We start from the raw sequence: 72,089 nt of genomic DNA on the forward strand, positions 1-72,089 counted from the left end.
CACCTAAAGAAAAAAAATCACCTGAAAATACAGACAGTAAATATCTGCTTATCAGTTAAAATAATGCCAATTGAAAAATGCTTCAAATCCTTCCAAGCAATTAGATTACATACTGTCAGTATAAAGAGTAAAGTCAAAGTCATAATATTGCCAAGGAAATTGGTTGATTTGGACTAATTTTTCTAAACTATGGCCAAATATACTGGCTGCTTTGTAGCATATGGATTTCTAAAATCAAGAGTTAATGTGTTGATCAGGGAAATAAAAATAGAGAAGGGATTATAAAACCTGGCCAGGAATCTCCACTGCTATTTAGGGCATTCATGTAGTGAATACAGCCTTTGCTAAAATTAATGTTTTGGACAGTTATTAGAGGGTTTTATAATATTAACTTGATATTAATAAAACTTAAGAGGGGGTCACAATCAACCTTCCCAGAACTCATCCAATTATAACTTCTGTGACTTCCTTTGAAAACTTCAAGAAAAAGAAGAATGTGTAGCCTCAAGTTGATTGAGGGTTTGGAAAGCTATTGTTGAGCTTAAAGAGAGCATGAAATGCACACAAGCAGAGCTGACCTCACAGTGCCCTTGAAAGGGTTGGGGGCCCACAAGGTCAGGGGCCCACAGGTACCCCTGGACTGTGTTTGGAAAAGTGCTGAATGAGGTGTTTAGTGATGAGTATTGTTTGATTTTAAGAGGGGATTACAAGAATAGAAATGTGAATTATTACTACTCACAGAAAAACTTTCATCTCAGGTACTTGTTTACAACTATAAACCTTCCCAGAACTTTCAGCACAGATAAAGCATCAAAATGACGAGAAAAAAACAACCAGTCTGGCTTTAAGTAATTTGATTTAACATATATCTAAATCCATTTGTCTTTCCTATACTTTATTCATCAGCTAGACTTATCTGAAGAAAAATAATGAGCATAATTTTGCCCCTTTATATTGGCATATAATCTATATTGATAGATCACAAAAATAAAGCATTGATTTCTTTTTCTATTTTTTTGAGTAAGGTCTGAAAATTGCAACATAAAATAAACTTTATATTTAGACTCTCTCCAAAAGCACCGGGAAGTGTCACTTTGAAGATAGCGAAACAGCGCTGCGTGACTAAGAACACTGACCTTCTAAGAGTCTCCTTCACGAAAGAGAGCCTGGCTGGCTTTACGAAACACCCCAGCGGACATCCGGGTCTCCGTATCTCTGACTCAGGCAATTTATTAAGATATTCTTTCAAAATTATTCTCCACGAATTATTCATCCTGATTCTGTAGTTAATGTATCACCTTAGTGCTTTGTAAACAAGAATACTTTCTCTGAGGGAAGGGTGTAACAAAAGTTTCCCCATGTCCAGAGTGGCAGAGATGGCGGTTGAAACTGAGATTCATTGGTTCCTCCATGGGGTTGTTAGGATAAGACTGGAGATGAAAAACTCAAACCTGTTATCAGATGAAATCAACAGAGACAGCAACTTAGAAAATCAATAGTGTCAGCCGAAGCTAGTGCCCTGCCAGCAGGGGGAGACAGTGAGCGCCTCATCAGGCTTTGCTAGTTCAAAGTTCACCAGCAGCAGGCCCAACACAGAGACAACAGAGACTAAAACAAACCCTCTCTCATTCTTTATTGCCAGGATAATAGGTAAACTCTGCTGCAGATCTTATAGAAAGCAAGGAGAGGAAAACCCTGAATCACAAATTCATTTGAAATGGAAGCTCTTAACTTGTCCTTGAAGACTCAAGTTTTCAGTCAGTGGGAGGAATAGAGCCTTGAAAGCTGAGTTTATTTTAGTTACAGGGAAATAAATGTAAGTCTCGGCACTTCACACTTAGAGAATATTGTGACGGTGAATTTTATACCTGTTTATGAGAACATAAAATTCTTGCTCAGGACCACCCCACTGATGGCAAAATACTAATCAATATGGACAAACTCAAATGCAAGGCCACGCATCCAAGCCTTCATTTGCACTGTAACACTCATGACTTTCGAATATACTATATTATTTTTATGTTTATATGTATTTGTATAGTCTGCTACTTTCTCTTCCACCTCCCTCCAAGGGTAAACTCTGTGAGATCAGGGAGTTTATGCCTGTTTTGCTTAGTAGAGTATTCGAGTGCCTGGCACTCATTCAATGCTCAATAAAGGTTTTTTTTTTTGAATGAATGAATCATCTGACAAATGAATGACTTAATCATAATCTCCTGGGAAGCTCCCTGTAGGGCAGCTCTCTGGCCCCAGCCCCAGGGAGCCCTGAGTAGGTGTTATTAACAAGTTCCCCGGGTGATGCTGGTGCTCTCTGGGGTTCAAGAAAGACTGACTGAACTGGTGGATGAGGTTAGCACAGGAAACCAGGTAGAGAGAGTGGTGTTTTGGGGGAACACAGTTGGCAGAGGAGACTTCGTGTGCACTTGGCATTCGATCTCGCCATAAAATGACCCCATAGCCTGTCTCTGTTTGAATTTTTATCTTAATGAATGATCTGTGATTTTCACATCTACCAAGATCAGAGGAAACAGTGCCTTAGATATTACAAATGTTAAAGGCGATTATCAGCATCTTGACAATTTTTTCATATTGCCAATTGTATTTTTTTATTTTCCTTTTCTCTGCCATGTCATTCGTTATATCTTCACTTGAAAGCCACATAGCTATTTCAAAATTAATGTCCCACATACAATTTTTCATACCCACTGACATAAAGTAATTAATATTGCATAGAAAGCTTTATAGTTTATAGCAGTTACCACAATTTCAATTATATTTACATGTGTCAATATTTTTTAAAATTTTGTTATTGTGATAAGAACACACAATATCATATCTAGCCTCTTGACAAATTTTTAATTGTACATTACTGTTGACTATAGGTGAGATGCATTAAAATACATTATTATTGACTACAGGTGAGACATACACCAGATCTGTAGGGTTTAGTTACCTTGCTTGACTGAAACTCAATGCACATTGACAGGTAACTCTTTATTTCTCCCCCCCTCTGCCTAGTCCCTGGCAACTATTTTACTCTTAGATTCTATGAATTTGGTTCTGTTAGATAACTCATATGAATGGAATTACACAGTATTTGTCTTTATGTGACTGGCTTATTTCACTTAGCATAACATCCTCAGATTCATAGATGTTGTTGCATATGGCAAAATAAAAAAGCTGAGTAATATATTTCATTGTAACTTTACTCCACATTTCCTTATCCATTCTTCTATTGATAAACATTTAGGTTATTTCTACTTTTTGGCTATTGTGAATAGTGTTGCAAAGAACAAAGGAGTGTTAATATCTCTTTGAGATGCTGATTTCAATTCTTCTGTGTAAATACCCAGAAGTGTGGGATTGCTGGATTACATGGAAGTTGCATTTTTTTTCTAAGGAAACTCCATAATGTTTCCCATAGTGACTCTACTATTTGCACTCCCACGAACAGTGTGCAGGGGTTCCAATTTTTTCCCATCCTTGTTAACACTTGTTGCCTTTTGGTCATTTTGTTATTTATGTCTGTTATCTATACCGGAAGCAAGACTAAATGAGGAGCATTCATTGACTGTTGTGTTACCATTACCTGGAGTAATGTCTGGTATGGAACTGACTCTCAATAACATGTGATGAATGAAGACACGAGGGAATGAGTGAGTGCAGATGTGCCCTGAACAACTGCCTATGTGTAAACTGAAAAATACAGGCATGCAGGTCACAGCAAACCACTGGGGCAGAAGCTCAAGCCTAAGAGTGAACAGAGCGGAGATGGGGTTTTGAGCTGTAGCTTCCTGGATTTCAAGGGAATGGGTCTCAGATCCTGGGATATCAGGTTAGATTGGAGTCAAAATCTGAAATCCAGTAACAAGATATGGAAATTTAAACTTGAACCCGGAAGCAAAGGACTGAAAAGATGAAAGCAGAATCATGGAAATGTTCATCTGGAAGTTACTTATAAAGTGAGCATCCTCATAAACTGTCCTTCAGGGCTCCTGCTTCCCTCCCCCTGAGGCAGCAGAGGCAGAAGGAATGACTCTTGCTCTCAGCAGTTCAATCCTATTTTTTCACTTGTTCCCCGACCAGCAATCTATATGGGTGAATCTGATGCCTGGCTACTTCAAATCTACAAAAGGTCATGGAGCGAGTCTTTTAAACCAGGATATTCAAGTGTCTGACAATAAAACACTAGATTAAAGTTGACTGAATTACCAATGAAATATGAATTTAAAACATGGAAAATACAAACAAAATCTGTAGTCACTATTTTCTGCTATTAAGTCATAATGGTGTGTTGACTCTGGCTCTAGGCATTTCTAAAACACAGTAAGGAGAGAAGAAGGAAGCAAAAAAATAAAAAGCAGACACCGGTTGCTTATGGATTTAGGCCTGTTGCTTAATTTGTAAAAGGATCTAAAGGGCCACTTCAAATTGTTTTTAAGACAATAACAGAGTGGAAGTAATAGGAAAAGTCTATGTTTTACCTTTATTAACTCAACTAGTGCTCAAACTCAGTTCCCATGGAGAGTTTCTATCTCAATCCCCACTTTTACAGATAGGGAAAATAAAGGTTCAATAGAGTCAAACTACATGTCCATGTCACATTGCCTGTGACATGAACCACGACAGTGTCTTGGTGGCTGAGTGCACAGAATGCCATATGTTTTTATGGGGCACGAGTTTCAAACATGTCTTTGTGCATAGTGTACCTTCCTAACACTCCTATGAGGCAGACATTATTAGTTTCCCCATATTACAGATGAGGAAACTGAGGCTTTGAGAAGATAAGTGACTTGTCTAAGGCAACACAGTGTGCAAGTAGCAAAGCCATATTCGAAACCTGGTGTGCCTGTTTCTTCTATATTTTGTTTTGTTCTCCTTGCACCCTACATGTTATCTTTGGCACAGTTTTCCTCCACAGAGCCAATCAGGTATAGAAAGAAGTAATGATCCTAGTTATAAATGTAATATCAGTATTAACTCAGCTCAATATCTCTCATGTCTGGCCAGAAGTATTATGGAATCTTACCCTTCAGCGACAGGATTCCACCTATGGGCACCTATGATATTGCAGAGCTCTCATGGATGTCCCGTAGCCCCAAATCTAAACCCATTCACTAGGTTCATTTGACTCCCATTCACTGTCTACTGATTTGCTTAACAAAAATTTTTAACAAACGTGCCTCTGTTTTTTTCCCCAGTGTACCAGATTGCAGGCAGAAAGTTAGGAGAGTCGGGTATTACATGAGACAGGTGCCAAAAGAGAAAGCGGGTGCATGATGGTGAGGCAGAAAGAATAGAAGAAAAAATAAGGAGTAAAGAATATATCTCTTAGAAATAGAATATTCCATTCTTTTAGAAATAGCAGTGCTGAATCATGAAGAGAGCTTAAATTATATCCAAATACATTCTTTTTATAATGATTTTCATTACAAATAGTTTCCAAAATGTCACTTGCAAACTTCAACTATTTAGACAATTGTTATTAGCTTTAAAAATGGTAGGCCAGTGCTCACTCTTATTCAAGAGCCTTTGAGGTGATACATATGATGGTCTCCAAAAGGACATGGTCACCTTCTCTGCCTTTTTTGCTTTCAAATGCTCTGTATTAACCTCTAAATCCAGCGTATCAAACCCAGCACACTATTTACCCTTGTCTTCCAGATTTCTCTGTTATATTCTAGGTCCTCACCACAGTACCCTTGTCTTACCTACACTTGTCACCTTGGGCTTGCTGCTTAGCATCCATTCTCCCTCCTTCTGGTACAGTACCTTACTTGGGGGTGATGTATTACTCTTCCACATCATAGCCCACATGCTTCAGAGAAGCTGACTTCTTTCCTGTCTTAGAAGTGGAACTTATGAGATCTCAGCCACGCGGCCACAGCCAAATGTGTTCGGGGATGAGAACATGGCTTAGGAGCCAATAAAAATAAAGTCAAAGTCCAAGAGTTTGGTTTCATGTTTGAGAGAAGAGATGCACTGTGCTTTTCTGCATATGTACAAAGGACGTGACCCGTAGAGGCCCTGAGACAATAAGGAAATATTATTGCTGAACCTGGATTTGAGACTGAATAAATAGAGAAACCAGGTCCTGGTTATTGATTCAGTAGCCAGAGTTAGACTTGAAAGAAGTCAGACATGCGATCCAACAAATTCTGCTTCAATTAAATAAGTGGGATTTTTGTTACATCTGACCAAAACTATCTTAATGCATAGATTTAAGAGTCTTTGAGGTGACTACATGACTCTGTCTTTCCTGCCTCTGTTCCAATCTATTTTTTACATTCTTGTAATAATAATTTTCCAGCAACATATCATTATCCTTCTCCATAGGTCGTAGGGACTCCCTTTTTTGCTGTTCACCAAAGATCCTCAGATTCCTGTCTTATCAAACATTTTTCTTTCAATGGCTCTCATAAGTATATTGTTTGCTCAAACCAAGCTAATATGCTCACAATTCTCAAAAAATAAAGCCATTTTTATATTCTGTGATTTGCAAATATCAGTCCTCCTTTTTTTATTGTCTCTCATTGAAGTACCTCCTTATAAAATTGTTAACTCAACAAACAAGCTGTGATGTTTTGTATCTGATTCCTATACATCCCATTATGCCCCTTAGTCATAAAGGAATATGCAAATATGGGAATTACATCTCACTTAAACACAGTATTAAAATTTTAATAGCACATTTAGGCATATTACTTCATTTGAGCAGCACAGCTTTTTAAAAAATTAGAAGTAATTATAAATGTTTATCTACTCTATACATATACTATAGTATAATGGAAATAGAAAAGATTGTGTAGATTTCCATCAGGTTTTGTCACGTGATCATTGTATGACATTGGATAAATCACATACTGACACCAGTCTAAACTTTCCATGTTTTAAAAATGGAATTGTCACATAATGTGATCAAATATAAAGGTATGTTAACTTTATATTTTATAATATTTGTTTTCTAATGCATAAATATCAATGTAATTTTTAAAGTTTTTCCAATAAACCAACTTTTAAAACATATTTTAAGGTATTTTTTACATTTCTATTACTTGGCTCAAAAATAATTTTTGAATATGTATACTTTTATTTTATTTTATTTTTATTTGAATATGTATATTTTATTATTTAACTATTACAGTTATCCCACTTTTTTCTCCCCTTTATAACCTCTTCCCTGAACACCCCCAACCCTCAGTTCATGTCCATGGGTCATAAATATAAATTCTTTGGCTTCTCCATTTCCTATACTATTCTTAACCTCCCCCTATTTTATATCCACCATTTATGCTTCTTATTCCCTGTACCTTCCCTTCATTCCCCCTTCCCTCTCCCTACTGATAACCCTCCATGTGCTCTCTCTCCACGTCTGTGATTCTGTTCCTGATCTACTTGTTTGCTGAGGTTTTGGTTTGGTTTTGTTTTTTTAGTCAGTTGTTGATTGTTGTGAGTTTGTTGTCATTTTACTGTTCATAGTTTTTTATCTTCTTCTATTTCTCAGATAAGTCTCTCTAACATTTCATAAAACAAGGGCTTATGGGTAATGAACTCCTTTAACTTGACCTTATCTGTGACCTTCCATTCTCAATGATAGCTTTGCTGGATAAAGTACTCTTGGTCGCAGGTCCTTGCCTATGGCCATACCATGCTGAATGCATCTGATCTTATCTAAATAAGTATATTTTTTTGCTTTGCAAAAGTAACACATATACTTTGTTGACATACATATATGTTGCAGTATTACACATAGAATACATTGTATGTGTACTAATACACGCACATTGTCAAAAATTTAGAAAATAAAGAGGGACAAGAAGAAGAAAATACTTACATCATTCAAGGGATGACCATGGGTAGTATTCTGGCACATATCCTGCTACTTGGTTGTTGTCATCGTTGTTGTCAAACACTTCAGGTGAGATCTACCCTCAGCCACTTGTAACTGTGCAGTGTGGCACTGCTGAGGACAGGGACAGTGCTGTGCGGCAGATCTCTAGGACTCAGCCCACTTGCTTAACTGGCACTTTTAAACTGACATTTTATGTATCAATTCTAGAAATCTGGTGTTTGCTGCATTACCTATTTCTAGTATACAGGTGACGTCTTAAGACTGCCTTCTTTCTGTTGTTAGGAAAATCACTATCAAAGAGTTTCTTTCTCAAGGTTCTTTTATTTTTTTAAAATATTTTATTTATTTATCTTTAGAGGGGAAGGGAAGGAGAGAGGGAGAGAAACATCAATGTATGGTTGCCTTTCATGCGTCCCCTGCTGGGAGTTGGCCTGCAGGGAACTGGCCTGCAACCCAGGCATGTGCCCTGACTGGGAATCGAACCGCGATCGTCTGGTTCGCAGGTCCGCACTCAATCCACTGAGCTACACCAGCCAGGCTCTCAAGGTTCTTTTAAAAAGCACTTGCTATCTGACATTTCTCCCTCCCTAAATTAGACAAGACTTCACTCTCTTGACTATTTCCGCAATTTTGGGGGGGCACGTTACTCATGTTCACCAATATGAGGTTCTTCTCCCACTCTAATTGTCAACCACTACACAATTGGAGGAAGCCATGAGAACAGATCTGGCCAGAGTCTGTGGTCACATATGCTGGTGGGCACACGTACAGAAGAGCTGTTCAGCACCTTTCCAGTTGTTCCTTCTTCGGCAATGTTGACAGAGTGGATCGCTTACTCTCGATGATACAGGTGTAGGATGACAGAGCTTTCCTGAGCCTGGATAGCCGCCTTAGAAAGTGGAGTGTATAGTTGCCCTTTAGTTGTGGCCCCAAGGGACATGTAAGTCCTAACTGGTGAAGGCAAATTGACTTCTTCACATGTATCTGGAATAATAATAATACATAACCTCTTTGGGAAAATTGAAAAACTTGTTGAATTGAGAGAAGTTGCTCCTGAAAAGATATCAGATTTGTAGTGGACTTTGCCTGAGTGGGAAATAAACTTTATTCAGTTCAGTCACTGAGACTTTGGTTTGTTGTGGTGGTTGCTATTGTTTTAGGGAGTTGTGTATTTGTTTTTGCCACAACAGAATAATGATGTCTATTCTAATGCTGATGTTTTAGGAACATCCTACCTTGAACAGCCATTTCAGATTGTCTCAGTGAGGAATCACAAATCAACTTGCTTCATAAGCAGATAATTTAATTCTTCACATTACTCTTGGAAATGGCTAAAATATATCCATTTCCCTATTCTTAGAGACTACATCTCCAGCTCTCTATACTCTCACAGCACTTATTTGTATTATTTTATGTATTTATATTCCAATTTTCCTTTTAAGTGTACTTTAGTAATATTTAGACGACTCTTACTATTTCAGCCTGAGTCAGAACATTCGTGATGGTCATAAATATGGTCTGTGACTGGGAGTTTCCGTTCAACATAATTTCTAAAGACACAAGCATTCTAACTCCCTCTTTTCTTCAGGCAGAGTCCCAAGCATCTCATGTGATTCCCTTGGCAGTCATTCAAATTCTGATAGAGCTACTAGTGCCAAGCTCGTTTCTACCTGCTACCCTGAATCTGCTGCTGATCTGCCTTGTGACTTGACCTTGACATTGCTGCTGGAATGTGACATTGCTGTCGTGTCCCACATTGTTGTCACTTCCTCTGTCAGTACCAATAGTCTTTGTTGAAATACAGGAGGTACCTCTTCTTTCACCCCCACCCGGTGCTACCAAAAAATACTGGGAGAAAACTGAACTCATGTTTTGAGGTTAATTCACAAGGTTGGAGAATCTTTAATATTCTTTAATGAGCAATAACCTATTGATCCTATGACTGGGAAATATGACTTAATTCTGATTTACATCGGATGTCAGGCCTTAGATTTTTGGAAACACACAGTGCCTCAGTCTGGATAACCTCACAGACTTTGGCCGAAGTGAGTTTGCTCTAGTGGACCTAACTATGAGAATGAGATTTGGGGGTCTGGCAGACAACATGTATGGGGCAATCAAAGTAAAAAAAGGGGAACACAAGGCATAGTGTTTTCAATAAAATGATTTTGCAGTAACTGTGATGGAATTGCTCTCATACACTAAGACTCAGGAAACTCAGTGAATCTTAAGCAGGATTACTATGAAATACTTAGGTATTGTACATCAGAATAAAGCAATAAGAGCACAAAAGTGGAGTAAAATCTTAATCAGAAACCAAGTTCTATTGTATATATTCTTCCTCTAATATATCTCTCACATTTGACTACTTTCTCCTGTCTTCAAAGTGTCCATTATCCTGTGCACGAACAGTGAAATAGCTTCCTAGCCAGCCTCCCATCCTCCGCCCTGGCCCTCCTCCCATTCTTTCTTCACCTATCAGAAACTACAATCTTTCAGAAGTGGAAACCCATTATTACTGTACTTCTGATGCATAATCTGAATAAAATTCCATTTATCCCGGATAAGATTCAGCCTCTACAGCACGATGTTGAAGGCTTTCATCAATAGGACTCTGCCTTACTCATCAATTCCATCCCTTGCTATTCTCACTACCTCTGGACACACCGGACTTATTTTATTTCATTTAATGAATCATCCTCTAATTCGCAGGTGTTCTAACATTCTTTTTACTTACCTGGGATACTTTCTTTTTCACCTAAATATCTTTTATGCATTTTCAGTTCTCAGTTTAGATGTCCTTTCACCAGAAGCTTCCTCAGCTAACCAAGATGAATTTTAGTATTTTAGCTTCCACTTAGAAAGCATTCACAATTCTCCCACGGTAGATGTGATTTACCTCTACTTTGGAAGCATTTATTATGATAATAATTATTGATTAATTTCTATCCTGGGACACTGAACCTTAGTTTCTATTTTAAGACTTGGGTTTATAAACTTCTCAATGGCAGTCTATGGAATACAGTTGCTACTGCACACTACATAGTGCATGAATATCTCTAGAATGAGCCTCAGTGAATGAATGAACCAAAAATATAAAAAGTAAGACTATGTTTCAAAAGTTGTTCTGTTTATTTTAAAGATGACTATCCAACAGATTCATATTTAACCTTGGTCATCATCAGAAAAATAATCAAATATTGGCAATTAAGGTAAAAATACCAAAAACCTCATAATGCATAATTCAGTCTAAATTTTCAGGTACACAAAATTATGTTAATCACAAACTTTGGCATGTTGTAGATTGTAATCAGTGATATATACATGATCCTTATTTATTTATTTTCTTATTTATTTATTCGTTTCTACATACACTCATTTATTGAATTGTAGTTGCATTATAATAAAAACTTGTGAATTCACTACCCAATTCAAATTGAAAAGTGCTTCTGACAGACATCCTTGTATATGTCTTTTATGGTAAATGTGAAAGTATTTCTCTTAGGTCTATGTTTAAGAGATACTTCCAAAGAAACTTGTGTTCCAATATGTCTACACAAGCAATGTGTGTGAGAACGTGTTGATTTATAGTCTATCTGACACTTGTTATGATCAGACTTCTAATTTTTGCCAAGGATAATATTGTAAAATTTATTTTCTTGTAGGTTTGCCTTATATTTTTGTTTGCTTTCTAATATTATAAAACATTCAAGTCAAAGTGGCCTCTTTGTAAGTTAGTGAGTTTCCCTGCTCTTGATATTTTCAAAGATTAATGAAAGAGGCACCTTACAGGCTTTCTTCTTGGGGCAAGAGGTTGACCCTTCATCATTCATCCAACAAACATAACTTAGCCTCATGTTGGGAACTAAGAAAATACCAGGAAACAAGGTGATCATGGTGCCTGCTGTCTTGGCACTAGGTTCTAATAATTAATTATCAATGTAATGAGTGTTATGAGCAAGTATAGGAAGCTATAGAGTGAATAACTGAAATAACTATTCTGGTTAGATGATGGGAAGGATTTTAGGGAATGCCACCCATAGGGAGGAGTGACCTGAAAAGTCTCATCCTGAAAAAATTTACCTAAGAGAGGGGACATCTGGGATTTGGTAGAAGACTCTAACAGGTGAAGTAGCATATGACAAGATCAGCTTAGACTTTCTTCCCTCCCAATGCTTAAACAGAAGTCTAGGGCCCAAGACAGAAATGAGTGCCTCAAAGAGTCATTTTTATATTCTCCGGATCTGTTTTTGCCCCATGCAGAGTATTTGTCTGCCAGAGACCCTCAAATACACATCAGGTTCTGATGATGGACCCTGCTCATCAGTTTATTAGGCACAAACACACTTGGCATCTGGCTGGGACCCCTTACTACAATTAAAATAAAATTATTGAGTGTTACTTGCAAAGGAATGCAAACTTCAGAGAAGTTTTGGGAGACAGAGCTCACAGAAGATTGGCTCTTATGTGGGAGCAAATGTAACAATTCTAATATGTGAGTTAGATAAAAGAGTAATCATGAAAACTAATGGGTTTTCTCTAACTGGTATTACATTTCAACATCTCTCATTACACATATGCCCTCCCTTATTCTCAGAGACTATTTCTTTGTTTTTCATTTTTGAGTTGTTTTCCATTCAGTATGCTGAGAAACGAAAAGTTTGTAAACTTATTATAGAAAGGGGTTTTTTGTTCTAACATCGAACCAAATCAGTCAATAATCAACAGTGATTTTTGTGAGCAGAAGAGATAGGTATCACTACACTATGATCTAAAATAAAACAGGCAAATACAAGGTGCCCCTATGAACCTCCCAAATATTCACCTTGTTAGATACATTTATTTATACATGTGTATTATTTTATGTAAACACTTTACATACTATATAAATGTGTACATAATTAATTGTAAATAAACATAAGCACTTTTTATGTATATTATTTATATATAATACTTTCTCTGCTGAGGCCTTAATTTGGAAAATTGAACTTGTTCCTTCTCATTATAAAGCCCATGCATAGCCTTCTAATATTCTTTGTAAAAACTATTTGACAATAACAAACTTGTTCGCCTTTAATCCTTGGGACAAACAGTCATTTCAATTTATTTAAGTCTTAGTTTTCTGACTATTAATGTGCAGTGGGTCATATTGTGAAATAAAGGCTTAAGAAATGTCCTGTTTGGAATATCAATGAGTTACTTTCAGTTGTCACAAAGAAAATGCAAAGATTCTTTTTAAAAGTAAATATAAAATTGTCACAGAACTCATTTGAAGGAGAAAAAAAGGAAAGAATATTCAGTTGAAACTGCCTACTTTACAGCTTGTTTGGGGGATGGTAATACAGTTGTAAATGTGGAAGGGGCTTTAGAACTTCTCAAAGAGCGTATGCCCTTTCCCACCACTCCATTCTGCGGACAAGGAGACCGAGGCCAGGAAAACCAGTACCAGTCCAAAGTCACATGGTGACCTTGATGCAGTGTCAGACACAGAATCCAAGCCTTTGTCGCCAGATTGATTCTCTTCAAACTACACTATGGTTCACCTTTGAGAAACAATTTCATCCCATGGAACTGTGTATGGCCAGGATGGAATGATGAGAGTTTAAAAAAAGTTGGGTTGGTGAAATAGGCATCCTTCTTTTTTTTGGAAGAATTTCTTGTAGTGACATTTCTGCCTATTGGACCACCACACACACACACACACACATACACACTCATTTCAAACAAACATGTATAAATGATCATGAGATACTGAAAGATGAAGCAATCTCTTATTCCTTGTGATCCCACAGGGAAAAAAAAAAACTAGTTCCTTGCGAATAATTAAGCTGGACTAGAATCCTCTAAGCACAGTTCAGCCTCCCTAAAGCACCCAGCATTTCCGTTTTATACTATTGGCTTGTCTTGACACTCTGCATGCTTATTCTCTTCCTTGTTTGGTGTTTGAATAGGTGGTTGACTGGTGTGAGCAAAGAAGTTCAGAATTTCAAGTCAGACAAAACTGGGTAACAGCTTCACTTATGTTTTATTACCTGGGCTATTTGGAGGAAGTTAATATTGTTACATTAAACATTTAGTTACCTGGCCCTAATTCCCAGCAGATTATTATATAACCAGGTGAGACCATTGCTTTGGTCACCAGGTGACTGTCCATTTGCTCTCCTTACATTCCCATGCACTCCAATCTGACTTTGTACTCATAACATCCTCATCTTTTTGCTAAGGACTTGTGGACACAGCAGGCTGGAGGTCCCCAGGAGTTACCTCCCCACCAGCACCCTCATGCGAAGAGGAACAGCTCCTTGAACCAGGAATGGGTATTGGTGTACAAATAACCCAGGCCCCTCTCCCTTTATTAGAACTAATTCTGAGGCACACACATGGCATTGATTCCGAGTTCCTCAGCTGACGTGTGATCCAGTTACCAAAATGGTAACTTGTATGAGGACACAGGCTTTGTTGGCTTTCTGCCCACCCCTGACTCATTTCTCCATTCCCCAACCAGTCACCCGGACTCGGTTCCATGATAAACAATTTCCCTTATGTCCTTATGTCAGGACCTGCTTCTGGGTGAACTCAAATGGAGACAGAGACAAACAAGTGAAAGCACATGACAAAATGATGTATCCAGTACTATAAAAACACCAAGAATGATATATTAGGGAAATACTTAATGCACATTGTTAAGGAGCTTTGTTCAAAGAGGATTTCCTAGAGTGGGTGTTATTGGAGTTAAATTTTTTTAAAACATGGAAAGCTTAGCTAGACAAGAAAAAGGTGGAGGGTTCCAGGAAGGAGGGAGTACAAGTTCAAAATACTGGAGGTAAGAGACAGAGTGTTACCATGTGGGTCCATGGGCCTAGAATATAAGTGAGCACAGGGGCAAGAGATGAGAAGAAAGACTGGAGAGCCAGACAAGGGGCAGATCTGAAAGACTTCCGTGAGCTGAGCTGAATAGATGTTTCTTTATGCAAGAGCCATAAAGAGGCATTGTGGGAAATTAGGCAGAGCAGTGACGTGATCAGATTTCTGTTTCAGAAAGATTCACATTTGACAGCACTGGGGAGAATAGATCACAGGGATCAAGATAAAAAGCTTGGGAAAGTCACCAAAAAGCTGTGGCAGTAATAATACAGGTAAGGGATGATATGAATCTGAACTCAGTTTATGGCAAAGAAGTGGAACAGAGAGGGCAGATTCTGGAGATGTTGCATGGGCCAAATTGGCAGGACTTCTGCAGTGACTGGCTGTGCAGGGCAATGGGAGAACTAGAGTTTGAGAACGACTCTGGGTGTCTGGCATTGGTGAGCGGGTCCATTGCTGGTTATCCTGCCCACTGAGGTGGTAGGCATGGCGGGGGGAGTATACTGAGAATGTCAAACTGTGAATGCCGATTTGAACACGTTGAGGGTCACACACATGTGGGAAATTCACAAGAAATTAGACAAAGGTCTGGTTTAAGAGGAACAGAAGCTAGGTCCAAAGATGTAGAATCACCCTCACACGCAAAAAAAGTGATGCTCCAATTGGATGCCATCAACATGAAAGAAAATGTCAAGTGTAAATGTATGTGGTTCATATGTAACCCTGGGGAAAGCCAACATGTAAGGGGCAGGAAGAGAGAAGACAGTCCTGTTAGGAGACTGAAACTTTGGCAAGAATAGAAGTCAACAGTGTGACAAAAAGGTCAACAAAACCCATTCTTGAGACCACAGCCCACAGGGTAACTTATTACAGATCTATTTCACATTGTGCCCCAGTTAGCCAGGAATCTTCCTCGACTCGGCACACTTGAAGTACAAGGGTCATTGCTACGAAGAGCTACTGTGGGGAATGGGCCCAGGGGCCATCAAGAAACCACGTAGGAATTGTAAGGAACAGCTGAGGACCTGGATAAAGCAAGGCACCAGCAATGACTGATCTGAAATAAAAAGTTATTGAATGGTAGTCTCATTTTCTTTCAAACATGAGACATGAAAAAAACAACACTAAACTAGGATAAAGGAATAAAAGGAAATAATCCTTATGGATGAAACAATCATTAAGCTATAAGTTTTACATAAATTATATAAACTTCATGGAAACTATGTGAATGGATGCATTATTTCCATTTCTCAGATGAAAAAACTGAGGCTAAGGTTTTTATATAAATCAACCAACATTAGTTTTGTACTAATTAGCAGAGCTGTGCTGGGACCCGAGGCATTTTGGAACTCAAGTCAGTGCTAAATGCATAAGCTATTATTAAAGATCTTCATTTCTTTAATAATAGCTCATGAATTTCAGCTTTTTATCTTCTCTCTCCTGACATTCCTCGCCTCATATTTAAGGGAATCCCTTCACAGTTAGCTATGGAATGGACACAAAACAAAACTGCTGGTAATTATTTCAGTCTATCTTTGTTGCAGTATTATTTCTTCTCATGCAGTTGAAGAGTATTTGATCTATTTCAGTTGAATTTTGTTTTGATGTAAAAATTAAAATAAAGGCCTTTGTCAGTTGAGTTATCAACTGACAAAAGATATTTTGTCAAACAAAATATCAAACAAAAGATATTTCAAGAACATTTTAATATTTCACATTAATGATTCTTTTCTCCATTCGCTCTGTCTCAGTCTCTTTCAATCTCTCTTCATTCATCCATCTACCCAAGTAATTCTCATTATTCACTGTAGCTATGTTCTACAAAGTCTTTAGGAACATTGAATTAAAAAAATACTGAACAACTGATCCTAGAAGAAATGCAAAGTCAGGTTCCTATGAGCCTCTGGTCACAATATTTTTGTCAGCTCTTCAATACATAACCCTCGTATGTATGTCTTCTGTTTAAAAACATCTTACTTAGTATTATTGTTGAGTCATTGACAATGAACTCAAGGCCAACAGCACTTTAAATACTTCCTGAATGCAGCTGCTTTGACACGTGAATTTTTTTCATAAGGTACATCACAGCCTTCCAAGCAACAGTCAGAACATTGTCTTTACACTTGAGGACCATTTTGAATGGTGGAATAACATTAAAAGCACAAGAATGTGAAAATGTGGCCCTAAATAGACCATAACCAAGATACTCACGCACAGTATGAGAGCTGAAGCGAGAAAGCTGAACACCAATCTGTCAGTCAGAGCTCTTGGCCACGTGAATTTTCACCGTGCTGTGCATTGTCTGTGAATGACCAAAAAAATTCAACAAGTATTTTGGGGGTTTCAAACAAATTTTAACAAGAAAATTCAAAAATATAAAATCTGTAAAAATGTGTATGTTTTGGTAGGTGTATTTTCACAAATTTAAAAGGTACCCCAAGTGCCAGCTAGCATTTCTTTACATCTTCAAAACTGTCCCATGCCACAAACAGAAAGGACTGTGTATGGATGGGGAATTCTTTGTGAAGTTTTCTCAAAAAAAAAAACAAAAAAAAACAGATCCTTAGAAAAGCGTGTGAAACTTAGAAACTATTAGAGAACAAACTGTAATATTTGAGCTGCTTTTTTCCTTTAATAATGTGCCTCCTTTGAACTGCCTTCTTTCTATTAATTTTTATATCTTCACCTCTCTTTCGACAGCTGAATGCCAAAATGATGTCCACATCCTGAGCACATACGTGTACCTTGAAAATTATTTAAAACATACCTGCTCCTGCTAGGGCATTACAAACTAGTTTTTGGCTTTTCCTGTTTGCACACTGGTGGTCAGGACAGGCTAATATACATTTTTGGCCAGCGCTTCAGTGTATGGTACTTCTCTTCCTTCAACATCTGGCTGCTGCCGTCAGACGCTTACTGTGTCCTAAAAACACAATAGCAAATGGGACTTAAACTCTGCAGCAAAAAAGAATTTATTTGCAGTGTATCGTTCCTCCCCTTCAAAAAAAAAACAAAGTAGAGAATCTTGGACTATATTCCTGGGCTCAGTTGTTTTTCTAACTAATCATGTTTTTTTAATAAAAATTATAATGACACCCTAGTCGCAGAGCAGCTATAGAAACCATGCATGTCTTGAGGTTCCCAGTGAGCTTCTCCTAAGATGCTCATCATGACCATATATAGTCCCCTAGCAATCCTCATCTTCATGAGTCACCATGCACCCATGCTTTCTTCCTTGGCTCCATCTTGGGCATCATTGTTAAATTCCATCCACAGCCTAAATAAATTCGTATCAAAATAAGTTGCAATTTCATCAGGCCTGGATATTTAAAATCTCTGCTTGAGGACTTGCTATCCTATAGCCAGCTTCACTGAGTGTTATGGTAAAAGCCACTCCAAGGATATTTTTGGTGTCTAGAACATCATTGCAAGTTACCAGCTCTCAGCGGCCCCCTCCCCAAACACTGAGACCCGATTCATTAGGAACAATTCACCCCTCTAGTGGAAGGATGTGAGTATTGCAGCTTGCGCTCTGACAAAGAGCTAACCTTATGGCTGAAAGAGCCAAGATTTTTTTTTTATTATAAAGATTTCCCTTTCTGTGCTGCTTTGTTATTAAATACAACCCAATAGAGACATCTATTTAAAACGTTAATTTTCTTTCTTATGTTTATACATAGGGAAATGTTTAGAGCTCTAAACAGACAATGCTATCACTGACTAACAGATTTTTGTCCACACTCATCTCTGTTTTAACCTTGTTTAGAGTCAAATAGAAAATGACTGGGAAAAAGGCTGTTTGTACACTTTACAGAGTTAAATAATAATGGAAGGTGATTTTTCCCATATGCTTCCTATATACAGTGAGATTCTGTTAAAATCCACAATTTGGCACCAACAAGAACAACTCTTTGGCTCAGCTGAATTATAATGGGAAAACAGTGGTATTACTACCAATGAATATTGGTAGCTACAGTTGAAATAATGTGAAAATTCTGATGTCAGTTCTGCCATTGTGATGCCCTTGTCAGTAAAAATGTTGGAACTGCAAAATACTCTCAAGATTTACTAGACTGAAAGTTCTGAGAGGTAAAATAATTTGTCCAAAGGGACACAGTTGAGCCCATTTCTCCTGATTCAGAAACCCTAACTATTGCTAGGACACCACGCTGGTCACCACGGCACAACTCTGAAGTCGTGGGCTGAATGAGTCTGAAGCCTTCCTTCTATGGACAACCTCCTGCCTCAACCCCCAGCACTTTTCTGTTCTCTCTGTACAGGAAGGATGTTGCCCCACCTCGGAGGTGATTTTACAGGGATTGAAATGAGAGGCTGCTGGACAATGACTTTGTCCATGACAAGATGTGTAAGTACTCAGTCTGGGTTGACAGTCTGTCCTCTTAGTATTATTACAATGGGCTCTCTAACTGCTATTTTGGCGCTTTCTAAAAACAGAACTTCTTTTCACTCCAAGGAGTAAATGAGTATGTAAATTAAGGAAATTTAAGTCTTTGTTTTGTATTCCATTACTCATAAGTATTTTACTATGGGAGCATTACTAATCTTAATGTTCATTTGTACAGTAATATAAGGGTGATATCAGCTGCTTTAAGAGATGATCTTGATTTTTTTCAGAGCATCATATGCATTGTCTCTATTAAGGCATATTTGTAAAATAATTCTAGTATAATTCAGATACTATAGCATATTAGAAACCAATGATTATAAAGTGCAAATGAGATTTTTTTCTTCTTCTGACATCATAACAGTTTTTACAGAGCCATTATCATCTCAATGTGTATGGATGTCACGCAGTCGTTATCCTCTGATCGTAACGAGGTGGACCATTAATGCCTCCTTCGGAGACCTTATGGTCTGAGGTGTTAATGAGTCTTTGGGGAACCCTAAACCCTGGGATGGCTGGCAGCGTACTTCGGACCATAACAGAACCCTCTTTGCAATGACAATGGATCCTGTCAATTTCTATTAAAGAGCTTCTTAATTCCCCAATCATTAAGACAGTAGAAGGACTTATTATACAAGCCTATAATCAAGGAAGTTCTCAGCCATAAATTCCTCCTGTAGAGCCCTTCCCTATAGTCAATATGGGATGAATAAAGGGTAAGATTTCCACATGAGGGAATACGGAGACACCATCTATCTTAGCAAAATCTTGCAGGATGAGAGTCTTCTCTGGTTTTTCCCAACTTTCCTCAGCCACTACTCACCCCTTTGTAAAGGCACAGAACAATGAGGACTCTTCAAACAAAATGAGAGATCTCGAGCGATGAGTCTGACGGACATCTCCAATCACAATTATTTGTTGGGTTTGTTTGATGTTGCATCACTTCTGTACTAAAGCAATTTATTTTTATTGTTGTTATTCCATTACAGTTGTCCCAACTGTTTTCCCTTGATGTTCCTCCCCCACTCCCACAGTCAATCCCCACACCCTTGTCCATGTCCATGGGTCATGCATACATGTTTTTTTGACTGATGCTTTCCTTTCTTGTCACAATTATTTGGATTGGACTTTGTTCAAGTGTTTATGTTTGGGACCATGACAGAGAAACACAAGCTCAAATCACATTCTCTGCCCTTAAATAATTTGCAATATTATTGGAAAGAGTGGACGATAAAGGCGCGATAATGACATCTGAATGCAAGATAGCGATGCAGAGAGGAACAGAGGAATTTGCCAGGGTGGTTTCCCACCAAGAGGAAAGAGTATGTGCTACTAATGAAGTGAGAAAGTGTGTGTGGAAGTAGATGCTTAATGAGTATGGAATTCCTCCCTATATGACAGGCGAGTGAGTTCAGTGTGAACTGCTTACTACTGACATTTCTTTATGCCTCAGTTTTGCAACAGTTAAATGATTGGATTAATACACCCTACCATAAAATATTACTAGAAAACCAAATAATCAGGTGGCATTTGTTGTTATTTTCTATAAAAGCACATAATTTCTGATATGCTAAAGTGATAAGTACTATAGAACTATTCAGATAGAGAGAAATATAGGCTGGATTACAAGTGAGGTTTACTATCATAACTCAAAATTTATTGCTTAAAAAAAGCAGGGAGCCAACTAGAAACAGAAATTATGTACTGTCATAAAAATCAAAAATGATAGAATCCAACCCATTGACCTTGAATGTACAGAAACTTGAAGTTTCCTCATTCTTTTTGATAATCCTGGACTTTTCATTTAAATTTCATTCGACCTCAAGCAGACCTGCATTTGGCTTATTACTGAAATTTCACTGCTGAAATTTTCCAGTGTAAGAAGTTTTCTAATCAGAGGTTAAATTTATAAAAAATCTCCCCCATAGTGAAGAAGAAATAAGTGTCTGCTTCTGCATTTTGTGCTTTGGGGATTTCAGGTTGTTTTATTGTGCTATTCCTAAATCAGGCCTTCCAAACTAGTAGAGGGAGCACCACACAGGACTCCATCTCTGAGCCAAAGTCCTGAATGAATTGAAATTTTACCAAGGGGGCTGAGTTTACCTTTAAGTTGCAAATAAGAAACTCCCAGGTTTTATTCTCCCTCATCTTAGGTAAATGGTGCTTTAAGGGCATTCAGAAACCAAGGTCTACCATGTGATATTTGAGACATTCTTTGTTGTTCTATTTAAATTCCTTAATGCCATTTATCTTTTGTTGCTGTTGCTTGTAATCACTTCATATCTGACTGTCACGTCAGGGAAATCTGAGCGGCTCCATTGAGCCCTAAGTGTAGGCACCGTAAACAAGCTGGTAAGAACATTTTCAGCTTCCAAGGGCATTTCACTAGTGCTCCTCAAGTTCATCTATCATATACACTCCTACTTCTCATAACAGAAAAGGCCCTTTCAAACGCTGACCACTCTCCACCGTGCTAACCATTCCCTATGTGAGCACACAGCCTTCTGGCCGTAAAGTGCCTTGAAATAAAAGCAAGAACAAAGAGTGAGGCATATGGTTTCTTGCTTCCTGCCTGCCCCCCTGGATCCTGCAAATCTGATCATTCACACACACACATGCGGTTTTTCCTTCATCTCCTTATACCCCCCAAAGGACTACTCTGTTGTCAGAGGCTTTTATTCAGGAAGTCAGAGGGCACTTCGGAGTTCCAAAGGATGTCTGAATAAGCCCCAGGTTTATACAAGTTCTAACTCAGGAACTGAGCACCTTTTCCTTAAAAGGACTGGCAATTGCACGAGCAACCTGTCTGCCTTGTCCGAGACGGTGTACCCCTGGCCCAACCTTCGGATGTGGATGTTGCCCATTTATGGTACCATATACCGGGGCTGTGAGAAAAAGATATGGCATTACCCCAGATCAAATTAGAGATTTAAAAAAAATAACTGAACCAAATATAAGCCCTTGAAGGGCAGATATTAGTTAGATAATCTTCAGTATTACAAGGCTGACAAGAAAGAATTCTGAGACAAGAATGAAAAGCAGAATGCTCCACTCGAAGTTGCTCCTGAAGAAGATGATAGAGCAAGCCTTGGGCTGCGTTGGCTGCCTTTCTTGCTTACCCAGGAAGGCAATGTCTGGGTACCCATGAGACCATGGAATTACTGGTAAGGACTGCATCTTCCTTCAGGAGGTGTCCAGTTATTCCTTGATGAGCGCATGCTGGGTCAGCACCGACTGGGGAAGGAGGTAGGAAATAATAGCTCATCTCAAGCGTAAGTGCTTTTCAACTTGGGTGTAAAGGAAGCTATTTGTTTCCTAGTCTGCTAATACTCTAATTGGTGCTGCCCAACAGAATTTTCTGCAGTAACAAAACAATTATGTACGTGTTCAGCCCAGTATGACAGCTACTAGCTTCCTCTGGTTATTGAGCTTGTGAATCTTGGCCCATGCAACTGAGAAAAAAATTACTTAACTTTATTTAATTATAATCAGTTTACATTTACATAGCCATCAATGTCTAGGGGCTCCCATATTGGGCCACATAACTATAGGAGACAGTATCGTGACAAAGATTCTCACAAGATCCTAGAATATCAATATGATCTCAACATTCACTGTTAGAAGCTATGGGAAACTTGGACAGATTATTTAACCATTCAGAGCTTCAGATTCTTTGTCTATAAGTATTCTCAAAATATACCTTGTTCTTGAGGTGTGTATGCGTATTGCCTAGTACCTCACGTTTAGTATTCCAACATCACTGCCACATCGGACTCTGCGTCCGATCCTTGCTCTTCCTTCAAACTGCGGTTTTTGCTCTTTTAGGATGCCTCGCGATTTCTTTGTGGTGGCTGAACCTGATACACTACGTGAAAGGAGCTATGAGAGACAGTTCTTTAGTGTGTGGCGGCGAGGTGTGGGGGAGGGGAAGCATTCTGTAGCCCTAGGGTTAGATTTCAGTCCTTTAGTGGCAGTTGTCTCTGCACTGGAAAGGTCACGTGTGCTCTCAGCCTCCCTCCTGACCTCATATGAGGTGACCAGCATGGCTGGAGTTGAGGATTTCCCTTCCCCCAGGACAGCTAGCTGCAGACAAAAGCCCAATAATCGTAGGCTCTGGACAATAGGCTTGAAGACATTAAAGGTCTCCTCCACCCCAGAGACCTTCTGATTCAAGTGATTAGGTGACTGAGTGCTTGTTGGGATTAAGCACCCACACAGCTACCCTCACTTCAATACGGCCCCTGCTCTGGTCTCATTAGCAATTTCCGCAATTCAGATCTTGAAAGGAGACCATGTTAAATCATTGTCAATCTGTAGTAGCTTGGCACAGATCCAATTATCAGAATGTATCTATTCATTCTTTCATTTGCCAAATAAGGATAGATGACACATTCAGTCCTGGGGATGTCGCAACAGGAAAAGATACTTTCTTTCTTTCTTTCTTTCTTTCTTTCTTTCTTTCTTTCTTTCTTTCTTTCTTTCTTTCTTTCTTTCTTTTATTTTCTAAGATTTTATTTATTTATTTTTAGAGGGGAAGGGAGGGAGAAAGGGGGGGAGAGGAACATCAGTAGGAGGTAGGAACAGTGATTGGTTGCCTCTAGTACTTGCCCTGACTGAGACCAAACCCTCAACCCAAGCCTCTGCCCTGACTGAGAATTGAACTGGCAATCTTTTGCTTTGTGGGACGATGTCCAGCCAACTGAGCCACACCTGGCTGCAGTTTCTTTCTTTACTGAGCTCAGGGGGTAGAGAGAAGAGTCTGAGTAAGTGACAGGAAAAGTCAAACATGCAGGCCAGGCCTAAATAGGCAACTTTGGAAACATCCACCATAATATGGAAAATAGCAGGAAGAGCAAAAAAGTCAGAAACTGAGTCAGAAAGAGATAATTGGCTATCTACATATATTTTACAGCTGCATTTAAGAATGGCACTGTCTGTATTCAAAAAAGCTGTAAATTTGCAATCAGTAAAACTCAAAAAGCATAATTAACAGTAAGGCATATCCTAGAAGTAGACAAAAGTTTAATCTGGCTAAGGACAACTCTCAAAAACAAACAAAGGCAGCACACTAGCACCCAGATGAGATTTTCTAATGCCATTCTTCAACTGAAGGAGCCAAACATCCTTGCAGAATCTGCTAATTCTAAGGTGGGGACAGGAAAGGAGTTGCTTGACCTGGGAGCATTTTGTAGTGTCAGTAAGTAATAAACTGCTCAAAAACCAAAGTGACGGGAGCAGACCAAAAGGACAGCAGAGCCAGCCCAAGGAGCTCCCATTGGCTAAACTGGAACACTCTGAACAACAAAAGAAATAACATGGAATCACATTACAACCCAAAGTATGAGATAAATTTCCATGTGTCCGTACTGATACAAATAAGTGGTTGAATAAATGAATAAATGGGGAGAAGACACAAACCTCCTATACAGAAGAATTCTAAATAGTTTATATAGATACATAACATTCAAGGATTAATATTTCTGGTTTATTGTTTTAAATGTATTTACTTATTTTTATTACTACAGAGTTTGCTGTTTGTAATATTGTCAATTCAAAGCTGGGTATATTGTTTTATTGTTTGTTTATTTTGCTTTAAATTAGGGGAGGGTAGTAAAACTAATAGATATCAGTGATAGCCAATGGGAAATGTTATTCAAGACCCATTCAATTAAGTGGGCCAATGTATGGATAAGTAACAGAATTATTGGTAAAATAGTGATTGAAATATTATCATCTACCAAATACCAACGCTGCCTTATGATCCTTCAGGCATTAACATGGGATTGTTACTGTGTGGTCTTTCTCAGAGAGACAATACATTGCCTTGGGAAAATTAGGGGTGTTTTATGTTTCCCCTGTTTCCCTCTAATTTCTATAACAGAAGAAACCTCCATGTGGGACAGAAATTTCCTTCAAAAGTACAAACCCCTTCTAACCTAGCTTTCATTGATCTTCCTAGCACCGCCTGTGTTGGGGGCAAGCTCTGTCCTTTGGAGCTGCTATCACGGAACTTGGGTTGATGGACTTACTAGGGCTCGTGGAGGAGCCGAGATGGGCTCCTCCATCAAACTCATAGATCTGGTGTCTGCGTACTCGGCCACTGCCTCGCCCAGTCGTTGGAAGAATCCACAGAAGGAAAAATGCTTCCCTCTGAATTTGCACTGTGTAGTGTGACACCCACGTTTTCCTAACGACGCTGTCCCTCCGTGTGTCAGCCGTGCTCCAAGGAAATAAGGAAATAAGCATATGACATCACAGCTTCATCCTGAGATCTTTCTAAAATGGAAATCAAAACCCCCAAACCACAAATATGTCTTCCCACCACCTGGCTTCAACACAATGTCTCCCTCCATACCCTGGGATAAAATGCAAAACTTCTGGATATACAGTGTCCTCCCTTGTCTGTGGTTTCAGTTACCCACAGTCAACCGTGGTCCAAAAATACTAAATTAAAAATTCCAGAAATCAAGCATTGGTAAGTTTTAAACTGTGCATAGTTCTGAAAATCTCGCACTATCCCACTTTGTCCTGCCCTGGACATGAATCTCCCCCAGAGCATCATGGGTGCACACACTCCCTGACAGTTTGTCAATTAGTAGCTGTCCCAGTTTATCAGCTCACTGTTGAAGGAGTAGAGTGCCATGCTCAAGGAACCCTTATTTTACTTATAATGGCCCCCAGGCACAAGAGTAGTGATGCTGGTAAGTCTGAGAAGCCATAGAGTGCTTTGTTTAAGTAAGAGGCACATATACATAGAGAAAAATAACCCCCACCCCAGGAAACCACTGGGAGTTTTGGAGTGTACCCCTTTAGATAGGAGGAAGCTATTGTAGAAGGCAGGTGCTTTATGATCTAGAACTTCCTGTCCAGCCTCATCCTCCATAACTACTTCATGCTTTTCTACAAAGGAAACTGAACTTGCACTTCCATGCCCTCAACCCATGCTGTGCCTTTCTGCATGCTGTCCTCGCTTCCTGAAGTGGACTTCTCGCCTGACCTCCACCTGCACCTCCATATGGCCCACTTGGCAAAGTTCCTCCTACCATTCAGCTCTTTCATCTGACACTTTCACTACCATGGAGGGTGACCAACCATCTCGGTTTGTATGGGACTGAGGGGTTTTCAGGGGTTCAAAATTTCAGTGCCAAAAACAGGAAAATTCTCACCCCTCATTGAGAACATTAGTTTCTCTTGTCTCTACACATTTTTATTTTTAATGTTACTATAAGTGGCACACTGCATTGCATTTACCATTATTCACATCTTTCCCACTAGAGTGTAAACTCAGAGGGCATGGAAGGGATTTATTTATCTTTGTAGCCCTAAGTAGTGTTCCTTCAGGGCAGCAGCACGTTAGAGTCTCCTGAAAAGCTTGCTGTTGTTGTTTTTCTTTTTTAAAACACCTTCCAACTCCCAGAGATTCTGATTTAATTGATCCTGGGTGAGGCCTGGGCATGGGTTGTATTTTGAAGCTTAACCAAGTGATTCTAATGTGCAGTCAAGGTTGCTAACACCTGCTCCAGGGTAATGATTCTCAGCTGGGGTGATATGTGCATCAAAACTAAACACATCACCCTAGGCTCAGCTACCTACTGATTCCAATTTAATCCATCTGGAATGGGGTCCAGGCAGCTGTAGCTTTAAGGTCAAGTGATTCTAATTCATAGCTATCATTAACCCCTGTTTAAACACACAGTAAGTCCTCACTTAACATCATTGATAGATTCTTAGAAACTGATACTTTAAGGGAATCAACATAGAATGAAATCAATTTTGCCATAGGCTTATTGGTATAAATAAGAATTAAGTTTCTATAGACTATTTCTGGTCACAAAAACATCATAGAACTTCTAAATAAAGACTCAAAATGTTTCTAACATTAAACATTGAAATAAATGTGAAATATACATATACTTAAGACAAATTAAGAAAAATACAAGGTCTGTTCAGAAAAAGTCCAGTCATTGTTGATATAATGAGAATAATTTGCACAACATTGATGTAACCTGGCAGCCAAGGAGAGTGGACTGGAATGTGCACACATGAACAGTGACCACTTCACTGTACTTGTCGGTGGGGGCAGTAGACACTGCTGAGTGAGCATGTGTACTGTGTAGCCGTCACATTCATAATGACTGAGTGAGTAGAGCAATGAATCAGCACACAATTTCGCATGAGGCTGGAACATTCCTCTGAGGAAACTATTCAGATGACTCAGAAGGCTGCAGCTATGGGCAACTGGTGACGGGCATCTTCATCATGACAACATGCCTGCTCATGCATCACGACCACCCAGGTGACTCAGGCCCCCTACAGCCCAGACTTGGCACCCTGTAACTTTTGGCTTGTCTCCAAACTAAAATCACCTTTGAAAGGGAAGAGATTTCAGACTGTCTATGAGATTCAAGAAAATATGATGGGATAGCTGATGGCGATTGGGAGAACTATGGGAGGTCCCAAAGTGCCTACTTTGAAGGGGACTGAAGCATCATTGTCCTATGTACAATATTTCTTGTATCTTTCTCAATAAATGTCTCTATTTTTCATATTACATGGCTGGATACCTTATGGACAGACCTCATAAATCAGATAATAATTTTTCAGCCCACAGATTCCCTTTCAGGTTCACGGGGACGTGGAGAGTCAATCCCAGCAACTCAGGGCACTACCCACCCTGGACAGGACGCCCTTCCAACATAGGGCCAGTCACCCACAGCCACACTCATTCAGACTGGGACAATTTAGACACGCCAGTTTATCAGCACACCCTTGGGATATGGGAAGAAAGCAGAAGGCCCATAGAAAATTCATACAAACATGGCTGAAAACATGTAAACTCCATGCAGGCAGTGGTGAGGAGCTGCTGTAGACATATGAACATATGAGCAAAACAAATCCCATGCCATCCGTATTGCCCTTAGCTCTTGCCGGGCTTCTAAATATTAAGCGATGATCATAAACAGATGCTAAGGATTAATGGAATTAATTCCTTCAATTGTTTGGCTCACACCACTATAGCAACTTGTTTTCCTCAAGAATCTCTCCAGCAGCCTCCTTCGTACCCACATCAAGTGAGCACATCTTTTTCTAGCTCCAGGCCCTCACTCATTCCTGGCCTTTCTCAGAGCCTTTCCCCCGATCTCTGTTACTCCACTCATATTCTCAATGCTGTTGTCCTCCCATTCCACCAGGTAACGATGGTACAAGAATGATTTTCTGGCTCTGTTGTGCCATTTTTCTAACTCCCTGCGGCCTTCCCGATGACCAGCACAGTCCACAAACACGCTGGATTGCTTTGTCTCTCAGACCCCCAGGCTAATTCCCCTAATCAGAAACCTTTCACTTTGTCTGAAAGGATTTGCTTGAAGATTTAAGTGTCCTGGTTTGTTCAGGTCACTGAGGTATGAGCTCAAATATCACCTCTTCAGAGAGGCCTGCCTGGTCTGCCAAATTCAGAGTCACCAATCTCTCTCACGCCAGCCTCTGCTAGTTTCATCACAGCACTCATCGTTTTCTGAGAGCATCTGGTCCTGATATTTGCTTTTTTACATCCCACTCCCCTTTATAGAATGTAAACTCCATGAGGAAAAAGAATGTGTACATCTTGCTTCCTGCTGTATCACCAACAGCTACAAAGATACCTCGCCAACACTTCCCGGAAATGCAATAAATACCTACCTAAGCACCCGCCAATTTTCAAAAGTTTGCCTTATACCAGTTTGCTTTTATGAAAGACATACTGTTTGTATCTGTTTTCACTAAACAGAAGAAACCTGAAGAGAATTTTTGCTTTACAAAAAGTAGGTGAAAAGTGGAAATAGCACTTAATGTTTTGCAGCCGGCATTATAGGGGCAGAACGCACCCCCAGCAGGGAGAGTGGTGCCGCCAAGCTCCTTCCCTGGGAACCGGCTCGGCATCTCAGCATTGGGCTGCCATAACTTTGAACTGCGTCTGTGGGCGTCTGTGCTTCATCTCCATGTATTCTGCATACCCATCAACAAGCTATGTTCTAAGGTATCAGGAAAGATTAAGAGAGCCCATGAGGGTGTTACACTCCGTGTAAAACTGGATGTAGTTAAGCATTTCCCTCATAGTGAACAAAATAAAGACATTGTACATGCCCCGAACTTGCCTGGGTCCACCATTCATACTATTTATAGACAGAGAGAAAGAACTGGGAAGGGGCTGGAGTTGCTGTTGGTTCTGGGAAGAGCAAACTGGGCTCCTTCTGACGGCATCCAATAATAGGGAAAATGGAAAGTCTATCGCTTTAGCGGATAGATGAGTGTACAAAGCGTTGTGTGTATTTATCATATCCTTCTGTGTTGTTTGAGTTAGTGTTACTTTAGGATTTATGCATTATTTGGTATGATTTGGTGGGTTATTTTATGAGTCTGAGAACACTCAGAAATCACTCCATAGATAATTGGTTAATTGCTTCATGGTATTACGCCGTTTTGGCTTATGAAAGGTTGCACAGGAACCCTGCTTTCAGATAGCAGGGGAAACCGGCAGTGCGCTCTGAGCTTAGACACTGCTTGGTGGGGATGCTCTCTGCCCCTTCCTGTCTGTCACCCAGGGCAGCTTCACTCGTCACCACCAACATTAGCATCACCTAGGAGCTCGTTAGAAATGCAAGTATTTGGGCCCTGACCCACACCTACTGACTCAGAATCTGTGAAATTGTTCTATCAAGCTTTTCTTGTAATTCTTATGTACCCTAAACTTTGAGAAAAACTGATCTAGGCCAAATTATGAAACCCTCTGACCCCAGAACTTCCTATATGTTGTAAAAACTAGTAAGAGGACAAATGATAAGGATGTATGTAGAAATGCTTATCATAGAGGAGGTGCTGAGAAAAATAATGGCTTCCTTGCATTTACTTTTATTTTTAAGGACACAATATAGACCTAATTATTTTCCATCAGGCAGAATGATTCCATCTGGGGATAATTTTTCCCCGGTATGTTCAACCCACTAGGAGAAGAGAGAAGGCTGTACTGTTGAAAGCAAGCTGATTGTCTATCCATAAGGAAGCATGTCCATCTGGGGCCATTTAAGACTGGGACAAACAGTCCTTCATACCTCAATAGTCCCCTATACTACAGCACAGTTCAATAATTGATGTCCGTCATGATGACCCTGCATTATTAAGTAATCGCAACATTCTTCTCTGGAGTCTCTGCTCAAGTGTGTTCAACTTCTATTAGAAAGATTTTCCACTTGAAAATTTTAAATCACTTTTGGGGGCCCCAGACAGGACAAGCTTTGGTTATTTGGAACATATGACTTGATAAAATAATCTTATTCGCTGCAAATTCAGTAAGGATTAGATACTAGTATCTATTTGTCAACATATTTTTCCTGTGAGTAAGGCACTTATTAACTGAGGGGACTGTGTCTTCTCTGCCCTTGGAGTTGCATTCAGCACCTAGTTCAAGTAACTCCACACCAAAGGTCCCTGAAAGGACTGTGGAGTGAGCAGCTGGTTGACCTCCATAACATGAATTTTCTACTGTGAAGACAATGGGTCATCGCTGTAATCACTGCCCTCTCCGATACCCTTTAAGCTTGTGCTCTTGCCAGATAAGCGAAAGAGATAACAATTCTCAAAGTCACTGGCATTTATTGAAAGCCAAAGAAATTAGTGAGCTCTGACATTTATAGGTCTTAAACATTAAAGAAGTTAAAAGTGGTTCGAGCAAGGTTCGAGTTTTAAATGTAATGCCATGTGAGTTGCTGTTAATTCTGCAATAATTACTCTGTTTATTATTTCAACAGCCAGATTTATAGTTCTAGTTAGTCCCAACTTTAACAACATGGGCCCTCACCTTCCAAACTTTTCCACTTTTCAGTGACCTAGGCTGTCTCTTAGGAATAAGGAATGATGAGGCATTCCGTAACGGGACCTAATTTTGAGTACTTACTACATGTCAAAATTTGTTATATTTGCTTCACATGTATTAATTGATTTAATCTTAACAACAACCCAATAAGGTAAGGACTAGCATGAAATTTGTTTTACCTGTGAGGATCTGTGTAATTTACCGGAGGAGACACAGCTGGTGGGGCATACCATGAGCCACACTCAGAATCTGTACTTTTCCTTTTCCGCGAGACTGTCTTCAAGGACATATGTTTCAACTGAGGAGGAAACAACGAACTGTTAATTATTCATTGTGTGGGACAGAAGTCATAAGGCTCTCAGGAGGGGAAAGCTGGAATGCAGGGGAACTTTTTGTCTAGTGGCATCCCCTTCTTTCCTGCCCAGGACCTACATCCTCATCCTCGGCAACACTGAGAAAGTGGATGGGACTATCTCCCAGGTTCAGGTAAAGCGACTACAGGACTTCTCTGTGGCCTTTGCGGTCCAAACTCAGTGCAGATAGTCTGGCTAGCAAAAGCTCTGAAAAAACATCGTGGTGCAAATTAGGTCAAAACTATTATTAATATGAGGTTTAGGCAGTCTTTGTTGATTTGACTTTACTCAATTATTAGTGGTCTCAGCATCCATTAGCATTAATAATTGATGCCTGGCTACATTTTTAAAAACTATTGACTTTGAATTAAATATATAGATATAGATATAGATATATACACACATGTATATATACAACATATGCACATATATATGCACTTTAATACATATGTATACCAATATATAATATACATGAATGGATATGATACATACATACATATATACACACACACACACACACACACACATATATATATATATATATATATATATATATATATATTAATCTGCAAAGCTAAGGTTTACTTTATAGGAGAAAAAGTAAAGTTCAACACCGGTGGGAAACTAATTCAGAGACAAGGCAAGCATTTGCTTAGTGATATTGAACCAAGTAAACCAAACCTGTCCAACAGGCTTGAACAATAAACATAGTAAAGCCTGTGGTGAGCACAGCAGGTTCTTCCTTGAAAGAAGCCATTTTGCCTCGACAGGGCTTGAGCCTGAAGTTTGATGCAAGAGCAGATAGGAGTGGTCTCTTTCACCATTTCTGGGGAAGCTGCAGGGCTCAGTCGGTATGGGTGAATGAGAAAACTCCTCTGGCTTTTCAGTGAATACAGAATAAATGTCACTTTCTTTGGAAATGACCTTTCTGCTATTCTCATCTTTGTATATAAAGTTGCTGTGTGAGAAAAATCCATGCCTATGAATTTCATTTCTGAAGGCACAACAGAGTCATTCCATAGACATTTTCAAGATGGATGGACTCAAAAGTATCAGAAGCAGAGATGAGAGTCGATTTCTTCAGTGATCTTGAAAGAATCAACATCATCAGGTTCTCATCCAGTGTAATTCAGCAGGGGTTTTAGATTCTCATCAGATGGGTATTTGGATCGAGAAATGCAGTACATTTCTTAGAAAAGGGTTTGTCCGGAACTGTTTGGCTCTCATTCACCAAGAAAAAAACAGAGAGCTTGCACTATTCACTGGGCACTGTTCTTGGCCCTTCTGTCCTCAAAACACAGTGAGCTCGAATTAATTCCCTTGGAATTTTAGAGCTGGGCATATGCATGGTGTTGTGAAGTAAAACCGTATATACTCTGTTGTAAAATTGCTAGAAACAACAGAGGTCTGACACACAGATCTTCAGGGGCCAGCATTTGTAAGAAGGGGCTATTCTAGCTTGTACACGTTGAAAGTTGCTGCGCATGTGTTGCATTCTTGCAGGACTAATAATGCGACACCAAAAGCTATCAACCTTTAAAAAAAATCTCAGCTGTCCAGCAAATGGATGATCATATTACAGCAAATCACTATGTACCTGAGAACAAATGAAGTTTACAGTTCAGTGTAATTCAATGGCGAGGTTCCATCACCAGCTCCCCAAAGTAGTGCGCTCTGTCAGAGGAATACAATTTGTCATTTGAATTTGAAGGCCTAACCAAGGTCTAATTAAGGAATCTCCTCCACCCTCCCTTCCTATTTATTCCCTCACCCCACATTCTGGAATCTTCTTTATTCAATAGTATGGTTACTGGTCCTGAATATTTGGGGGGAGGTATTCTTTCAAAATTCCGTTCGGAAATCTAATTCATTTTATGCCAAACTCCACCTCAAAACACTGATGTCAGCTTCCAGATGCAAAAGGAAAAAAGGGGGGTTTTATATAAGCATCATCACTGGGTTGCAAGCTCTTCGAAAGAAGAAACTGGATTTTGTTGGCTAAAATAGACCCATTTTAGTCCTAGTGTAATGCCTAGGACTCAGCACTGCAGGCAGTGGGTAAAATGCTAAATCAATTTTTAGTAAAATGACACCTTTAATTCAGGATTTAACTCATATACATCTTGAGCTTGGGTTTTGATCTGCACCTTGTTAGGATGAAAAGCCAATTGTTATTTACGCATTTAGGACTGCTACATTGACAGGTTGCAGGTGTGGGTTGCTAAGCTCCGTTACATAGCAGTATTTTAAATGCAGTATTTATATACAAATAATTATTATGCTAATTTTACAGACTCTGGATCTATTCATTAAGGCAGGTACAAAGAATCAGCATGGTGTAGTGAGAAAGCATTCAAAGGCTAATTAGGAGCCCTGGGCTCTCTCTGAACCCAGCTCCACCACTCATTACCAGTGTCACCTTGGCCAAGTCTCCTAACCCCTCTGAGTCTGTTCCCTCACCTGTAAAAAGAAGAGATTGAACTAGAGTGTTGTAAGTGCCCTCCAGCCTTATGTGTTATGGTTCTATGATCTGAGTGAATGCCCCTGTGGCAGCCGCACCCTCCTTCCAGTTCATCCTATGCACCATCTCCCTCTTATCACACACCTGCCTTGAGCCTCAGGTGCTCTTTCTTCCTATTGCCCACAGCTCCCTCACAGTAATGAATTCCTCTGTTCCTTCAGGAAGCCAGTTCCTCAGGGAAGCCCTCCTGGATTTCTCAAGGTAAATTCTAAATATAATCTTAACTTCTTAAGATAACCTTCAATTCTTAATACAATCGTATGCCCCTCTTCACAGTTTATATCACACATCTAATTTTTAAATAACATCCATCACCTCACCTAGATTGTTAGCTCCATGTGAACAGGACAAAGATGGTGTGTTTTTTCTAACTATTGCTTCTCCAGAATCTTCTATGATGCCTTCCACAAAGCATCTGCTGAGTAAACAGTTATGGAAAAAGCCATTGTGTGAATGAATGTATGACACAGTGCCATAGCTGATTGCTGTATTCAAAGGGAAGAGAGGAAGGGGGAGACCTGTTTTCCAGACTCTCATTATTATGTGAAATTAAAAGTAATAAGTGTTTCCTTTTTCAATTGTACTTCACTTTTTAAAATTGGGCCATTTATAAATTACTCCAAGGTAAAAAGACTTTTCAAACTAGTGTCTGTATCAGAATTGATGTCAAATGGATTCGAACCAAAATAATTTTCATTTTGTGTGTATGGTGTCATTTGCAGAAAGATGGAGGTCCTATAGCTAGTTCCAATCTAAATTTAAACCCACAGAGTTTTTCCTCCATAAACACTGTGATTATCTATTTGAATATGTGCTCACCTTTGCCCTTCGAGTTTTCCTATCAGAGTTTCTTCCATACATCCGTGATCACCCGCGAAGCTTTTATATGTACGTATATATAAAATCTAACCAAACTGTCTTCATGCCAGATCACTCTTTGTAGTTTTATTTTGTGTTTCTCCTGTTTTTCAAGCCTGTTATGTTTTCAAGCAGCTTTCCCCAGTCATTTTCTCTGGTTTAAAACCTTTCCATTGGTCATGAATTTCTATCACAAAGCCCAGAAATTTCACATTTCCAGAAGTTCACTGTATGAATATATTTCATGCTATTAACTCTAGACTCAAATCACATGTAACTGAGCACAGGTGGCCCTGTCATCTTGGTCCCCCGCCCCTTTTTTATGCCAGAGAAAAGAAGAAATTGGGATTCACAGTAAATCGTGGCATAAAAGAATATCTCACGTGTCTCCTTTTGTGATTGTTCTGGACTTGAAGGATGACATGTAATAATAAATAGTCGGGTTTTAAAAGTGACAGTTTAGAATTTCAAAATAGAGAAAGGATGTGTCTAAAATCACAGTCCCCCCCTTATCCATAGGGGACACATTCTAAGAACCTCAACGGATGCCCGAAACTGGACAGTACCAAACCCTCTTCAGCGTTGGACAAAAGTAGGTTTACAGCTGTGAGTATGCAAAACCTATAGTTTACTCCTGTATTACTATTTATTAATTATTATATTATTTTCCATAAGAACAACTGTAAACCTACTTTTGCCCCATCCGGTATATACGTTTTTTTCTATGCAAATATACCTATGATAAAGTTTAATGTATAAATTAGACATAGTAAGATACTAACAATTATGACTAATTATAAGTAGAAGAATTATAACAATACACTGTAATAAACATTATGTGCATATGGTTGCTGTTTTTCAGAGAACCCCTTGCTGAAGTCTTCTTACAGCCTGCAACGCTTCCTGGGGCCACAGGTGGCTATCAATAAGAACACGTTTTTCGCTCATTTCTTTCACCCACGGATCTAATGCCTTTTCTATCTTAACTAAGCACTTATCACTCCTGTGGCTGTAACTTTCCCAGTTTAAGGTGTGACAGCAAAGGCAGCACGCATTTCTTTTTCTGCTTCACAATTTCATGGCTAGATTTGTTCTTATCCTAGATCTTAGGAACCTCAGCATACAATTTTGTGTTTTTTTCTTATGAAGTCAAGAACTTTCACCTTTTTCCGTAAAGAAAGCACTTCACAGTTTCTCTTTGGCTTATCTGAATGGCTAGCATCTCTACTCTTCAGCTTTGAGATGGTTATTAGGCAAAATTAGGATGACTTGAACACAGTTGATCTGACAGTAGAGAGGGCTCCTGAGTGACTCGTGGGCAGGTTCATATAACAGCATGGGGACTTTGGACCAAGGGCTGATTCACAACCAGGGTGGGACAGAGGATATTTATATCACACTACGCAATACAGGTACAATGTAAAATTTATGAATTGTTTATTTCTGGAATTTTCTATTGAACATTTTTGGACTGTGGTTGACTGCAGGTAACAAACCATAGCAAGCAAAACCATGGATAAGGGGGCACTACTGTAGCAATATTACTGTGGTGGACTCCGGCCAGCAGAGTTCACCTGTCATGGCTGATGACAAGAAAGGATGCACAGGCAACAGCAATCCTGTGGAGAAAAAAGGAATGGCATAGCTACTCTCTCAAGGGGAGAGTGCGTATGGATGCCTCAGCAACTCCCTCAAGAGGGGAGTGCACCAACCCTTGCCTAGACAGGCTTTTATTGTTTTCCTCGGGTCTTACATCAGAGAATGATTTACTATCTATTACGTAGAATATTATTGTTTATATTTTAGGTACAATGAAGAAAACGAAAATAATATGCAGAGGGAAATGGAGAAGAGCTGATTAGCTCTGTCCTTGGGAAAACTCATACAGGCTTTGGAAATGACCTTGAAGATAGACGATAAACATTTGTTGTTTTAGACCAGGGTGGTGGAGTTTTAGCAAGAGCAAGCCATAACAGTCTGTATGTATTTTCTAGGCCTGATTCCCACGGGAAAACTTGGTTTGAAGGTCTGGCCCCTGCCCACAACTTCACCTCTGTAGGTTTTCTGTACAGAGTCAAGTCACATTTGCCAGGCCAAGACAAACCGGTCCCCTACATATTACCATCAGAAGTATGGCTGAACAGGTTGAGAAAAAAATAAATGTAATTTGTTACTTTTGCATGTGAGCCCCTGGCTATTGATCCCCAAACTGTCCCTTTATATTTTCACACAGAACAGCAGTTTTTACCCACCACAGTAGGGGAGCCTATGATTTGTATAAACATCATATGTGTAGTGGAGGTCTATGTGAAACCATAATTGACAGCCTTTTCAAACTTTGAGGATGGTTAAAAATTGAATTTGGGACTCACTCTCCAAGAATATGTTACTTGCAATTATAATGCCATCATCCTCTAAATGTGTTTATAGATCTGACATGCAAAAGACATTTTATCATCATCATTTGTGCTGGTTTGTATTTAGATTGCTTCTTGCAATTTGTGCTTTTAGTGGTTAAGCATCTTTCTGGTTCACTTTTTAAATGTGCGAATCAAAATGCAGAGGCAAAATTCCTGTCAATGTTGAAAAAAGATATTTAAGAACTGTTCAAATCAAATTTATAATTCAGTCATTTAATTTCCCCCAAATGGAGGGAAAAAAGCCTAATCAACAGAAGAGACTTTTCCCAGTGGTTCATAATTCTCTTTAAGTGAGGACTCAAGAAAAACATTCTCCCAGCACCACACTGAGCAGAGAAGAAACTCCCTGAAGACATATTAAAGCAAGGAGGGACAGACACTAGGGGAGAGAGGGAGAAATAGCCACAGTGGACAGACCCATTGGCCTGAAGTGCTCAGAAAGTGGCTGGCTCTGTTTGAGTAAACAACTAATGAACCTAGAAGCATTGGTAGCATCAGACTCAGAGACACTCATGAAGAGGACCCTGCTGCTAGCCATGCAGGCTTGTTTTGAGGATACGGACGTCTGCAGAAAGAGGAGATGCGGGGAATGAGCAACTTCCTCCATGGTGATAAAGAACAACAGCCACACACCCCACTCTGTGTTTTCAAAAGTTTTGGTTTTGAAACGGGGTAGAGCAAAACCTCATAAATTTGGACCCTATTACAGGCCATTTTTCTCAGCAGTCACAATGGTTTCCTGGGAACATTTTATTGCCCAGCTCTAGTCAAGGAGCTCAGTGGGAAAGGCTGATGTGACAGTTCGTGTCGGTCTTGCAGAAGCACATTTTCATTCAGGTTTATCGTAGTCACAGCACCCCTGCTCCTTTAACACACAGCAGGAGAGAAAACTCTCCTTCAGATGGGGACTTACCTCCTTTCTGTTACAAGGTTCTGGCTTGAGCCGGGGTCTCTGCTCAAAGTCACCACCTCCTTAGAGACACTGATTTTCCAAAGTACACAAGCACACAAGACCTACTTTCAATGTCTGTGGGGAGATGGGAGTGGGGTGGGTTCCACCAGCTGGGTGTCCTATAATTCAACTCAATCCTGACACTGTCTACCTAGAGATAGGGTTGTATTCCACAGTTAAGGGCTTGGTCCTGCAAGATGGTACCTCCACACTACTTCAGGTATCAGTCATAAACTCAGGTCAGTATCTGTGCTTCTGACCAACCCAGCTATAGATCAGAGGTTCCAATGACCTCCTTCTCCAACTTCGGATCCCCATCACAAGTCTGGGATGCTGCCTGTACTTCTGACTGAATAACTATAAATCACAGATTCACATGACCCCTCCTCAGGTCCAATTAATTTGCTAGAATGGCTCACATAACCGAGAAAAACATTTTACTTACTAGATTACAGGTTTATTACGAAGGATATAGCTCAGTAACAGCCAGATGGAAGAGATGCACAGGGCAAGGGCATGGGGAAAGGTGCATGGAGCTTCCATTCCCTCTCAGAGCTTGCTGTGCTCCTCCAAATCTCCATGTGCTCAACACCCTGAAAATTCTCTGAATGGCCCTGCTTTTAAAATGTTTATGGAGGCCTCATTACACAGGCGTGATTGAGTAACCACTGCCTCTTTGTGATCAATTTTCTCTCCAGCCCCTCACCCCTTCCTGAAGGTCTAGGGATGAAACCGAAAGTTCCAACCCTCCAATCATGAGGTTGGTTCTCCTGGCAACCAGGAGAGCCTGTCCTTAAGTGGGGTGAAAAACTCACTTCATCAACATAACAAGTGATACATTTATGCCCACATCATTGGAAATCCCATGGGTTTGGGAGCCGACAGCCACAAATCGTAGACAAAGACTGAATATATATTTGAGGAATACATTTTGCTCATCTAAATGACCAAATACATAGTCCTTATAAACTACAGTATCTCCATATGTATAAGAAGATATTGACATTGACCTCAGAATCCAGTGGGAATCAGCCAAGCCAGTGAGGGCCTGGGGCTGACCTGAGAGTGAGCATGGAGGGCCACCTGGGTCCTGGCACAGAACTTAGCTTTTATTCTAAACGTCATGAGAATCTGACTTACATTTTTTAGTTTTCCAACCACTGTGGATACATTTTCCAAATTTACTCCTAGTAACAACTTTGTAGTGTAGCTGTTTTTTTGTCAAACTGAAATATTAGTTTGACTATGGCTTTAAGCAGCTCAGTAGTTCAAAATCTCACAATTAATAAGTGATATGAAAGAAATCTCAGATCTAAGTCCATCCAAACTAAAGAAAGTGTCATTTCCTCTACTCTGAGCTCTTTCCAAGCAGCCACAACATTCAAACGATCATCACACCCTTTAAATTTGCTGTTTGCGATGTGAACTATAAACCATTTTAAAGTTATTACATTAAAACACAATTCCCAAGGAGATCTGCTTTGCAGTACTTTAGTTGGTCTAGTTTGAGTAATTACTTGCTTTTGAAAGCAGTAAGGCTGCATAAGCTATGCAAAAGCTATTATTTCTTGAAAGTATTCAGACATGTTCCTCCTTCACTAGTCACCTTCCCTCCGATCATGCTGACAGTCACAGGCCATTGTAGAGTTCTGTGAAGGGCTCTTTGAGGATTTGAGCTCCTACCATCTAAGCTGCTAGAGAAGCCACAGAAACCTCATGCTCCATACTTCTCAAATCTGAAGACATAGGGTCACAGGTGATTTCATTTTGAAGACTATGTGTCATCTTTAATTTTTTTTCTGTTCAAAATAAGTTTCCGGACTCCACATTGGGAGGTGCCCTCCGGCTTCCCATCTTCTTGGAAAAATAATTGACAAAGCCTCTTCTTGCTCCTGTGGTCATTAGGAAGGTTTTGTTCCTTCTGCCCCCAAAGAAAAACCCTTTTCACCAATTGTGCCTCTGCTCCTTCCGAGCTCTGAAAGACACCCGGGGACCCCCGTGGAGAGGGTGTAGGTGTGGCAGCATCGCTGTTCACTCGAAGCAAACCTCTGCCTCTGACACCACTCACTGCCCATCTCCCCAGAGAGTGTGAATCTGTTCAGCAACACCTGCTAGCAGCTGAAAACGGAGAGTTTCCTCCTGAAGGGATAATCCCACACAGCACTGGATCTAATGTGGCAGCCGGAACGAAGACGTGCTGTGGAGGCAGGAGCACTCCTATCTCTGAACTGCCAGGCACCAACCCCACCAGCATCCTCCAAGGCCTGCAGGACGCAGTGCCACCGGAGTTGACAAGGGACACTGGGGAAGGGGCCGCTCGAGGCTTTTGATGGCAGGCTGAGAGCTGTCCTTGCCCCGCCCTCTGCAATGCTTACTGGAGGAGAAACTTTCCTCATTTAAAATACCCCTTAGAGAAAGAAAGAGCAGAGTGAGCTTGGCAAAGTAATGTTGAGTCACTGCTTTAAAAATGCTTATTTCTGTGGACTGGCTGCAGAGGTGTCCAGGGTGGGTCAGCTCCTGCTGCTCCTTTTGAAGATGGGTTCTAAACTGTACACCTTAGCCCTCTGCCCTAAGTGTAATTTTCCAGGTGGCTATCAGTAAAATCAGATGATTCATCAGGACTAAAGCAGGCCCAGTGCAGGGTCTCCAGGATCCCAGACCTAGATGCTGCTAACGGAATCCGTTGATTAATGAACGAGGGCCTTTACTCAGATCCTGAGGTTAAAAGTCAAAGGGAGGGCTTGCACAACAATGCCATTAGGCAGCTGCACACTGTGGTATTCCAGCCTGAAGAGACCTGCCTCTTCTAGCTAAGGATCCCCGAGGACTAAGACACATTAGAACACACACACAAACATACACCGCATACATTACCCCAGGATAACTTGCTTTTTTGGGTGATTAACACCACTTGGCTTCAAGATTCTGCCTTAAAATACCCCCAAGATGTATAAATGATGGTTTGACAGTACCAATCCATCACATTTATTAGGTAGAAAAAATTTATTTTTCAATTAGGGTCAATATGTGTAGAAGGAAATCACCAGTGCGAAGCACTTAAACAAGTTGGAAGCAATGGATACATTGCTCATGTTATTACATAGTTGATGAATTTAATAGCCAAATTTGTAAAGTTGATTTTAAAAGCACAGGATCCAGTTCTGATTTTAACTGGCATATGACTACTGGCCTCTCATGCTTCCCAGGAGATGTTTCCCGATATTCCTAAACAGAGATGTAAATCAGTCTCACGACATCAGCAAATTTTAACATTAAGGTCAGGTTAATGGTAGACTCTTCGAAGAATTAATTCTACCAATAAGGCCAATGGAAATACGAACTATGCAACAGATGAAAAATAAATGTCCACCATTTTTAGAAAAAAATATGAACAAACAAACAAAAATTTCCAAATTAGCAGTATGAAGGAGAAAAAGCCAAAATCAACAAAATTTGACATAAGAAATGGTCAATAAATTTTGGAAAGCTCCCAAGATGAAGAGAAAAAAAAGGAAATGAGAAAGAGAGAGAAAAAAAATAGAAGAAATGGTATGATGGGTGAGGTTGGGGGCTGGGTCAAAAAGGCGAAGGGATTAAATACACATTGGTGTTTGCAAAATAGTTGTGACAACGCAAAGCACAGCATAGGGAACATAGTCAATAATATTGCAATCACTATGCATGATACCAGGTGTGACTTGAAATATCGGGGGGGCATTTATTATAAAGTATGTGATTGTCTAACCACGATGCTGTGTGTCTGTAACTAATACAAAAGGATACCAAATGTAAACTGTTAATGAAAACTTTTATATAAAAAGAGAAATACATTATTGGAGGAACAAGAAACAGACATTTCTCGGAGGCACAAAAGGATCTATGGTGTTAAGGTTAAAGAAACCACTGAGACCCAGCACAATGAATAAAAAGAAAAACCCATGAAACATAACCATAAAATTTTAAGACCTCAAAGATAAAAGAAAGATCCTAAAAGCTTCTAGAGAGACAAAACTGACTTCTCCAAATAAGCAAGCCAAACTGGAAGTTTTCTAGCAACGCCGAATGCTAGAAAGTAGCAGAACAGAGCCGTAGAAATACTAAGGAAATAACTTTCATCCTAGAGTGTGACACCCAGCCCAATTACCTACAACATTCAGAGGTGAAATATTTTCAGAACAAACCCAGAACATGCCTTTCGCATGCCATTTTTAGAAACAACCTGAGTCTATATTGTGCCGAAATTACTCTAGCAGAAAAACCAATATTGAAATTATCTTTTTTAAGAATGAAGATTGTTGTTCTTTCTAAATTTGAACACTTAAATTACTTAAATGAGTATCAGTGGACAATGGGTGGAAAATATGATTTGCTTAGAAGATACTTTTTTTCTCTTTTTCTGGGTTTCTCTTAATCAAAAACTTACATTAACTAACCACTAGGGCATTCATTCACAAAGTTTAGAATTCACAAAGAGTACCAAGGTTTCTGAAATTATGAATCATTAGGTCTGAGATGACATCCATGAATCTGTCCCCCAAGTCAGTTAGACTCAGTGGTACATGGACTACATGTTGGTAAATACTAGGTTGTGCAATTTTTATGAACAGAAACAGTGTTTTTCCTCTTTACCACAGTAAGTGCAGAGCACAGCATTTTTATTAAAGGGTTAAATGCATGAGAAAACTGGGTAGAATGCCACTCTTTTAGATAACGTGCTACTTATCCTTAAACATTATTGATACTGTGCATATATCTATTCTGTATATAGTCCTACCTGAAAGGTTTCAGAAAGCAACCAAAAGGAAATATGAAGATGAATGGCTAGCACCTACAAATTATAATCTCTATAAGAAAGGACCGCGAGTGAGGCGAAGAAGGGAACGCCCTAAAAAATGAAGTGCATTTTTGGTCACAGCTTTTCTGCCCTTCATCTATTCACTAGCACGGAGTGACGATGGGAGGTGAACCCATCTCAAGCCAAAGTAGAACCCAATGATAATTTGTTTGAAATTGTGAACAACTTCAGCTCTCTCCAAAGTAATGAGTAATCAGTACTCAAGATAAAATTCTTCACCTAATTTGTTGACAGATGATTTGATCCAGGGCAGTCTCCTCTAGAAGAGGTTGAGACAAGGCTGGAGTGCACCTGGTTTATAGGGAAGAAGGTCCCAGGAAGCTTCAATCAGGAAGCAAGGAAGTAATTAATGGAAGGGAAGGCAGCCAACAAAAGTTCATGAACAAGCAAGATTTGCTGTGAAAAGCTGGTGCTCAGACCCACTACAGATCTCTGGGACAGAGCCTAGGACAGGCCTCAAAGTTGTCCCAACTGAGAGGTTAAGAAGCAGGGCAACTTCCATTCCACAGTGGACCCCTGTCACAAGGGCTACTCTCGGGGTGCCAACTCCCCGGCACTTCTTTCTAGTCCTCACACACACTGGAGAAGCCTCAGGTGGAGAATTCCAAATGTAGTATCTCGCTCAGAGGTGGAGTAATGAAGGGATACGACAGCATCCATTACACAACTAGTTTGAGGAAGCCGCGCTCTTCATTAGATAACAGGACAACTCCACACGAAAGCATGACCTCGTGAAGATGGGGTATGTTGCGATAAGGACAAAACAAAGCCTTAAGAGCACAGAGAAGAAAAATCCTTCTGAAAAACATTTGTTATAATGACTAGAATAATATTTTAGAGAATATTTCACATTCTTAGGATACACAGAGTATGGCCTCTATGAAACCAAAGCGGAAAACCACAGGAGGGAATACACTGTGATGGAAAGACCAATAGGACGAGGAAAAAGGAGAAACTGTGGGGAAAGAAAGAGAGATGAAGTTAGTCGCAGAGTCAAATTCTGCATTGAAATGCATAAATAATACAATGGATATAAATAATAGAATGGGCGATGTAGAAAAAATCGCAGGGAATCTCGGGGAATACACACACAAAAACACAAAACAATAAGATTTATGAAAAAGGAGACACAGTTGAAATTCTAGTAACGAGCTATGACATTGCCTCTCTAGCATTCTCCAGCCTTATTTAGCTACGGAGCTTCTCCCCCACTGCCACACGATCATACAGGAGACAAAAATAATAAAACAAACAATAAAATAATAAGCTTACAGTTGCTGGACACTTGCCAGGTGACTGTTCCGACGGCTTTATGTGCGCTAACTTGTTTAATCCTCTGGCATCAAGTATGTGGACTGAGGCGAAGAAGCTCAATGCGCGGCAAGAGAGAGAAGCAGCCAACATGCAGAGCCAGGCAGCAAAGAGAGGAGAACCACTGAAAGATTGTACCTTTCTCACTTCTACTTATTTCCATTCCAGCCATTTCCGCTGCTTTTTTGACCCTTCCCAGTCTGTCTTCCATAAAAGACTCCAGGACCCTTACTCTAAGTCTCTGTTTTTGCCTACACTAGCTAGAGCTGAATTTCTGTCACTAGCATCTAAAAGGTTCTTAAAAATACAGAATGTCGATCTAAGAAAAATATAATCACCATCGTTGCTAAGGGAAAAAATAAACTCTTTGGGGAAGAACCGACAGGTAGACTTAAGAAAACACCTCCTGAACTAAAAGTAAGTGGGTTTGAGGTGGACACACCCTAATGTGGTTTCCTATACCCCATCCTTCAGATGCCAGCAGGAACTCACTTCTGACTAAAAGAACACAAAGGTGGTGGAATGTTGTGCTGGTGATTGTACTTCATTGCGTAGAACCCTGTCTTATCACACGGAGCGAGATTCTTATCGGAGATGATGACTTGAAGACGCAAGCTGCTGCATTAGGAGAGGACTTACAGAACCAGGTACCTTCTAGGAGCTGAGGGCAAGCTCCGGCCTACAGGCAGCAACAACCCTAAGCATGCAGTCATACTGCTATGGGAAAAGGGGTTCTGCCAAGAACCTGAAGGAACCTGGGAGCAGATTCTGTCTTGGGCAAGTGTCCAGATAAAAATGCAGCCTGGTCAACACATGATGTTAGTCTGGTGAGTTCCTAAGATAGGTCCCAGTCAAACTGTGCCCAGACTCCTGAGCCACAGAAACTATGGGAGAATAAATGGGTATTGTTTTTGAAATGCTAAGTTTGTATTCAGTTATGGAGCAATGGACAAGTAATGTGGGGGATATAGGTTTGCCGAGTTTCCAGCAAAACAAGTAAAAAGTAAAAAGAGTAAATATCTGGCCAAATTTTTTATTCCTTCTAGCAGAAATTTTTATTACAATTATTCTTAAGTGTTCTACATAGACAGAATAAGGGGGAAATAACTGTTTATACAAAAACAAAAACCCAATTTTGTTCAAAAAAATTAACCTTTCTCTCCTCATTTAAAATAGTGAAAGTTAAGAGCAGTTTGGTAACATGAATAAAGCTAGAAAAGAGGTCTTTTAATAAGAATATTTCTACACTTTTTTTCATGCGTGAAAAGGTCCATTCTTGATTGTATGAGAACTCAGAAACTATTACATTCATATCTATATGTGTTTAGGTATAGTTTGACTTTTGATTGACATACATATGAATATATATATGAAGATACAAATATGAGAGTATATCTGAAGGTATAGGCACATACATGAATACACATAGATATATAGAAATGAATGCATTATATGTATAAAATGGTTCCTGAGTTCTTATATCTTCATAAACCTATTTACCTATTGATATATCTTCATATATATCTTTCTAAAGACACATACATATCTTCATGTGTGTGTGTGTGTGTGTGTGTGTGTGTGTGTGTTATAGACTGAATGTTTATGTCCCCCCACCCCAAACTGATATGCTGAATGTCTCACCCTGAATGTAATGTAACTTGAAGGGGGGAGGGCTTTGTGAGACCATTAGGTTTAGAGGCGTCCTGGGACAGAGTCCTTCCTCATGATGGTATGAGTTCTCTCATAATAAAAGACCAGAGGACCAGAGAAGGTCTCTCTCTCTCTCTCTCTCTCTCTGCCAGGTGTGTGTTCAACAGTTGCAAGAAGGCAACTGTCTGCAAGCCAACAAGAGGGCTCTCTCCAAAACTCAATCATGGCTAATGTCAGATTTCCCAGTCTCCAGCCTCAACAGTTGTGCAAATTTATACCTGAATTAATAGTAGGTAAACTTTGGAGCAAAAGATTGTGATATTCCCTCTATGAATATCCACTGCCCCCCAAGCTAACCAACTCACCACAAAGCCTTCGGGAAGAGCATTAATTTATAAAATAAATTTGACTAACTAGGTCCCAGTAGGAATCTCCAAGAACACCTGTATTGAGGCATGAGTTTAAGTGAAAAGATTCATTATGTTTTATCATAAAATTAACCTGTAGTGAACAAAAGAAAGTAGACCTTTAAAATGTCTCCCTTTTAAGATTAGATTTAGGATACAAATAAATGTCATGACAACCCTGTGAAACTGAACACCTGTTGAGGGGTGGAAGGTGGGAAAAGGAATGCAGGATGCCTGAGAAAATGTGGCAAAATGTGAGTGTAATTTTCTGGGGTAACAGAAAATTAGAAAAAAAATTTGCCAGTTCTTCAACTTTTCTTAACAAGTAAGATAACATAAGCCTTCTTACTAAGAAAAATAACTGTGGAATAAGAAATAGGATTCTCTTTAAAAACACGCACAAACTTAAGTGGAAATCTGAAGAAATCTTGGGGACATTGAGTTAATACAAAGAGAATGCGATGAGTGAACTTGATGTGAACATATTAAATACCTTGTGAGCATAGGAATCCCAGGTCTTATTACCAGGGACTAAGCACAGCTGTACTCCTTTGTTAAGACATATACAGGACCTTGTCTACCTGCCCTCAGGTCTCATGAAGATAAGAATGATCACTAATATGTATGGAGTCATTTTTATACTATAAAGGTAATTTTATCTAACCTTATGCCAGTGTGACTCTCAAGTGTTGTAAAAGTATTTTAGGTAATTATATAAAATCACATTCTTGAAGTATGGCTATTAGTTAAACATTTAAGAGATAATAAAATATCAGAATCTCTATGTATTCTTTTTTTCTACTTTATATCGTTTCCTTAGTTTAAACTATAAATACTCTATGTAACTAACTGGTATTTGAAATAAATTATTCTGTGTATCTGTTCTCTGCTGTGGCTCAACAAAGTATTCCTTCAAATACTGCAGGACTTCTTGTGCATTTGATCAAGTAATACATGTCTGGAAATTAAAACTAAGGAAATACTCAGAAATATAGTCAAATATTATATGCAATAGTATTTAACACAGCATTTTTATAGCAAAATTGGTTGCATTTTAAAAATAAAAATAAGGATATGGTTAAATGGATTATGGCAAATTATCGAGCAGATAAATATCATAATAATTCAATAAAGAGGACTGTATCCAATATCTTGCCTTTTAAAAATGGTTCTCATGAATAAAAGCAAATAAAGTAATGATTTAGTTACATTTTTGTACCAGTTGCATATGTTTATTGTAGAAAGCTAATAAAGTTCAGTACTGTAAAACAAAGCAATAAATCACCCATAATCCACCATAAAGTAATATCCAATATTGGCCTCCTAGTTCTAATCTGCTCTCTTTTAAACAAGTAACATAATTATTTAGATTTCTAATTTTACTTAATATTTTACCACTCACATAATTTCCAGAGTCAGAATGTTAGGTTTCAAATCCCAGCTAGATAAACCCTGATGCATTGTATGTCAATCTGGCAAGATATTAAACATCTCCACCTGTTTGTTCTCTTGTCTATAACATGGAGGTAGTAATAGTCCTTGTTTACAATAGTAGTCTTCCACAAATAATTATTTAAAAGAATTTAATTCACACCTAAGGATACGTTTATTGATTTTAGAGAGAGAGGAAGGAGGGGAGAGAGAGAGAGAGAGAGATTAAGTGGCTGTCTCCCATATGTGCCTGACTGGGATCAGGCGTACAGCTTTTTTGATGTACGGGACAATGCTCCACCCAACTGAGCCACCAGCCAAAGCTATAAATAATTAAAGAATCAATAATATAATGCATATTTAGTGCTTAACATATATAAAGCAAAGCAGACAGACTTTGGAGTAATAGGACAAATGAATCATCTTACAGAAGCCAGAAATTTCAACACCCCTCTTTCAGTACCTGAAAGAACAAGTAGACCAAAAATAGATGAAGACATAAAAAGCACAAAATTATTTGCACTAATTGACATTTCTAGTACATGCTACTGAATGACAGGAGAGCACACATTTATTTCTACTGTAAATAAATATTCCAGAGATATTTAGATAAATCACATTATTAAAAATACAACATATCTCAGTAAACATAAATACATTAAAATCATTAAAACAAAATATATTATTTGAGTACATGGAATTAACTAAAAATCAATACAAAAAAGAAAAAAAAATGCCTCCAAATGGTAAAAAACCATTATGATAACACATGAGTTAAAAAAGAAATCACAGAGCTCTGGGGCCTTCCAATGAAAATAACAGAGTAGATCAATTCTGTGCTCACATCTTCCACACAACCACATCAAAATTAAAACTAAACTGCAGAACAACTACCATTCAGAATCGCTTGAAATCTAGCCCAACAGAAGTCCTAGAACTAAGGCTATAAAGAAGAAGCCACTACAAGATGGGTAGGAGGGACAGAGATGCAGAATGGACTATTTCACACCCCTGTGTTGTGGTTAAAAATTAAGAGGGATATCTCAACAGCAGAGGTCCCCTTGAGGAGTGAGGGGTCCCAGCCCCATTTCAGGATCCCCAGCCCAAGGTTCCATTGCTGAGAAGGAAAGTCTTTATAACTTTCTGGCTCTAAAATAAACAGTGGGGGCTCTGGCTGAGTAGCTCAGTTGGTTAGAGCATCATCCCAACCTGCCACTGTTGTGGGTTCACTCTCTGGTCAGGAACATGCAAGGAGCAACCAATGGATACACAACTAAGTGGAACAACAAATCTGTTTCTCTCTCTCTCTGTGTTTCCCTTCCTCTCCCTCTAAAATAAAAATAAAATAAAAAAAACAGTGGGAGTTGTGTCTGAGTGAGATGGAGGGCTTCCCAGACGCTCCACTTGAAGAGATGACACATACACTCACTCACTCACTGACACACTCCACTCCCGCACAAAGCAGAAGCTCAAAATATGACAGGAACATAGGAGGAGGAACTGAATTATCTGGCATCAGAGCTAAGGCTGAAGGGCAGCTTCCTCCCAGACAGAAGTGCTGGCAGAGGCTATTGTTCCTTTTATGGGTCCCCTTCCCTCAGGGAGTTGGCAGTCTCCATTAACCTGGCTCACACTGTTTGCCTTATCCTGGTGATTTCTTCAGATTCACCCCCAACCAACTCGTGGGCTCACCCAAGCTGTTTTCAGTGACTTTTCCATAAAAATGGCCTATCTTGGCTCATTTGCAGATTTTCCTAAAAGATCTCAAACGAGCAGTTCCTGTGTTTCCTATACCTCTTGCTAAGCAGCCCCAGGCCTGGAACTAATAGCAGCCAGCCTTGGTTCACAGCTTGACATGTCCAGGGCAATTTCAAGCCTAGCACCAGTAGCAGCCACCTGCAGATCACTTTGTAGGTTATGTCAGGTGGCCCCGGGCAGAGCACAATCATAGGCTGCCTTTGGCCGGCACCCCTGAGGACCAGTGCAACCCACGGACAGCTTCTGACCACGCCAAACACTACCCAACCACCCCCATAAATGAAATACCCAAGGGGGCAAACTCAAGAAACACTAGAGCCCCACTAAAATGTGCCCTGCTCTGTGGAGTGGGCTCCTGCTTAGCAGATCTTCCACTGCGGTCTCAGACAGTCCTTGCAGCCCACCAGCTTGGGAGTAAATCCCTCCCATTTCTATGCCAAGAGTAATCAAGACTCATGTTCAAAGGGAAAGTGTACACAGTCCACATGGGGGAATTCTGGGAAAAAATTACTCCAGTGACAAGGAAGGCTGCACCACCAGGCCCTACAGGACACCCACTACATACAGCCCCTCTACTGAGCCCAGGAAACAGAGCACCTCTGCCTAGTACATAGGGACAAACACAGGGAGGCAGCCAAAACAAGGAGACAAAGAAACATGTACCAGATAAAGCAACAGAACAAAACTCTAGAAAAAGAACTAAACAAAATTGAAACTAGCAATCTAGCAGATGCAGAGTTCAAATAACTGGTTATAAAGATGCCCAATGATCTCAGTGAGACCTTCAAAAAAGAGATAGGAAACATAAAAAAGAACAAGTCAGAAATGAAGAATACAGTAGCTGAAAAGAATTCATTATAGGGAACCAACAGTAGAGTAGAATGAGCAGAGAATCAGATCGATGATTTGGAAGACAAGGAAGCAGAAAACACTCAATCAGAACAACAAAAAGAAAAAAAATTTTTAATGAGAATAGTTTAAGGAGCCCTTGGGACATCTTTAAATGTACCAACATTCACGTCATAGGGGTGCCAGAAGGAGAAAATAAAGAGCAAGGGATTGAAAACCAATTTGAAAAAAATAATGACAAAAACGTCCCCCACCTGGTGAAGGAAATAGATATACAAGTCCAGGAAGTGTGGAGATTCCCACCAGGATGAACCCAAAGAGGCCCACACCTAGACACATCATAACTGAATAATCATGTGTACACAAATCTTAACCCTCATCTTGTATTCTAAAATTATCTGTCAGTAAACAATAGGCCTAAATATAACACCTAAAAATATGAGTTACTTAGGAAAAATATAGAGGAAGATCCTTGCAAACTTGGACTAGGTCAAAATTCCTTAAGTAGGACCCATATATGAGCCATAAAAAATTGACATATGGGTCTAATCTAAATTTAAATTTTAAAATTTCTGTGCTTCTAAAAACTTTTTAAAAAGTGAAAATCTGATTCATGTATTATTTAAAGAATTTGTATCGAGAATATGTAAAAAATTATTTGAACTTAATAATGGGGAGACAAATAGTCCTGCTCAATCTATCTCTCCCCTTTCTCTTTCTCTCTCTCTCTGTCACACACACACACACACACACACACACACACACTGATTTCACAAAAGATGATATACACATGACCTTGAGCACATTAAAAATGTTAAACTTCACTAGTCATCAGAGAAATGCAAATTAAAAACACAATGGACTTATCTTAAACCATTGTATTAGTCAAGGTTCTCCAGATAAACAGAGTTAATACAATATAGATTTATAGATATATATGCATAGATACGAAGATTTGTTTTGAGAAATCTGCTTGTGGTTGTGGAGGCTTGGCAAGTCTAAAATCTGATGGGGACAGCCGACAGACTAGACTCGGGAAGGAGTTCAGTTTGAGTCCAATAGTCATTCACCTGGAAAACCAAGAAGAGCTCATGTTGCAGATGAAGAGAGTTTTGTGGTGGAATTCCATCTTGCTCAGTGGAGGTTAACATTCCATTTTATTTAGGACTTCAACTGACTGGATGAGGCCCACCGATAAAACAGAGGGCAATTTGCTTTACTCAAAGTCCTCTAGTATAAATTTAAATCTCACTGAAAACTATCTCCGAAAACACTCAAATATCTGAGCACTGTGGCCCATTGAATCAATATGACATATTAGAATAACCATTATAAATACTTAAAATTATAATACTAAAAATGTCAAATGTGGGTAAAGATGTGGAACAATTCTAAACAAACACACACCTATAATATTTTACATTCCCACATACATTACTGCTGGGAATGTGAAATATTATAGTCACTTTAGAAAACAGTACAGCAATTTCTAATAAGCTACACATTACATTTATAACATAACCCAGCAATTCTACTCCAAGAGATAAGAAACATTTGTTCACACACAAAAAAACCCTGCATGCAAATGTAGTGATAGTGACATTCATAACATCCAAATATTGGAAACAACTCAAATTTCTATTAACTGATGGATGGATAAATAAACTGTGGTATTTTTATACAATAGAAAACTACAGTAAAATGAAGCAAACTACTCATAATGCAACATTGTGGATGAATCTCATAAGCACTAGGCCATATGAAAAAAAGTTATCTGCAAAACACTACATACTGTATAAGCCTGTTTATCTGCCATTATAGTAAAGACAAACTCGAGGAACAGGAAAGAGATCACTGGTTGCCAGGGACTCAGGTGAGAAGAGATAGGCTACAAAGAGATTCAAGGGAACTTACTGAGGGAAGAAATCTTTCTATGTCTCAATTAGGATTGTCAACATTTGTCAAAACTCATCAACCCATCCACCGGAGGAGGGTAAATTTTAGTAATGGAAATTATGTTTCAATAAACTTAACTCTTTTAAATTGACCAAGAAATGCTTTGATTAATGAAATTAACAAATTACTTAGACAATTAACTACTTTTTTTGAATTAAGGAAATAGAAATTATTGAAAAATATTCAATAAGCATTGGTTATTATGTCACTAAATTATCCTCTGAGAATAATCTAGTCGGTAAGTTAAAACTGAAGGGTTTCTCTCTGTGTATCTATCTCTGTCTGCCCCCTTGCTATCTCTCTCTCTCTCTCCCTCTCTCTCTGTCATACTCACAAACACACACAAATACACATACACCCAAATCCATACACACAGAGTTTTCTTGAACACTGGCAGGGCAATAAAGGTTCCCTTGGGACCTTGGGACCACCATACGACAAGGACGTGACAGGGAACGTGTGAGTAAGGGATGGGGTCTCCCCTTTCCCATAATGTACTGTTGGTGTAATAGTGCTGGCCTGGAGCAAACCTAAGACAGCCAATTTACGATCATGAACTCGGTAGGTCAGATCCACAGCAGTGTTGATACCGGTGGCTATTAGAGCGTTGTTTGGGAGCAGACGCAGCGGTGGAGGAAGCTTGGTGGCTGCCACGCAGTGGTGAAAATTACATGTTCAGGATCTCTCAAGAGGAAGCCCCTGGGGTCTTCCATAAATAGTTGACGAGAATTTTTTTCCTTCAATGGCAGGTAGGTGTTACCCAGAGAGAAACATTTGACACGAACTCTAATGAGCACACAAATGCTCCAAACCCTGGTGTTTTGATCTTTGATGTAAAAGAAGCTGTTTCTACACTAAGCCTTCAAACAAACCAAAAGCAAAAGGACGTGTGATGTTTATGGATGCCTTTGAATATCAGAGCTGCGTGTTTATGTTGTCAGTTATCATGATGATGGACATCTGAGGACACGAAGTGATGCTCACCATGGCCTAGATTTTTGGAGCATATGGTTCTGACTCTGCCTCTGCCTGAACTCTGTGATTGGGCCAGGGCCTTGGTTTTTGTACATCTCACTTTCCCCATGAATAAAAAAGGACAGTTTGATTAAATATAAGACTATAAAATGACTGGATTCGGGACCCAAGCATATTTTTGTTAGGCATTTTTTTGGCATATTTTTTTTGGTCACAAATCAGACGTGTTGCTAACATTGAAAAATCAGAAGGTCTTCTTGGAGAATAGATTTACAGAGGCCTCAGAACACCCTGAAGGTGTGTGACCTTTATTTCGGCATATAACCAAACCTCAGCGTCTGAGTTACGGTTGCCCTTTTAGACCAGGTGTCACCCCCCCTTAGCCACAGTCCCATTCCTGAATGACACACACCAGGCTGCCTCTGTAGGCATGGAGTTCACGAGCCCTGAACCCACTGCTACTAGGTCCCTACCAGCCTGTTGGCCACCGTTCCAATTTAATCACTGCATGTAGCAAAACTAGTGAGGACTGAGACAATCTACCCATTGCTTATCCTATGGTGTAATGCCTCTTGCTGACACAGCATCCCAAATACCTTTCCCCTGATCAAACTGTCACCTACATGGAAGCTATTTCACAAAAGAGGGAAGGAATGCAAGAGCCACCAATGGAGTATGTCCATTGCTTAGTAACCAATAGCAGAATTCAACCTATACAAAAATTTCCTGACCTGACCAACTATTGAAGTAACTGAAATGCTGCACTCACTTTTTCCAGGAAGAACAGTGTCATTATTAAATTTGATTGCATGAACATTTTTGGCACCTGCTGAACACCAGACTCTACACTATACAACAATTAGTTATATATCCACATAGTCTCAGACACATAAATATATAATTTATAAAATGTGTACTTTCCATAATGTGAAATACATTTTAAAATTTTAATAATTAACAACTACAAAATATTTGAATAAGTATCTTAATATTTAAAAATAGATACAGTACAGAGAAAACATGAAGGAAATATGATTCTGCAGTCTTTGATTTACTGTTCCTCTCTGGAACATTCTTCCATTAGTTTCCAAGTGATTCATTCTTTCTCCTCCCTCACCTCTTTGTTCAAATGTCTTTACCGAAAAGAGGGCTGCCTTGTCTGGGTGAATACCTAAGGCTCCACCCCTTACAGCTTATCAGGTGCTCCAAGACAAAGAAATATGGCCCGAATGAAAGAACACAGCAAAGCCTCAGAACTAAGCGATGAGGAGATTGCCAACCTATCTGATGGAGAATTTAAAGCCCTGGTCATCAAAATGCTCAAAGAACTGATTGAGCTTGGTCAAAAAATGAAAGAACAAGTGAAAGATATCCAAAATGAACTAAAGCAAAATATTCAGGGAACCAACAGTGACAAAAAGGAAATAAGGATTCAAAGCAACAATTTGGAACAAAAGGAAGAAATAAACACCCAACTGGATCACAACAAAGAAACAACAATCAAAAAAAAATTGAAGAGAGGCTGAGGATTCTCTGGGAAAACCTGAAACATTTTGATATCTAAATTATAGGGGTGCCAGAAGGAGAAGAACAACAGCAAGAAATTCAAAACTTATTTGAACAAATAATGAAGGAAAACTTCCCCAATCTGATGAAGGAAATAGACTTCCAGGAAGTCCAAGAAGCCCAGAGAGTCCCAAAGAAGTTGGACCCAAGGAGGAACATATCAAGGTCCATTATAATTACATTACCCAAGATTAAAGATAAAGAGAGAATCCTAAGAGCAGCAAGAAGAAAGAAGGCAGTTACCTACAAAGGAGTTCCCATATGGCTATCAGCTGATTTCTCAAAAGAGACCTTACAGGCAAGAGGGGGCTGGAAAGAAGTATTCCAAGTTATGAAAGGTAAGGATCTAAATCCAAAATTACTCTATCCAGCAAAGCTTTAATTTAGAATGGAATGGCAGATAAAGTGTGTCCCAGATAAGGTCAAGTTAAAGGAATTCATCATCACTAAGACCTTATTATATGCAATGTTAAAGGGACCTATCTAAGAAAAAGAAGATCAAAAATATGAACCATAAAATGACAGCAAATCACAACTGTTAACAAATGAACCTAAAAGAAAAGAAAAACAATGAAAACAAAAACTAAGCCAACAACCAAAACAGGAACAGAATCAAAGAAATGGACGTCACACAGAGGGAGTTCAATGGGGAGGGGGAAGAAAGGAGTGGGGGGAAAAGGTACAGAGAAGAAGAAGCATAATTAGTAGGCATCAAATAAATGGGGAAAGATAAAAATGGTGTAGAAAATAGAGGACTCAAAGAACTTATATGTACAACCCATGGACATGAACTAAGTGGGGGAGGAATGCTGGAGGGTTGGGTGGGCAGGGTGTAGAAGGGATAAATAAGGGGAAAATTGGGAAAACTGTAATAGCATAATCAATAAAAAATACTTAGAAATGTCTTTGTGGATCAACCTGTTTAAATTGAAACTACCTTTCTCCCCAGCCTTTGCATTCTATAATCTTTATTTCTCCGTAGCACTGATGATCATCTTTTATTCTATATATTTGTTTATTCATTTTGGTTACTGTTTATGTTCTCTAGTAGAATGGAAGCTCGATGAGACAGGGACTTTTTGGTCTTTTGTTCAAAACTATTCCCATAGTTCCAAGACCAGTGCCTAGCACATAGAAGGCATTGGGTAAACACTGGTTGAATGATCAAGGAATGAAGTAATCAGTTCTCCTCAAGAAGGTCAGAGCATATTCCCTGAGAAGATAATGAGGTTTTGAAGGATGAGGAAAATTCACTATGTTAAATGATAAACTGGGGAGAGGGTGTGTTTGAGAAAAGAAAGCAATATGTGCATTGAAAGATCACTGTACAATCAAGAAGAGTATTTTTTATCGTTATTGCATGAATATTATTATCAGTGATAGTATTAGTACAACTATTTCAAGTTATAGCTTCTAAGAGTGTTAGATACTCTTCTAAGCACCTTATAGATGCTGTTTCATTTCACATTCACATTAGCCCTTGAGGTGATTAGAATTCATATCATTGTCTAGATGATGAAATTGGGCCTCAAAGGCCATGGCTAGTAAATGTCAAAATGACATTTTAGATTGGTTTGGTGTCTCCAAACCCAGGTCTTTGCAAGAAGTAGACTTACATTCTGACTTCATTCAACACTGGCCCTAGCAACAACTAACCAGAGGTTCTCCTTAATGAAGGGCATCTGATTATCCTCAAGACTTTGAATCTTTTAGGGTGCTTTCCATAAGGCACATACACCACAAAGGGACTGAATGGCATATGAATCTTTAAATCTTTATTTATTTGGCCTAAAATGACTTATCTAAAAGTTGAATCGATGCTTTCCCCTCCCAGATTCCAATTTTTTAATTTTATTTATTTATTTTTTAGAGAGAGGGGAAGGGAGGGAGAGAGAAAATACCAAAGTGTGGTTGCCTCTCGTGTGTCCCCCAACTGGGAACCTGGTCTGCAACCCAGGCATGTGCCCTGAGTGGGGATTGAACCTATTTGTTTACAGGCCCACTCTCAATCTACTCCGCCACACCAGCCAGAGTTCAGATTCCATTTCTCTATCACTTGGTCTAAAAATGCACATGCGTTATGTGACGAGAAGCCACAAGTTTCAGGTAAAAGTCTCTGTTGTTTGCCAGAATCTTTCATGGTATTTTATTTCTTTTTTATTTTTTTTCTTTCATGGTATTTTAAAAAGCAAAAGGGGAACTTAGAGAAAGAGAAAAGGATAACTTCTGATTTTAAAATGTACCAATCTTGTCCCTCTAAGGACTGCTATTAGGCATTTGTTTAGCTGGTGCTGATTTGGAAACCAATTGAATATACAGTGTTTATTTCAAAGCATTATTTTTCCTCTGCCACTCTGTAATTTTTCTGGGAGAATATTTGCATTTAGATGCTACCTGTATCAAGTGACAGATTTGACCATAAACAATTTGAAGACGGTGAGAGAAAATAGTTAAAGCAAACTGGAAGCAAAGGCAGCCAGCGCCAAGGGAGGAAGTGAGGAGATACAATGAGCCAAGGGGACTCCTCCGTTTAGCTTCACAAAAAATCATGGGAAATCAAAAGAGACAGTGAAGAGGAAAGACAACTCAAAAGAAAAATCAAAGGCAATGAGGGTGCTGTTTTGTATATTAACACATAATTAATATTCATCATGCTCTTTAACAGGGAAGTGGAAAATTGAGAGAGACAGAAAAGCAAAGGAAAGGAGTGAATACATGGTTCAAGATAATAAGGGGAAAAAACTGAGAATGGAGATAATTGCGAAGATTGTATGGTCAAGGTCGCAGCATAAACAGTCCAAATGATACTTTTAGAACGTTATAAAAAATTGCAGCGAAACAATCCCTCATTGCGTCAGTCATGCAGCCGGTACTTGTTGGCTACCCACTGCGTACCAGGCCCTGTGCTAGACACCAGGAATATCAAGATGAGTAGGTATGGTCTTTCCTTCAAGAAAGCTAGAATTGTATACTCTAGTTATAACCAGATCTTTTGAATGGATATAAGAAATTCAAGAGTCATGTTATATTGCCGCTCCACTAAAAAACTGTGTGTCATTTGAATGTGTTCACTGCCACACACTGAATGGCAGGCTCTTATATCTGTTTCTTTTACAATGATGCCTTTCAACCTGTACTTGACATTTTATATAACCTGTGTATGTCTTGGGTTTCTCCGACAGAAGGAGAAAGGGACACAGGACAGGAACAAGTTGAGAGAGATAAACTTTGCAATTTACAAAGATTAAACCAAAGAAGAACATAGGCTTGGCTCAAGTCAGGTTTTAACAAAATAAATGGTTGTGTGTTTTTGGGGTGACACTCACAGAACCAGGGAGAAACTGGGGACATGCATGTATACATGGGTGTGTGCACATGCACATATGTATGTGCAAGGGGGGGTGCACATCCCAATACACAGATGGCTAATTTCATTGAAGCCAGTGAATATCCCAATTACATTGAAAGAGAGACACAGTCCCTGGCTGGTGTAGCTCAGTGGGTTGAGCGCGGGCCTGCAAACCAGAGGATCGTGTTTCGATTCCCATTCAGGGCACACGCCTGGGCTGCAGGCCAGTTCCCAGCAGGGAACATGAGAGGCAACCATACAATGATATTTCTCTTCCTCTCTCCTTCCCTTCCCCTCGAAAGATAAATAAATTAAAATTTTTAAAAAAAGAAAGAGAGACACAAAATAGTTGACTCAGAGAAGAGATGGTGAGTGTTGATGTGTGTTGAATAACGCAAGCCATAAAAATCGTTCTCAAAGTCAGGAAAGTTATTTCCAACTGGACATTTGCAACAGCCTCCAGATATCCCCCTTTCCTTTGCCATCTTTTGACATTTCATGCATTTTTTTCTTACCGATCCCTGATTAGTCTTTCTGGGCCACAGATCTGGTCTGACCACACCAGTCCTCTGATTGATTATGCTTAATGTTTCTTATTATCTCTGGTTGCTTATTCAGCATTCAAGGTCATCTAAAACTTAACCTCACCCTCCCTTTCCAATTTTATGTCTCATTTTACTCCGTGGCAAACCACTCATTCCCTAACCTTAGGGAATGCCCTACAACTTTCCTCTCCCAGGACTACGTGATTCTGTTTACTCTGCCTTTTCTCCCCCATCTCTTCATGCGTAAGTCCTGCCCATCGGAGACCCAGTTCCAAGACCCGTGTTGTTTCTTCCAGGAAATCATTCTTCATGTTGCCCAATGGACACACACTCTCTTCTATCCCTCCATTTCTATAGTATATTTTCTGGTCTTTCTCCATCCCATTTATGATACCTGGCTTACGTTAAAGTGACGTGTGTTTACCTTCCTTTCTAGAGTATAATCTTATTAAAGAAATCGCCTGTTTCTGAGTCAGGTTTATATCACCTGAGCAGAGCAGCGTATCGTCCCGATCATGATTAAGATTGAAGTGGAAAGAAGATCCCATGGGTGGAGGTAGATGGGGACCGTAGAAAGGAATGAGTAACAGAGGGAAGGAGTAGTTGGAGAGAAGGGCTGACAGCAGTTAGAACATAACCAGTGAGCTGGTTGACCTTGCAGAGCCAGGCTCCAAATACCCAGAGATACTGTGTTATTTGTTAACACTAGGAACTATGTTTAATAAGAATTTTACTTATTGATTTTTAAGAGTGAGTGGAGAGAGAGAGAGAGGGAGAGAGGGAGAGAGAAATGAGAGAGAAACATCAGTTTGTTGTTCCCCTTGTCCATGCATTCACTGGTTGATTCTGATTCTTGTATGTGCCCTGAATGGGAATCGAACCCACAATCTCGGTGTATCAGGAGGACACTCTAACCAACTGAGCTACCCAGCCACTGCTAGGAACTAAATAAACTGCCAGAGCCAATTGAGAACATATATTCCATGTGATTCATCAATTTATTAAACAGTATCCAACTCAAGAATGACATTTTTCCAGTTACTATGTATTTATATGGATAAATATTATCTGGATTATCAAATGTGTTATTTACCTGGGATACATTAAAAACTTTTATACAAAAAATAATACATTCACCCATAAAATCTCATGTTTGCTTTCTCTCTTTATATCTTTACTGTCATCACTGTATTTTGAATATTTGTAACTACTTCATGTGCTACAGCCTTAGCCATAGGGTTTAAAAAAAAACAAAACCAAAAAACCTTGAAGCCTGCCAGCACCAGTTTTACCAGGCTGGGGAGTCTCCGTGGGTAACTCAGATACATTCTAGAGTCATGGGGGTGTGTCTTGCGGTGATTAGCCCAACCCATGTCTCAGGATCACACCTGAGAATCATTTTAGGTGCTCCCAACCCCTCATGACTGGAATATAATTTTAAGTCCTATACAACTGCAGCCCAGCTAATGCGCAAACTTTGTGCATAACTTCCTTTCATACCTATGGTAAATGTGTACAATGTATCAGATTTTGCAAATAAATTCTGTAAAGCCATAGCAATCATTGCTTTACTAAAATGCTAAACTGTATTCAACTAAATAAATATCTGTCCTTTGGAGCGGTAACCTTGAGAATGTCTATATTCACTCCCGAGTTGGAGTGAATCTTCACCCCTTCTCACAGCCTCTCTGCCTTCAGCATCTTTGGGGCATTAGTTAGTGGGTGCCTTTTCCTTGGCCTCATGTTTTCTTGAAGCAACATCGGCTAGAGTAGAAGTTCCACGTTTTTACGCCAATGGCGTGTCTCTCGGGTAGGCGGGGGGAGTTTCTTGTTTGTTAGGTGCCATTCATTGGCCCAGGTTTCTCGTTTTGCTGTAATGAATCTAATTAAAACCTGGAATCCTTGGGGACCGTCTTCCTACCCTTCGCTCTCCTTTCTCAATCATTTCTGGGCAGCAACACTGGTCTGCCTCAGACATGGGCACACAGGTCTGACCCGTAAGTGGCCAGAGGTCTGCTTCTGTCCCAGCAATCAGTTCTGGGGTGGAATGCTCTGTCTCATTTCAGGCTTGACAGATTAGCAAGACTACATTTCTGCAGGTCTCAAGTTCCATATTTCAATCAGCATTTGCACTATAAACATGTTAAGCTGCTCTGTAGCTTTGTAAGTCCTACATCCATCTCTAAGTTGTTTCCAAGTTCATCAAGGAAAAAATACTGGGATGACATGTATTAGCACCCTGAAATTCCGACTATGTTATTTTTTTATGCTTTTCATAGAAAATCTACTTTGGGGGATGCCTTTAGAGTTCAAAACAGCCAAAGATGGTAACTCTTCGGATGAGGTAAGTGTGGTGGGTCAGGTGACTGGTGACAAAACTGAGTGATGCCCTGTGTGACTATAAGACAGTGAGATGATCGTTTTTTGCTTGATTCCATAAACTCACACTGAATGCAGATTTTCAAAACTACTTTTCGGCCATGGTAGCATCATCGGCGTAGACTCACAAGCTCCCAAGGTGATGACTTGGATATTAGCACTGATTTGGAGGTACACTTCCAGTGCCTTTATTAAAAAATCCATCCTGCTACTTTATAATTACACTTGGAACATGAGGAGAATTGCAGCAAGCTGCTTCGAGCTGGGTTTCAGGGCTTCACAACCCGCAGCAACAATTTGGCCTCTCACGGTATTGTTCTTATAATATGGTATTTGGCGATTTGCCCAGGGTTCAGTTGAGAGACACGACAGGAAAAGTTCAATCACTACTTGCCACCATATTTGTCACAGCCTATTCCATGACGTTCCACCAACGCTTCCTTTTGAGGACCCATGGAAGAACTCCACTTAAATTTTTCCCTATATGGGAAAAAATAGGCCCTTTCTATACCAAAGTTTTTTTTTCCTGTCATATTGTATGTTTTTATGTCCAAAGGCATGAAACTCTATTTGTAACAAAATGGAGTAGAAATAAATAAATGTAAAGAGATTCACCAAAAAAAAATTAGATTTACCTAAGTATTATACATCTTATTCAATGTGCTTGAAAGAAAACCTTTTATAAGCCTCTTTGGTACAGAAGCCAGATGTAAAGAACATGCTCGGGGGGAAAAAACAGACACACACACAGAAAAACCTGGCAACAACAGAAAACATTTGTTGAGCTCTAGGGGTGAGAGCATAAAGCACGGAGGTTAAGAGTGTGGATACAGGCACCTGACCGCCTGAGTCCTAATTTCATCTCTGCCTCCCACAGACGGCGACTTAAATTTCCTCCTGTGTAAAATGAGAGTGAAAATGGAAATGCAGACTCTCTACCTCCTAGTGGTGTTTTTAAGACCAAATGAATTAACAATAATGCCTGTAAAGAACTTATAAAAGTGTCTGACACATAATAAATTCCAGGAAAATGTTACTTCTTTTTTATTATTAAGTATTTGCTCTGTTCGGCCATTGTCCTAAGAGTTTAAGAGCACTACCTCACTGACTCGTCTCTGCAGTCCTGTGACGCAGGCAACGTTATGTCCGCTTTAAAGATTAGTAAACCAAGGTGCAGGAGTGTTATGCACTTGCTCAAGCTCATGAGGATAGTAATTGGTAATCAATGATAATCACAAAATAATCATTAAAGTGCATCTATAGAAAGATGAGCCTCGTTAGTACTAGAGTTTCGTTGTTGTTGTTGTTTTAGAATATGCAAGTTTGAAAGGAGCTTGCTGCTCAGGGCAGCAACTGAGACGAGGGAGAGAAGTCCTAGGAAGAGACATGGGCAGTGCCTTGGGAGAAGGTGAACCTGAGATCAGAGCTATCAGACCTGAAGCTTCCATCGTCCTCTCTCTCCACGGAGTCAGGATGCATTGCCCTCCTGGCACACTCACTTAAATTTGACGGTACTCAGAGCACTGCCAGGCAGGGCAGCTTGCCCAAGCTTGGTGTCCCCATAGCCATGATGGACTGAATGAAGGCCTCTGGGGCTCACTGTCCCATCTCCCTCATCTTGCCAGAGGTCAGGCTGGCATCACATGACTCACTCGACACTCTAATTGTGTGGTCGGCCTTTCTGAAATGACCACTCCCCATCCTGCGTTAGCATAAATGGTCAGGACTCACCTTGGATATCACAGAGACTCCCGTCATTCAGGGCATTGAAAGAATTTAGAGGCTTCTTCCCAGGAACTGGGTGAAGAGCCTGCCAATTTTTTTATTACATTTGTTACATTTTATTACATTTTTTTACACAGTAAGCCACTGAATCTTTGGGCTGGTTTGTTACACAACATTACTGTGACCATAGCTGACTTATGGCGCATGTGCATCAAAAGTATTGTTTATGAGAAACTTCAGTGGGGTGAGGGGGCAGACAAGAGCACGCCTGGGTATCATATTGGAGCAGACAAACAATTACAACCACTTTAATGTAGGCTGAGCTCTCATTCTAGATTTACAAAGAAAGATGGCTTTCTATCCTATGATCCATTATATTTTAGCCATCTCTCTTGTTTTGGCCTAAGCCACAAAGTTTCTTAGGACTGGAGATAAAATTTGTGTCTCTTGAAAAAGACTCCCCCGCAAGAGGCAGGGGGATCATTGCTCTCCTTGATGTCCAGGTTAGGGAGGGAAAAATTACTTTGTCTCACATTGAGCTGGGTAGTAAATTACCTAGCTAGCACCAACAGCCAAGGGTCTGGAACACGCTCTACATGGAGCTTTCTGATGTTCTTCCCAAAAATGTCTCAGGTGATTCTTCTTCTTTGCTGTATGTAAAGGCATTTAAATCTGGTTCCATTTACATTTTCACAGCTGCCATGTAATGACAGAAGGAAACAAAAACGCACTGGTTTGCCATTCAGAAGATCCATCTGAAGTGCTCTGTGCTGCGTTCGCTGTCACTTTGAACAAGTCGCTTCTTTCACTAGACCCAAAATTCTTCATCTACACACCAAAAGATGAAAGAGCAGATCTTTGAGTTCCCTGTCAGCTCAAGCAACCTTGTTTCTCTTTGACTCCCCAGTGTGACACTGGATGAACCATTTAACCTCGTCGAGCCTGTCTCCCCTTGTGCTCCGAATGCACTCTCTCATCTCCAGATTCACCCTTGGGCTCAGCCTCACACGCTCTGCATCCAACCTTTCAGCACATCCTGAGGGTGCCCACTTTGCAGTGTTCTGAGAATCCAACCACTTCTCCCCACTGGTGCACCCTGGTCCTCAACATCTGATACGTATTTCACACTAAGAGCACATCTCAATTTGGACTAGCCATGTCCCAAGTGCTTCATAGCCTCATGTGGTTGACGGCTACTGTACCCTGTAGCAAAGGTCTAGATAAGACTCTTCTCCTGCTTAACCAAGGTCTCCATTTTTAAGTCCAAAGCAGGGCTGTTTGCATTAAATGAGGCTTCACATTCTAGGGCATAACCACCACCAGCACCGAACCCCACTACTACCACCAGATTTCCCTCCCGTTACATATCTCCTTTGGGGAATGTTCTGCTCATCTTCTCCAAATCAATTCTTGCAAGAGTGCTCATCACTGATAAACACCTGGATACGTTCTTTTACTTATTCAACAACCTTTCACTGAGTTCCAGCTACCAGCCATCCTGTGTTTTTCTTCCCAGACAACTGCTTCCATAAAGAATGCTGAAGCCACCCCAGGGCTGCCCAGAGGATGAGCGGGTCTCTAACAGTCAGATGCACGGTGGTGGTGCAGTTGAGTTAAGGGCCAGAGCAATTTTTTCTTATTCCTTCCATCATAAATATTCTTTCTTTCTCTGCTTATGCATTACAGGAGTTAAGGCTGCTTTTTCCCCCTTTCTCATTTATTTGTTCATTATTTTTAGTGATCTGTTGAACACTATGTACCAGGAGCTAACCAAATGCCATTAAATTACAGTTACATAGTGTCCATCTTTGTCAAACAAGGAAAATTAGAATGCTTTTCCTCGATGACTTCTCAAGGCACCATCTAATCATCCTGAAAGTCAGAAATAATGGGAATCTTTAGCTACGTTAGATGCATATGTACTTTTAAAATCCCCACCTGACATTTGTGGGGATTTTTATTGTAACTTCTTTTCTAAACTCTTAGAGCATCTCAAGTTGTCAAAGTGATAAAAGCATTGAAGTATAAAAGTCATCTAGAAATATTTCTCCATTCTCTGGGATTTCAGAACCTTTGGTTGATACTGTTTGGGGAAGGATCTCTTCAAGACTGTCTAGCTCCATGCGTTCATTTCATAGAAAATACATGTGCGTCAGAAGGGTGAGTGGCTTCTCTAAGATGCTATAATCAAAAGGAATGATAGGGGACTGGGATGTTTATACTTCGTTTTCATTGTTTTTAGCTCTTTGTACAACAGAAAGCTCTACTCTGCCTTTGTTCGTATTCCTTTCCCTATGAGAAATACACAGTGTTAATGGCACGATGGATTTCTTTCCAAAGAGTGATGGTTACATTCCAGCAACAAAGTAGCCCTCCGAAGATAAAAGAGTGCGAGAGGTCAAGAGAGAGGGTGTCAGGCCAAGCCACTGGAGGGCACCAAATTCTCTCTTTTAACTGGAGAGGACAAAACGCTGCAATGGACTGACATGCGTGGGGGTGAAGACGGAGAATGGAAATCCCCACAATGCGGAATTTAATTCCAGAAACTGAAGCTAAAGAAACAGAACACAGGACAGGTATTCATGAGCAGGTATTAATTCCTGGGATCAGATGCCCTCCTGGCTTATGTCAGATCTTCAGTGGTCTAAGAGCCAAGGTGACTAATACGCTCACGAGGTGCTATTTTAAAGAAGACCAAGAGAAGTTGGTTCAGAGGTTTTACTGAACCAGAATTATTTTTCACCTTTATTTTACACTGTTCAGCCAGAGTCACTTGCCAATAGCCTCAGGAAAATATAAGATAAATACCCACCTGTTCAGAAACCTACAGAATCATCTGTTTTCACAGAGATAGGATTTTGTTCAGCATGTCATCTCCCTTCTTATAATTCACTCTCTTCATCCTCCAGCTGACTTAGATAGTATTTCAAATGGTGACCCTCAAAGCCCATTAATGAGTTTGATGTTCCTTTTTGCTATGCTGGTTCTTCATGTGTCTGAGCGGCGATGAAATGTGGCCTGGCCTCCCTGCTCCGCGGCAAGGGGAGAAGATTGAGACTCCAGAGCGCTTCCACACGGGCTCGCTTTGGAAGGGAAGCACGCTTCTGTAATGTGCGTGCAATTCAGAGCCACAAATCTTCAGCAGAGTGCGAAAAGCTTGCCTTGTGATGGTCATCAGGGAGAGACTAAAAAGAGCGCAGGCTTAGCCAGCAGAAGGAGACGGAAGCAGAGACCAGCCCGAGTCCCTGTCAGAGCGATGCCATTCTCCTCGGCATTCACTGCAGAGCACTCTGTGGAACTGGGGAAGATGTTAGGTAAAATACATTTATCTAAGACAGAGTGTAAATTGTCCTTCCACACTAGCGCCTTCCAAACACCACAGAGAACTTCAGAAACGTGAAGTCCCAGGAATGCAAGAGATTGCTTTTATATCACAGTATTAAATCAGCCAGGAACTGGACCAGCAGGCTTACCTAGTGTTCTGCTATCGGGCAAGTCACGGAGGGGCTGCTTCTCCAGGATGGAACTGCAATTCAGGTAGAAGGCTCCTCTTATTTCAGTCATGGAGAGTAACCAAAAGAATAATAGTAACAATTAAAAATAGTAAATTCTTCTATATGTGGCAAAGCATTCTTCCCTGGAATCAGCCTTAATCCTTTCAACAATGCATGAATTTAATATTATTATTCCACATTAAAAGTATAGACAAAAATAAAACAAAACTAAGGCACGGGGAGGTTGAACAATTTATATGAGGCTACTCGACTTGAGGTCAAGTCGGTGTTCAAGTTCTCCTTTTTCAGAAAGATCGCTGGGGCTGTAATACAAGAACTGGTCTTCTAGAATGTGCACAGCTCAAAATGCTGCAATTTCACAGATGCCCACGCACGCTCACGAGGTGAGTGGAGTGCTGTTTCTGTCTCCTTGTCTCCCACAGGAAGCTCTTTGCCTTGGGTGTGATTTGCTGCGTGACTTTCTCTTTTAGCCGTTGGATTGTACGGTCTCCTTGCAGGCAGAGACCATGCCTCACTCACCCGTACATTCCTCCCTCTCCCAGCAGTGCCCCGCTACGTAATAGATCTTCAACTATTTGTCGAGTTACATTGAATTAGTTGCTAGAGTGAAGTTTATAATGATGAGGCATCTTGCCAAAAGATGATGGCTTGAACTTCTTCGCAGAACAAAAAATGAGACATTTAACTGTGCCATGCTCCATTTTGAACAGAAAAGACTTTTGAAACCCATGTAAAAACTATAATTATGAACTGTGAGGCCCTAGGCAGTGGCCCTGTCATCTGGTTCTAGACTTAGAAGGCATTTGAGAGGCAAAGAGCTGGAGAGCGCTCTGTTGTAGCAACAAGATACAACCGTGCCTCGGAGCACATTCTCTCAGCTCGTGACAGTTCTGCCTAGTAAGAGCCCACGGATCTGCCCATTGACGCTGTACTCTCAGCACAATGGCTTGCACTGACCTGTGGGATCCGGCAGTCTGTCTGTCTGGAGACTTCAGGAGAAGGCCCGTGTGTTCTTTCTGTGGAATCATAAGTGGAAATAGTCTTCTCTTGGTTTCACAGATGTTCTTAGACAAAAGCTGGTGACAAACTTCAACCTGTTCAGGGACAATAAGATGAGGATATGTGAAAGAGATGAAAAAAACCGGGAATGAGTGCTCTGCAGGCAAGAATATTTAAAGTGGATATTTATCGGGAGGACTTTGGGCACAGCATAGGTATGACTGCTACACAATGTACAATATATGTCATAAGTATGATGGATGGCGGCCTGGACCAAACTATTGCTGTGGCTACCACACCGTGTACAGAGATACCCTGTAACTTTGGTCTTATGCTACCTAATACCTTCCCTCTGGTGAAGAATGTAGTTTCATATAAGACCTTCTCTATCCAAGGTCTCTCATTCTTTGACATATTGTTTATCTCCAGGGAGCTTGTAAAGATCTCTCATTCCAGTTATGCTACACTGTTTTATAGCTTTTTGTCCATTTGACTGTCTCCTTCACTAAATATGAGCTTGAGGTGGGATGCAATGAATAAGGTTATTTTATCTTGCTAAGGCTAGTGCTTAGTACAGTGTTTAGCTTGAACTAAATTCTCAGTGAGCATTTCAGGAAAGAGGAGAGGTGAAAGAGAAGAGGAAAAAGAAAGAAGAGAGGAATCCTAAAAAAGAATTATCTGTTGGAGCTACAGTGAAAGATGGAATTGAGCTATGACAGTCATGTCCCTGAGCTGATGGAGGTACAGGGCGGGAATTTAATTGTGCTGCGTAGGGAATGGCATGGTACTGTCAACTGGGAAGCATCAGAAACTAAGTACTTCTACCACAGTTGTTTAAACTGCTGCCAGTTTAAGGTGTCTAAGCTCAGAGAAAATGCTGCTCCTCCCACGAGACTCCCCCTGCCCCCAGAGAACAGGGCCTCAGTGCCTCTGGTTAAAGAGACAGAGAGCTGCAGCGCCTGGCAGACTCGGCTGCCCAGGTCCAGGAGTTTCAGGGACGAGTCCCAAGGGAACTGAAGTGAGAAATAGCATCCTGGGAAGAAACCACAAGGCAAGGGTGGCTTGGAATGCCCGTAAAGGGATGTAGATTAGGCCGGAACAAGAGAGAGATGTTATCCTACTTATACACTGGGTAAGCTGTCATCATTTGTCTGTGAAGAGTGAGTAGAGACAGACACGAAAACACTTGCAGACACACTGTATGGCTGGTTGTGTGTACCCAGAATAAACTGTGTACAGCTCCCACCCTGGGGCTGGGTTCAGTTATTCTCATCCAAGTTTTTCATTACTGAAGTCTCAGGTTAACATACCCCTCTAAACAGTAGTATCTGTAGGTACAAGTAAGTATACACCTGGAAAGGACGAATTTTACCGGAAGATAGAAATCAAGATTTGGATGTTCACTGTGCATAAAACAGGTAATTGTCCTCCAAGAACTTTCTAGTAAGGCCATCTCCTGCGGTTGTGCCACACTCGTAGGTCCAAGAAGACCTTCATCAGCAATCCCTCTGCTTATGTTTCCAGATTTGCCTTCGTATTCCTGTCCGTAGACTAGAGTGTCAACACCGGTTGTCTCATTCTCCTCTGCCACGTGACCAGGAGCAACGTGAGGCTCACTTACAGCGATGTGAGGCTCGAGTCCCTGAGCTCTGCGACTGGCGGCACATGATTTTGGGCTGTTTCTGGGGGCAAAGGCTTAGATCCCAGGCATTTGCCTGATCTCACGGGGACTCATGGCGCACCAGCATGGTCTCCCATGAGCTGTAATCAGCAATAGCATATTCAACAGGCCTCTCCGAAAGGGCTTCTATGTACAGGAAAGGTGTCGTTCCCTTCCTTCATCGGTTAAAAATAAGCCTGTATGAGGAAGCTTTGAGAATTATAAAAAGGCTTTTTTCACTTGCTGATTTCCAAAGCCATCGCTGACACAAACTTCTCTATTTTCACCATACTTCAAGGGGTGGGGGTGGGGTGAATAAATACCATTGCCCAGGTTTCCTGCACCGTGAAGAGGCAGCCTGGAGAGCACAAGCACATCACAGGGGGCCCACTGCAGGAGGGAGAGAGAGCTGAGGTTCTTACCCCAGCTGCCAGCAGCTCCGCCCGAACCACCATGACACGCTTCTATGTGAAATTATACAGCTTTAAAGGCACCGTCTAATACCGTTCCTACATATTTCATATTGGAAAAGTATATCTTTGAAATGCCATCTGCAGTCATGGTGATATGATTTTCAAAAGCACGGTATTCTGTGCCGCAGTTATGGTCATCAAAGTCATTGTCAAAACATCAGCTCATTCCTACAATTGCCATATTAGAGGTTTTGAATGAAAACCTGAGAGCTTAGTCATTTCAGTGTGAAAAGCCTGCCATTCTAACCCCCAGCTGTTTGGAACTTTGATGATTCCAAGGTAGTTGTGGCACTGCAGTAAAAACCCAACATTGAACGTTCACTGAAGGAATATTAATGGTGATTTCCAGGAGGAGGGCCAATGTGAATGTCTCACAATCCCCATTCAGTCCTCTGAGAGCCCTGCACAGGTGTGGCTCCCATTGTTTGGCTCCAGGGTTGAGTCCATGTGGTTCAGACAAATATGGCTGCCCAGCCACCGGTTACTTTTTAGCAAAGTCTTGAAGCATACTAGCCATAGTAATCCATCCTGCTCTCTGATTGCTATCCAACAAAGTTGTATAGTTGCCTACGGCTGAAATAACAAAGTGTAAAGAAAGAAGAAAAGCTGTTATCTTAAAATAACAGAAATGTATTGCCTCAGAGCTCTGGAGAAGTTACAAATTTAAAGAAATCTAAAATTCCAGGTGTGACCCTTGCCATTTTGTGGCTTGTAGATACATCACTCCAGTCACATAACCATCAGCTCCCTGTGTGTTTTCTCATTCTCTTCCCTCTCCAAATTTCCAGGTTTCCCCTTTTATAAGGACACTGGTCATATTGGATTAGAGAACATATGAATGACCACATTTTAACTCCACAGCATGTGTGAAGACCTTATTTCCAAATAAGATCACGTTTTGTGATCATGGGAGTTAGGACTTTAACATAGCATGCTTGGGGAACACAGACCAATCCATACCAGAGGCCTGAAAAAAAATCAAATCTCCAGGAAAAACACACTTCCAAAAACATGATGGCTTTTTATTTACATTCAAAAGGGGGAAAAATCGAAGCTTACGTTTCCTTAAATGCTCTCATTTCTGAAGAATTTGAATTATAATTTCAAAGCAAATCATTGATTTTTGGAAAATCAAGCCTAAAAAAGAAAGGGAATTCTGTGTCATTCTCTTCTCCCCTCTCTGTTTCCATGGCCACTCTCATGACATTTAGTGTTTTGTTGCCAGTATCTTAACCCATATATAACTTCCTCTAGACCCGGAGGTCTTAGGTCAGAGACTACCTTGTTTTCCTTTGAATTTTCAATGCCTAGCAGAGTATCTGGAACATACAGGTCACTTAAGAAAAGTTTATTAAATGAAGCAGTGAATTGCCAAAAAGTAGAGATGTTCCCAATCTAGTGGGAACACCTCTTCACCTCTCCATGTCTGAGTTCATCACCTGGAGGATGACAGTGTTGAAGTGAATGACCTCTAAGGTCCTTGCGGGCCCCCACATAGAGGATTCTAAGTGCTTTTGAAGCCACTTGAAACAGATGGCAGTTGGAAAATGGAGACAACTGTACTTAACAGTAAAAACAATAAAAAATCATCTAAAGCAATGGTATGTATTTATTTATTTACTAACTGCCCCAGAAATTTTATGCACCCTTGCAACCGACTGATGCAGCCAGGGAAATAAAATGAAACACTAGGGCCTCAGACCCACGCTAGCTCCTTACAACCGCCTGCCCCTCAACTTCACCCATGTATCCCCTTGGACTCTCTTGACTGCATTTAGATCTCTCATTCCCTGAGAAAGAGCATTTTGTGCACATCCTTCCCATACACTTTGCTCATAATCCCATGATCTATTTCTGATGTTCTTTTGGCCAGTTAGTTCTTCCAAAGGTGCACAGAATCTCGGTTGGTCATGGGCCATTGTTTCTTCCACACAGAACAGAATACCCACTTGCATTGTTATCAACACCTGATGATGTTCTCTCCCTCTTCCCAAATAGATCATGATTCAGAAATTTAGTATGTCAGTCAATTTTGATGTTTTGGGCAAGGGTTATGAATATATCTATGATGACAGAAGAAATTTCTAAAGAAAAATCCCTTTCTGTGTTCAAGCTTAGTCCAACAGGTTCTACATCAACTTCTTACTGTGTAGTGTTTTCCATTTCATTCCTATTCCCATTATGTGCTGCAAAATAACTTGTTCTGGACCAGAAATGGAAAGTGGGGAAGGAAACAGTACTTTTTTCCCAGAATTGCATGTAACACAGGAAAAAGAGGCAACAAATATATACGCACTCTGGTGCCTCACTTTCCCATTAGCAAATTGAGTTTAATAATATTTGCTACTCACCTCAAAGACTTTTGGGGAGAATTGATTAGGTAAGTACCAAACCCTCTGATCTCCAATGTATATTACATAGTCAACTAACAATTTAGAAGTCTGTCTCTGGTTCTTTCAAAGCCTCCAAACAGAGACTCATTCATAGTCAGAATGCTGTATTCAGAGTGGCTTTAGTGATTTCCATCTAAACTAAACTAAGATTTAGCTTTAAAAGCCCCAGTTATAACCATAGCTTGACATAGGGATGTCATGGTTGATCATGAAAACAGAT

This window comes from Sturnira hondurensis, unplaced genomic scaffold, assembly GCF_014824575.4.
Source record: "Sturnira hondurensis isolate 20B ecotype Veracruz unplaced genomic scaffold, ASM1482457v3 Scaffold0000780, whole genome shotgun sequence".
NCBI classification, from domain to species: domain Eukaryota; kingdom Metazoa; phylum Chordata; class Mammalia; order Chiroptera; family Phyllostomidae; genus Sturnira; species Sturnira hondurensis.